The 72,089-nt window shown below is 39.5% G+C and overlaps 2 protein-coding genes and 7 non-coding genes across 10 annotated transcripts; all 9 read left to right on the top strand.

The window, feature by feature from the left end:
• Nucleotides 1–2,656: 2,656 nt before the first annotated feature.
• On the top strand, nucleotides 2,657–2,729 carry Trnav-cac (transfer RNA valine (anticodon CAC)). Its single transcript has one exon. It is a non-coding gene; the product is annotated as a tRNA-Val (tRNA).
• A 403-nt stretch (nucleotides 2,730–3,132) lies between these two features.
• Trnav-cac (transfer RNA valine (anticodon CAC)) lies at nucleotides 3,133–3,205 on the top strand. Its single transcript has one exon. It is a non-coding gene; the product is annotated as a tRNA-Val (tRNA).
• A 120-nt stretch (nucleotides 3,206–3,325) lies between these two features.
• Trnav-cac (transfer RNA valine (anticodon CAC)) lies at nucleotides 3,326–3,397 on the top strand. Its single transcript has one exon. It is a non-coding gene; the product is annotated as a tRNA-Val (tRNA).
• Nucleotides 3,398–7,450: 4,053 nt separating this feature from the next.
• On the top strand, nucleotides 7,451–7,523 carry Trnav-cac (transfer RNA valine (anticodon CAC)). The gene has a single exon. It is a non-coding gene; the product is annotated as a tRNA-Val (tRNA).
• Nucleotides 7,524–13,779: 6,256 nt separating this feature from the next.
• On the top strand, nucleotides 13,780–13,852 carry Trnav-cac (transfer RNA valine (anticodon CAC)). Its single transcript has one exon. It is a non-coding gene; the product is annotated as a tRNA-Val (tRNA).
• A 3,174-nt stretch (nucleotides 13,853–17,026) lies between these two features.
• Nucleotides 17,027–25,529, top strand: LOC106080928 (saccharopine dehydrogenase-like oxidoreductase). Its single transcript, XM_013242548.2, has 8 exons — nucleotides 17,027–17,111; nucleotides 17,209–17,428; nucleotides 17,496–17,621; nucleotides 21,837–22,071; nucleotides 22,305–22,497; nucleotides 24,774–24,920; nucleotides 24,986–25,324; nucleotides 25,400–25,529. Exons 2-8 carry the CDS (start codon nucleotides 17,306–17,308, stop codon nucleotides 25,497–25,499), a joined length of 1,263 nt encoding a protein of 420 aa, XP_013098002.1. The 5' UTR covers nucleotides 17,027–17,111; nucleotides 17,209–17,305; the 3' UTR covers nucleotides 25,500–25,529.
• Nucleotides 25,530–30,101: 4,572 nt separating this feature from the next.
• Nucleotides 30,102–50,477, top strand: LOC106080942 (saccharopine dehydrogenase-like oxidoreductase). 2 transcript variants are annotated; one of them, XM_013242580.2, is made up of 7 exons: nucleotides 30,102–30,258; nucleotides 30,317–30,442; nucleotides 42,776–42,869; nucleotides 43,245–43,437; nucleotides 49,755–49,901; nucleotides 49,962–50,300; nucleotides 50,364–50,477. In XM_013242580.2, exons 1-7 carry the CDS (start codon nucleotides 30,136–30,138, stop codon nucleotides 50,464–50,466), a joined length of 1,125 nt encoding a protein of 374 aa, XP_013098034.2. In that variant the 5' UTR covers nucleotides 30,102–30,135; the 3' UTR covers nucleotides 50,467–50,477. The 2 variants fall into 2 exon arrangements, with proteins under 2 accessions (XP_013098034.2, XP_013098028.2); XM_013242574.2 differs by having other exon boundaries at nucleotides 42,776–43,010.
• Nucleotides 50,478–53,588: 3,111 nt separating this feature from the next.
• Nucleotides 53,589–53,661, top strand: Trnav-cac (transfer RNA valine (anticodon CAC)). The gene has a single exon. It is a non-coding gene; the product is annotated as a tRNA-Val (tRNA).
• Nucleotides 53,662–54,395: 734 nt separating this feature from the next.
• On the top strand, nucleotides 54,396–54,468 carry Trnaa-agc (transfer RNA alanine (anticodon AGC)). The gene has a single exon. It is a non-coding gene; the product is annotated as a tRNA-Ala (tRNA).
• The last annotated feature ends 17,621 nt before the right edge of the window (nucleotides 54,469–72,089 follow it).

Here is a 72,089-nt window from a genome sequence, read left to right as displayed (position 1 = left end):
GGCTCTAGAAATCAATACCCAGGAACGTTTTATATGACAGCTATATTAAAACATGGACCAATTTGGCCCATTTGCAATCCCAACCAACCTACATTAATAAAAAGTAGCTTAACTACTTCGAAAGTTAGCGTGCTTTCGATAGACAGACTGACGGACGGACATGGCTAGATCGACTTAAAACGACATGACGATCAAGAATATATATACTTTATGCATATTTCGAGGTGCAACAAACACAAAGACGAAATTAGTATACTCCAATCCAATGGCGGCGGGTATAAAAAAGGCTAAATCGACTCAGAAAGGCTAAATCGACTCAGAATATCATGCTGGGTCTCAGATTAATGTTTCGATGTGTTACAAAAGATTTGACGAAATTAAAGAGAGCGATAAAGGACAGAGATAGGGAGAGATCAATTTGTATTCATCGGAAGAGTACCCATCTACAGCTCGTATAGTGAAACGCTCAAGAAAGCTCGATAAAAACCTAGTGAGTTTATCACCGATGCCAATAGTGAGAAAGCTTTGATAGAAGTGCACAATACCAGACTCTATCAAATGCCTTGAATATATCTAGTGCCATGGCATTACTCTCACCAAACTGTTGGATACAGCGACCGCAACATTCAGTCAGAAATGCCATTAGGCCTCCCATGGAGTGATTTCTGCGGGAACCATACTGACGCGCAGTTTTTTATATCTGTCTAGAAATTTGTTAGGATTCGTGTGTGTCTAGTTGGATCTTTGGATTTTTCTAATCTTTCTTTTCGAATTTGAAAAACAATGAATTTAATGCATACGGCGGCTTTGGGCTACTTTCTATTCTTAAACAAGTAAAAGCGTGCTAAGTTCGGCCGGGCCGAATCTTATATACCCTCCACCATGGATCGCATTTGTCGAGTTCTTTTCCCGTCATCTCTTCTTAGGCAAAAAAGGATATAAGCAAAGAGTTGCTCTGCTATTAAAACGATATCAAGATATGGTCCGGTTCGGACCACAATTAAATTATATGTTGGAGACCTGTGTAAAATTTCAGCCAATTCGTATAAGAATTGCGCCCATTGGGGCTCACGAAGTAAAATAGAGAGAACGATTTATATGGGATCTATATCGGGCTATAGACCGATTCAGACCATAATAAACACGTTTGTTGATGGTCATGAGAGGATCCATCGCACAAAATTTCAGGCATATCGGATAATAATTGCAACCTCTAGGGGTCAAGAAGTCAAGATCCCAGATCGGTTTATATGGCAGCTATATCAGGTTATGAACCGATTTGAACCTTATTTGACACAGTTGTTGAAAGTAAAAATAAAATACGTCATGCAAAATTTCAGCCAAATCGGATAGGAATTGCGCCCTCCAGAAGCTCAAGAAATCAAATCCCCAGATCTGTTTATATGACAGCTATATCAGGTTATGAACCGATTTGAACCATACTTGGCACAGTTGTTGGATATCATAACGAAATACTTCGTGCAAAAATTCATTAAAATCGGATAAGAATTGTGCCCTCTAGAGGGTCAAGAAGTCAAGACCCAAGATCGGTTTATATGGTAGCTATATCAGGTTATAGACCAATTTGGACCATACTTGGCACAGTTGTTGGGTATCATAACAAAACACGTCGTGCGAAATTCCATTCCAATCGGATAAGAATTGCGCCCTCTAGAGGTTCAAGAAGTCAAGACCCAAGATCGGTTTATATGGTAGCTATATCAGGTTATGGACCGATTTGAACCATAATTGGCACTGTTGTTGGATATAATAACAAAACACGTCGTGCAAAATTTCATTCCAATCGGATCAGAATTGCGCACTCTAGAGGCTCAAGAAGTCAAGACCCAAGATCGGTTTATATGGTAGCTATATCAGGTTATGGACCGATTTGGACCATACTTGGCACAGTTGTTGGGTATCATAACAAAACACGTCGTGCGAAATTCCATTCCAATCGGATAAGAATTGCGCCCTCTAGAGGCTCAAGAAGTCAAGACCCAAGATCGGTTTATATGGTAGCTATATCAGGTTATGGACCGATTTGAACCATACTTGGCACTGTTGTTGGATATAATAACAAAACACGTCGTGCAAAATTTCATTTCAATCGGATAAGAATTGCGCACTCTAGAGGCTCAAGAAGTCAAGACCCAAGATCGGTTTATATGGCAGCTATATCAAAACATGGACCGATATGGCCCATTTACAATACCAACCGACCTACACTAATAAGAAGTATTTGTGCAAAATTTCAAGCGGCTAGCTTTACTCCTTCGAAAGTTAGCGTGCTTTCGACAGACAGACGGACGGACGGACGGACGGACGGACGGACGGACGGACGGACGGACGGACAGACGGACGGACATGGCTAGATCGACATAAAATGTCACGACGATCAAGAAAATATATACTTTATGGGGTCTCAGACGAATATTTCGAGTAGTTACAAACAGAATGACGAAATTAGTATACCCCCCATCTTATGGTGGAGGGTATAAAAAAAGCTCTACTTATATGTATAAAGATAAAAAAAACGTTTTATTATTCAAGCACCTTAGCATAATTTGCTATGTTGCAAACAAAAGTATTTATTTGGCCCACTGTATTTAGTATACTCATGTCAAGTTAAGCTACTGACAGCGACAATACAGACGTTTTCGTAGTGTAGTGGTTATCACGTGTGCTTCACACGCACAAGGTCCCCGGTTCGAACCCGGGCGGAAACAATCAACTTTTTATTTAATTGATTCATTTAAAATAAGGATTTAAAATTTATATTGTCGAAAGTTTGATTATATCGTTAATGAACTAACCAAAATACATAATAAAGGAGTGCGATACAAAAAAAGATAAGGTTAAGTTCTGTCAAAATTGTCCAAATCTGTAATGGTTTTAGCTATTAATTTCATTGCTTTCTTAAATATTTCCTGCAAAGTATTTCATATCAAGTGTATACAAATTAATTGAGAATTAGTACGGCCTTTACGTAGCCCCCTATATTTACTCTGTGTGTGTGTGTGTGTGTGTGGTTGCAGAGTTTCTTCAATCTATTACAAAACAAAAAGTAATTAATAAATCCTTTATGATTGCAGCAAGATTTCACTCATACAAATAATTTTGCCGCCAGGAGTTTTCGTAGTGTAGTGGTTATCACGTGTGCTTCACACGCACAATGTCCCCGGTTCGAACCCGGGCGGAAACAAATGATTATTTTGTTTCGAATTTCCGTAAGCAACAAGGTAAATTAAAAAATCTAAATTTTGTACTTTAGCTCAAGTACCTTTTTTCTCAAGGACGAAAGCAAATAATTTTGCCCCCAGGAGTTTTCGTAGTGTAGTGGTTATCACGTGTGCTTCACACGCACAAGGTCCCGGTTCGAACCCGGGCGAAAACAAATGATTATTTTGATCGAATTTCCGTAAGCTACAAAGTAAAGAACAAAATCTAAATTTTGTACTTTAGCTCAAGTACCTTTTTAAACAAGGACGAATATAATAATAATTTTAACTATAATAATTCTTATTGTTGGCAAACTGATTTTAAGTATCGACTTTTAAAAATTGATGAATTTTCCTTCCAGTATTTGACATATTTTAGTTTGCCTCGTGGATCTCTGGTGCTCTTATGAAAATGAAGTGCTTTAGTTATATATACATATTGATTACTTTCATTTAATCATTAATTTTGGTTTGAAAACCCACAACCTTATACAGTAGAATCCCGGTAATTGAAGTGACCAGCCAATTTTCTAAGCCGACTTAGACATGCCCGACCGTTCGCCCATTGAAAGCATGCTAAGGGTTAGTACTCTATTCTGCTTTTCACATGAGTAACTAAAAATGAAAAATGTGTGAAAAATTAAAATGAATTTTTTAAGCTAATAACTTAAAATTAGCAATTAAGATTGCGTGTCAATCGATAGTAAAGTTGTAGGTCTTAAAAAATATAACGTTTAATGTGGTGCATAATTTTTGAGTAGCCCAGGGGCTAGTAAGACTTTTGACAGAAGCAAAGCAAATTTTAACGTTTGTAGAGCAGACTTCCATGTTGCAATTTGTGAGCGGCTACTACTAGCCGCTTACACACACATATTTATTTCTTTATGATTAATTAGTCATACGCCTAAGCCAGTCGCCGGTTTGTTGTGCGCTCTTAATACTAAAAAAGTAACTAAGTAAAAATCTAAGTTAGGATTTGCTATTTACAAAATCCTTATTTGATTTGCCCCTAAGTTGGTTCATGTCTGGTATTGTGCCCCCACCTAAGTGATGGTATCTGTTATACGCAAAAGCCGGGCAATGACAAAGGATTTGCTCCAACGTATTATCATCTTCCCCGCATGCTCTACACATGCTTCACTTGCCGCACCGATTTTACATTACGTAGTCCTATGTGTCCCGTTATGATACCGAGAGCTATACTGACCTCCTACTTACTTCGTTTTAGGAACAGCCTCGTCTTCTCACGTTCTGGAACTCCCTATAAGATTTTCACCATGTTATCTACTGTTTCGATGTTCCACAGGGTCGCATGCGCATTCGTCACCCACGCCCTAAACTCGGATTGTGTCGGCTTCGCGTTAACCAAGTAACCAACCAAACGATGCGGATTGTTCCACCTTCAGTGAAGGCGTTAATCTCCTTCTTAGAATGCAAGACTGTTCGTGACTTTACCGTTCTGCTTGTTATTGCCCTTATGGCCATTTACTGTCCGTAAAGATGTTCATACTGGACGTCCTCGCGTTAGTAACACACCTCCTCACGCATTCAGGCAGTCTAAAACAGATCTCAGTCCCTGAGTTGTCAATATAGACCCCCTGGCCCACTCTGTCTCCTAGCTTTGATCCATACGTGTAACACGATCTTCCAGACCTTCCCTACCCTTTCTTCCAGGTTTCCTATCGTCGCCTCGATTATACCGCGATGGTATGAGCTGCTCCCAACTTCAATCCATTCTCCTATCGCTTTAAATTTCATAGCCGCAGTGGCTGTCTCCCACTTAATCTGTATGTCAATGGGTCGGATATCCAGAATAGGCTCCAGCGCCCCAGTGGGCGAGGTTCTCATCGCTCGGCCTATGCCAAGACAACATGTTCTCTGAACCTGTTGTGTGGTACTTATGTTACACCTTTTCTCCACCAAATGAGGCGTAAATAAGTATTGGTCTAATCACAGGGATTTTGTAAGTAGCACGTAATTCCTAACTTAGATTTTGTTTTTCGAGGTTACTTTTTTTGTATTAAGAGCGCACTGCAAGCCGATTTCTGGCCTAGGTGTATGTCCATAGTGGCATGGGGCGAATTAACATCCGCACCCTCTTGACCTAACCTTATTAATTTATCAAATATATTCTGTTGTTTTCAATTTTGTTGTTTTCATCCGATAATTTTTAACATGATTGATCGACGGATCGGTCTATATGACAGCTATATTCAAATCTAGACCGATCTGGGCCAAATTGCAGAAATATGTCGAGGGGCTGAACTTAACTCACTGTCCCAAATTTTTAGCAAAATCGTACAATAAATGCGCTTTTTATGGCGCAAGACCTTAAATCGAGAGATCGGTCTATATGGCAGCTCTATCCAAATCTGGACCGATCTGGGACAAATTAAAGAAGGATGTCGAGTGGCCCAATACAACTCACTGTTCCAAATTGTAGGAAAATCGGAAAATAAATGTGGCTTTTATGGATCGGTCTATATGGGGGCTATATGAAGATATAGTCGGATATAGCCCATCTTCGAACTTAACCTGCTTATGGACAAAAAAAAAAGATTTGTGCAAAATTTCAGCTCAATATCTCTATTTTTAAAGACTGTAGCGTGATTTCAACAGACAGACGGACGGACAAAGCTAGATGGTCTTAGATTTTTAAGCTGATCAAGAATATACATATATACTTTATAGGGCCGGTAATGGATATTTCGATTTGTTGAAAACGGAATGACAAAAGGAATATACCCTCATCCTTCGGTGGTGGGTATAAAAAGGCATTTATTTATTTCACATAACTTTTTAGTTTATACCTACGTTTTTATGGAGTTTGACAGTGGCTCACGTGAAAAGCCGAATAGAGTACCAACCCTAAAGCATCAACAATCAAAGTGATTCTTGGTTGCGTTGAAATAATTTACCGATACATTTTGGAATAGTATACAGGGTAAAAATTGAGTGCCGCGGCATTTTGAAACACAATACAATTTTCGAATACATAGCATCTAACATTTTGGAAGTCGGCCTACATTTCCAACTAATTGAAGCGAAATTTATACAGACGCGAAGGACATGTCGCTGCTATTTTGCTCAAGGAACTCAGTACTACACTCTTGCGGAAAGTGTTCACACTTTCTTTCTCACCATTGTGGATGCCACTGCGTCTATTTGTTTGTGCCCCTACATTCATTTAATGTGGTTGCCACACATAATTTATTTTCCTTTCACCTAAAAAGTTTACGCTTTTATTTAGTTGTTGTATGAAGCTGAAAAATATGGCATGTCAATCAGCTGGTCTACAAGGAAGAAAAAGAAAAGTGTACATGCAAAAAGAAGAAACTATAAGAACGAGAGAGATGGAGCTAGTTCCAGCTGTTCCTTACTTGGGTAAGTTCCAATCAACTAGTTCCATCTGGAACTGTGCAACGCTAGCATCGAATTTCTTGAAAGATTTAATTTTCTATGGATTTGAGGCACTGCATTTATACAAGGTCATTTATTTTGTTTATAGTTGTGAATAATGTCAACAAAATATTTTAATTTAACATAACATATTTACGGCAAATTTTTTTGCACCAACACAATCTTGCCATCATATTACAATAGAATTAATTGTGCCTAATTGCTACTTTTAAATCATTAGCCTTAAAAAAACATTTTAATTTTTCACACATTTTTCATTTACCAACGATAGGATCATTTTGCAATAAGCTGCATCGAACTTCTTGTAAGATCTTATTTTCTATGGAATTCATTTCACTGCATTTATACAACAAGTGTATCAATATATAAAAAAACGCACGTAATGCTCATCTCATTCGTCAACCAATGATGTTATTTGACACTACATAGTAGTTTGTTAAGAATATTCATTTTGTATACCAGAGTTTTCCAACTGCGAGTTTTCCAACTGCGAACTTGACGTTGGATTGTTTGAAAAGGTATATAGTAATTTAATTGATATCGCAATGGCAACTCTGTAGATTGGCTTACAAACCACAACATCCACTAACCATTTACAATACGTACCACACACAAGTCAGACGACTAACAAAAACGACAAGAAATGTAGCGTTCAATAAAAAATACCAGACATCTAAAAAAAGAATGGCACACTAAACGAAAGCCATTTACACACACACACACATACCGAAAACAACCACCAAAGTACATTATTCATCAAACGAAGGTGCTGTAGCTTATGTACACTGTTTGCCACTGGAATGGCATGAGTTTTCGTAGTGTAGTGGTTATCACGTGTGCTTCACACGCACAAGGTCCCCGGTTCGAACCCGGGCGGAAACAAATCTTTTATTTTAAATAATTATTTTTCTAATATATTTTTCTAAATAATTTTTCTTACAGAAATTAATTTTTTTAGATGTCACATAGATTATTTTCTACTCTAAACGTAGTCAATGACAAATATTAGGTTTTCTTTCCTTTATTCAAATAATATACCACAATGCTGGGGCTATTGTGGTGTTATTATTACAAATGTCTTATGGCTTGTCTACAGCTATAAATATGACGTTAATTGATCGTAAAATATAATTCAAGATCAAGTTCACAATGCTTTAAGAGATCAGAATACATGCCCTCATGTCTGCAGCGTCTAAAAGTCATTCAAAGGAGTGCCAGCCAGTCACTCCGTCCATTTATCCATAAACATTTATTAATTTTTATAGGATTTTAATGATGTGCATTTATACGTGATTTCATTTTTGGGGAAGGTTACTTATTCCTTTTTATTTTTTGGTGAGAATGTTTACAAATATTCCGTGCTATATTGATGCACCGGGGCGGTGCCGCGCACACTCACCTTAAACTCCTACTCATTTTATTCACTTGACATACATAAGCGCATACCTATACACATTCTTAGACGCTACAGCTTACATTTGACGTCAACCTCATGGGCGATGTAGGGATATTCATTCTCCATCCTCATAATTAAATATCCATAAAGAATGCCCGTTATTTTATGGCTGCTCATAAAAAATCAATGATCGTTCCTTTATTAATAAATCCCCAAAGTGCAGTGGGAATTGTTGCGGCAAGGAAGTGGTTTCGATCGTGTTGGGATTACATCACACACACCAATCGTAGAACAATCAAACAAAACGTTTGTGTTGTTTTTTGCTTTTGCAGCACAAATTTTGTTTTGTAATCGAATATATTGATAATGGTTTGCTATGAAGGTAACATCCTTTGTTTCAAACCGCAGACAAAGGCTCCGAAAGAGTCGCCAAACCAATGGTTATCGGTAACAGATTCTTTAATGAGTATTCGGCTATGTATGTATGTATAAAAAATGTTATGTCACTGTAAGTGTTTTATTGCCTTCTAAACGGGATGTAATCGATTTCGTATTAAATATTATATTGGGTTGCCCAAAAAGTAATTGCGGATTTTTTAAAAGAAAGTAAATGCATTTTTAATAGAACTTAGAATGAACTTTAATCAAATATACTTTTTTTCTAAAGCAAGCTAAAAGTAATAGCTGATAACTGACAGAAGAAAGAATGCAATTACAGAGTCACAAGCTGTGAAAAAATTTGTCAACGCCGACTATATGTATAAAAAATCCGCAATTACTTTTTGGGCAACCCAATAGATTTTTTGTTATTTAACTTTGAGTTCTATACACATCTACTTTGAAGTTGCATTAAGTTTGGTGAATCGATTAAACCGTTACTTATAATATGTTATACACTCGTAAAAAGAAATTTATTCGTGAAGGAGTTCAAGCTTAATGTTATTACCATGTATATGGTTCGAAAATAACAACCGGCTATTATCGGCGAACTCAAACACCACAAAGTAAACAAAATGATTTTCTATCGCACCATAAATCGTTCTTATGATACTGGCACCGGTGCCAAACGCCAAGGTGGTGATAAAAAAAACTGCAACATCTGAAATAATGTGCATATCTGCACCTGCAATGCAATTCTGTAACATATAACTAAACATCGTTTAGTTAAATTTGTCGACAAAAATTGGAGAAGTACAGGGCAGACATAACCGCCACACAGGAAGGGCTCCACAACAACACCGAAAGGTGACGCCCTATGTATATTATCGCTGCCATGAAACGAGGCATAAATTTGGCTGTGAATTTGTGGTAAGTTGGAAACTGAAACCCCTTGTCTCCAGCTTTACTCCGGTGGATGAGAGACTAGCCACAATCCACATAAAATCCAAATTCTGCAACATCTGCCCTATTAGTACCCATTTTGACATTTAAACGCTTCCCATGAATTGTACCATGAAACGACTGTATTACATTTAAACAATTGGCAGGTAAATCAAAACTTCTGTACAATACTTGCTTATCACCTTCGGTATGATTTGGATTTTCTAAAGTTTACAAAGAAAGGTTTACATTTTAAAATTGGTCTAGATTTCTATATAGCTCCCATATATATATTTTATTCAAAATAGCCTTTTAATGTTGTAGTAGCCACAATTACGTTCCGATGTTTAGATAATTGCATGAGTTGTTTTTTCAAAATCTATCTCGAATTAGATATAGCTCCCATGTATATAATTCATCCGATTTGGTTATTTAAAGCTGTAGTAGGCACAATTTTGGTTCGAACTTTACAAAATTTAGCATAAAGGTGCGTATTAACTTCGGTTTTCACAGTAAAACTCCATATAAAAAAAATTGTGATAAAAATCTATGAAAAATTTTTCACTTGCGGTACTTAGTTCTTTATTGACTGGAAATTTGCTCTGATGGAAGACAAGGACGAGCGGATCAAGGATATTTTCTATGATTTTAATGCAAACACGAAGAAACTTCCGCTAGCGGATTGAGGCTAATAGACTTCGCTACGGCAAAGAACATGGTAGTTAGTAGCACCATATTCCAACAACGAAGGATTCACACGGCCAGGGTAGAGGGTTGAACATCGATTCCGATCATTACCTTGTTGCAGCAAAGGTTCGCACCCGTCTTAGTGTGCCGAGAAACATGCGATCTGACACTGCACGAAGAGGAAGGAAATGGAAAGACGTGAGTGTGAGCAAATCGAAATGTTCAGGAACCAGAAAGAAGTCCAAAAATTCTACCAAAGAATTAATCATCAAACCTATGACGTTGGTACAGGCACATCCTCCTGCAGAGACAAAGAAGGAAATCTGACAACTGATACAGATAGTGTGCTGAGGATATGGAAGGTCACTTTTCCCAGCTACTGGTATCCGATGACGGTGGCTACGAGTATACCGCAGAATCAATCCCTTATGATGGTATAGATTTTGTACTACCTAGTCAGAACGAGGTCCATGTAGCAGTAATCCGGCTGAAAAACAATAATGCAGCAGAAGCCGTTGTCTGAACGAGGTCCATGTAGCAGTAACCCGGCTGAAAAACAATAAGGCAGCAGGAGCCGATGGTTTGCCGGCTGAACTATTTAAGACCGGAGGCGACACGCGGATAAGAAGTACACATCAGCTCGTTTGCGCGATATAGCTAGAAGAACGCATACTTGATGATCGGAAACTAAGCATACTATGTTCCGTACACAAGAAAAGGAATACGACCGTATGTGCCAACTACAGTGAAATAAGTCTCCTTCCCATCGCATTCAAGATAAAATTGATTGTTCTGTGTGAAAGATTAGAATCTAAAGTCAAGGAAATAATTGGGCCCTATCAGTGTGGCCTTAGACCTGGTAAAATCACCTTAGACCAAATATTTACACTGCGCCAAATCCTGGAAACGATCCGAGACCGAGAATGACAAATTAACATCGACCGTATATTCATTGACTACAAAGCCGCTTTCGACAGCCCTATACGTTCAGAGGCATTTCAAGCCATATTAGAGATTGCTGATTTGACCTTGCAGGATGACTCTTGCTGATATGCTGTCCTCAGTTAAAAAAGAAAAGAACCTCTGCGAACAATTCAATTTCAAATGAGGTTACACAAAGGGAGAAAAACTATCGTGCGATCTCTTTAATATCCTGCTGCATGTACAGGTGTGAATAAACATAACATCCTACTGACAAGAGATCATATACTACCCGCCCTCCTATGCCGACGACATATGTAGATATAATGTGTCGGGCACCGGAAGAAACAAAGAAGAAAAGTATCGAAAGTGAATCAATAAAAGTGGTTTTGGCAGTACATGGAAATAAGACAAAGTGGTATCAAAGCCCCGAACACCCGAACAGATAAAGAAAATGGAAAAAGTTAGGAACTTCAACTTTGAGATAGCATCTTTGTCTACCTCGGCACTGCCTTAATCGAAACAAATATCACCAGTTTTAAAATAAAACGAATGATAATATTGGCTAACAGATGTTATTTTTGATTGAGCCAGCAGTTGAGGAGCAAGCCACCTCTCGATAGACGAAAATTACACTATACAAGACGCTGATACTACCCGTGCTGTTGTATGACTCCGAAGCATGGGTACTTGCGAGAGCAGATGAGGCGATAGAAGATCGAGGCACTGGGAAATATATTCTACGTTCGGCTAGAGGAAGAAAATATCTGCAATGGAAACAAAAGTAAAAAAAAAAACAAGTAAAAGCGTGCTAAGTTCGGCCGGGCCGAATCTTATATTCCATCCACCATGGATCGCATTTGTCGAGAACTTTTACCGGCATGTCTTCTTAGACAAAAAAGGATAAAAGAAAAGATTTGCTCTGCTATTAGATCGATATCAAGATACGGTCCGGTTCGGACCACAATTAAATTTTATGTTGGAGACCTGTGTAAAATGTCCATATAAACCTATCTTGTCAGCCAATTCGAATATGTATTGCGCCCTTTGGGGGCTCAAGAAGTAAAATAGATAGATCGATTTATATGGGAGCTGTATCAGGCTATAGACCGATGCAGACCATAATAAACACGTATGTATGTTGATGGTCATGAGAGGATCCGTCGTACAAAATTTCCGGCAAATCGGATAATAATTGCGACCTCTAGAGGCTCAAGAAGTCAAGACCCAAGATCGGTTTATATGACAGCTATATCAGGTAAAGAACCGATTTGAACCATACTTGGCAAAGTTGTTGGATATCATAACAAAATACTTCGTGCAAAAATTCATTCAAATCGGATAAGAATTGCGCCCTTAAGGCTTAAGAAGTCAAGACCCAAGATCGGTTTATATGACAGCTATATCAGGTTATGGACCAATTTGAAGCATAATTGGCACAGTTGTTAGATATCATAACAAAACACGTCGTGCAAAATTTCATTCCAATCGGATAAGAATTGCGCACTCTAGAGGCTCGAGAAGTCAAGACCCAAGATCGGTTTATATGGCAGCTATATCAAAACATGGACCGATAAGGCCCATTTACAATACCAACCGACCTACACTAATAAGAAGTATTTGTGATTTCAAGCGGCTAGCTTTACTCCTTCGGAAGTTAGCGTGCTTTCGACAGACAGACGGACGGATATGGCTATATCGACATAAAATGTCGCGACGATCAAGAATATACATACTTTATGGGGTCTCAGACGAATATTTCGAGTAGTTACAAACAGAATGACGAAATTAGTATACCCCCCCATCCTATGGTGGAGGGTATAAAAAGTAAAGTAACAAACATTTGACATATAGAGTTATTGCAAAATCAAAACAAATATGAAAAAAGTTTACTCAGCTGTTCGCATGACCTGACCTTATAAGTGCATGCTGCAGTAGTTTAAACGATTTTAGTACTACATTCATCGCGATTATTCGTTTTATTCTCATCTGTTATCGCATGATATTGATGACTATTTAGTATAACAATGAATAGAAATTCTATCCACAACATCTGACTTGCACTGGATAAGACTGAAATAAAATACCCCAACGGTTCACAAGTAAAGGGAGATTTTTTTGAGGTTAGGATTTTCATGCATTAGTATTTGACAGATCACGTGGGATTTCAGACATGGTGTCAAAGAGAAAGATGCTCAGTATGCTTTGACATTTCATCATGAATAGACTTACTAACGAGCAACGCATTGCCGCATTTGGAGTGAAGAGCAACCAGAAGCCGTTCAAGAACTGCCCATGCCCATGCGAAAAATGCACTGTTTGGTGTGGTTTGTACGCTGGTGGAATCATTGGACCGTATTTTTTCAAAGATGCTGTTGGACGCAACGTTACGGTGAATGAACACATTTCGAACCGAACACTGATTTTGGTAATAAAATTCAATGATTTGCAAGCGTTGCTCGTTAGTAAGTCTATTCATGATGAAATGTCAAAGCATACTGAGCATCTTTCTCTTTGACACCATGTCTGAAATCCCACGTGATCTGTCAAATACTAATGCATGAAAATCCTAACCTCAAAAAAATCACCCTTTATCATGCATATGATGCAAGTAAACTCTTCAGAATACCTATTATCTATGCGTTGACTCTTAATTTACACACTGTACATACATAAATAGAAATACCCATACAAATTGGCTGTTTATTCTTGGCTGGCACATTTCTTTTTTGTTTTTTTTTTTCATAAAGCTTTTGAAAGCTTTACTTTCACCTCAACAAATGAAATGTAAATAAAATACAGCCACTTTTAATAGTTTTCGTAGTGTAGTGGTTATCACGTGTGCTTCACACGCACAAGGTCCCCGGTTCGAACCCGGGCGGAAACAAACTTTTTCTAATTACTAATATAAACTTAAAACAAAATTTTGAATTTTAAGAACTGGGATATAATAAATTTGTATACAATGAAATAACTAAAAAATTTTACCTTCGTATTGAAGTGTGTTTTGTTTGCCAGATACCTAGATTTTCTGGTTTAAGCCTAGTGCTGACTTCATGCGCTGCGAAAATGCCTATTAAATTATTGCGAAATCCGACGGACTCTGCTCTTTGCTAGTACGCAATCAAAATCAAACAACAACACACAACAAAGATAACATCATTAAAACAGAGTTGATTGGTGCCCATTTCGTGAGCATTTAATTGCATTGGCAATTAAGTGGAGCGAAATTTGTATTGGCGCAGCGACATGTCGCTACTATTTTACTTATAAAGCCTAGTACTTACCAGTGTTGCCGTTTTTGGCAGGTTCCTACCAAAATTGGTAGGTTTTTATTCTCTTGGTAGGTTGGTAGGATGACCTCAATTTTTGGTAGGTTTTCTCAACATAAATATCATACCACCAATACGTTAATACCAAGTTAATTAGAGAAAAAATCGTCGGGTATAACTCAAAACTTAATCACCTCATGCCGTTTCTGTGTATTTGTTAGGAGTGCAGAATAAAAAAACTGCTACAAGGGGTCTCACTGCTTCAAATTTCACAAAAGGGCGACGTTTTGATATTCACTATAATTGGTATGAGTGTTAAGGAATTTCGTCAAAATTTCGTATATCTGGGTAAGAAATGCGGGTTTTGTGCGTTTAATGCCTTCAGTCTGAAAACAGGCATATTTGGCAGTTGCATACAAATATGGCCAAATCTGCTCCATACTAATGGTCAATTCAATTCAGTGTAACGACGAAAGTATGTAGTAAAAGCGTCTTTCTGGGCTCAAACACTTACATTTTGGTATCGCTTTGTCCAAACTCGGCAACGGTGTTCATTGAAATTGGGTCAGAAATACGACTTTATAAACAGAAGATTTCTCATCGGGAGATCAGTATAAAGGTGTTTATATCAAGATATAGGTAATATTTATACCCACCACCATAGAATGGGCGTATGCAAATCTAGTCATCCCGTTTGTAACACCTCGAAATATTCGTCGAAGACCCATTAAGCGTATATATTTTTGATCGTCTCGAAGTTCTGGGACGATCTAGTTTTGTTATGATTTCAAATAACTGTGCCAAGTACTGTCCAATATAGCTTGGATATAAACCGATCTCCCGATTAGACTTCTTAAGCCCCCGGAAGCAGCAATTTTTGTCCGATTTGGCTGAAACTTTGCATGTGGTTTTCAATTATGATTTTCAACAACTGTTCCAAGTACGGCCCAAATCGGTTTTTAACTTGATATAACTCCCATATAAACCGATCTCCCGATTTGACTACTTGAGCTCTTAAAAGCCGCGATTTTTTTCCGATTTGGCTGGAGTTTTGCATATGGTGTTCTGTTATGACTCTCAACAACTGCGCCAGAACGGTTCATTTCGGTCTATAACTAGATATAGCTCCCATATTTTAGCAGAATCCATGGCAGTGGGTTCCCAAGATTCGGCCCCGCCGAACTTAGCACGCTTTACTTGTTATCAGGGGGTATACTAATTTCGTCATTCTGTTTGTAATTCTTCGAAATATTCCTCTCAGACCCCATGAAGTGTATATATTCTTGATCGTCATGGAATTTTATGTCGATCTAGCCATGTCCGTCCTTCAGTCGCTCTGTCCGTCCGACCATCTGTCCGTCCGTCCGTCTATCTGTTGAAAGCACGCTTAACTTTCAAAGCTAGCCTCTTGAAATTTTGCAAAAATAAAAATAGGTCGGTTGGGATTGTAAATGGGCCATATCGGTCCATGTTTTGATATAGCTGCCATATAAACCTATCTTGGGTCTTGACTTCTGGAGCCTCTAGAGGGCGCAATTCCTATCCGATTTGGCTGAAATTTTGAACAAGGTGTTTTGTTATGACTTTCAACAACTGTGAAATTGGTGGATAACCTGAGGTCTTGAACTCTTAAGCCTTTGGAGGGCGCAAATCCTATCCGATTTCCCTGAAATTTTGCATGACGTGTTTTGTTATGACTTTCAACAACTGTGCAAAGTATGGTTCAAATCGGTTCATAACCTGATATAGCTGCCATATAAACCGATCTGGGATCTTGACTTCTTGAGGGCGCAATTATTTTCTGATTTGGGTGAAATTTGTACAACATGACCTTGAGCATACGTGTCAAATATGGTCTGAATTGGTCTATAGAATAATACAGCTCTCCTATAAAACGATCTCCTTATTTTACTTTTTGAGGCCCTAAAGGGCGCAATTCTTATTCCATTTGGCTGAAATTTTACACAATGACTTCTACTATGGTATCCAACATTCATTCCATTATGGTCCGAATCTGACCATAACTTGTTATAGCTCCAATAGCATAGCAATTATTTTCTTTTATCCTTTCCTTTGCTTTGTTTGCCTAAAAAGGGACACAGGGAAAAGAACTCGATAAATGCGATCCATGGTGGAGGGTATATAAGATTCGGACCGGCCGAACTTAGAACGCTTTTACTTGTTGTATTTGTTGACATATGATTTTTTTGATTTTTGTGTTTTTCAAAATGTGATGCACCAAGATGTGATTGAATGACTAACGCAGCTTGCCAAATATACAAACTTACAGGGGTTTCCAATAATGGGTGTTATTTTGGCACTCAAAGAAAAATGGATTTTATTTAGAGAAATGATCGGATGTTTTCTTCATACTAAAGAGGAAGGTATGTAATACATAACGACGTTCATACTATGTATGTCGTTGATGAAAAATTATATCAGCCAAATCGTAACCACGACCATGCTTATAGAACTATATAGGATTCAAAATAACACCTCTTGTTCGAAACCCTATACAATGCTCAAGCTTGAATAACTGGTTTTGAAGCGCAAATACTTGTTTCTAAATTCCAAAGTTAAAGATGCACACAGCAGACAAATACAAATCTATTTTGAGAACACGGTACAATCTCGCCGCTTTTGAATATACCCTCCTCCATAGGATGGGGTTATACTAAATTCGTCATTCGGTTTGTAACACCTCGAATTTTGATCCAAGACCCCATAAAGTGTGTATACTAATAAAAGTTCAAGTTGATCTGCACAAATTAAATGCGATCTATTGTGGAGGGTATATAAGATTCGATCCTGCTGAACTTAGCGCTCTCTTTTTTGTTGTTCTTCGCATTCTCTGTAACTATTGCCGGATTATAGGTACGTACTGATTTTTAATTTTGACCATACAAGTGAGTAATAGCTACGTTAATCTTTCCCTCCACATTATGTTTTTAATAAACATATAAAATTGCAGGGGCTAAGAATTTGGAATTTAGTTTATCGCATAATTTTGCTTTGTCAACAACACGCGCATTAAACACCAAACAAGAAGACAGCGATAACAATTTGCTATGGCAGAGGGGAAATTAGACGCAATAATATTCGGGGCCACTGGTTACACGGGTCAAGTGGCTGTCGAACATGCCTTAGAGCTTCTCAAAGGCTTCAAGTGGGGCATTGCAGGTAGAAATCAGGTATTTATACAAATTATTAGCAACGATTTTTTTCTTTTACTTCAGAATTTCTTCCATTTCATTTCAGCCAAAACTTAAAGACGTCTTATTGAAAGTTGGCAGACAAACTGGAATGGATTTAAGTCATATACCCATCATATTAGCTGATGTCAATGATCAAAAGTCCATCGAATCTATGGCTAGAAAGGGCAAGGTAAGAATGGCAGCCGTAAATTTAATATGAAAATCCAATCTTATCAAAGCTAAATAACGGACTAAAATGCATAACGTTAACTCAGATGCAAGACAACGTAACCCGCTAAAGTAAAACTTTACAATAGAAGCAAGAATTTCGTTATCTTCAAAGTTGTTCGCAGTATTAAATTTAGTTTAACGGTGTTTGTTTATTATGAAATACCGCAGTGATTAACAAGTAAAAGCATGCTAATTTCGGCCGGGCCGAATCTTATATACCCTCCACCATGGATCGCATTTGTCGAGTTCTGTGCGCGGTATCTCTTTTTAGGCAAGCAAAGAATATTGAATAAGAACTGTTATTCTATTGGAGCTATATCAGGTTATAGTCCGATTCGGACCATAAATAAATGCTGAACATTGTAGAAGCCAATGTGTAATATTTCAGTTCATTCGGATAATAATTGCGCCTTGTAGGGGCTCAAGAAGCAAAATCGGGAGGTCGGTTTATATGGGAGCTGTATCAACCTATTAATCAATTCAGACCATATTAAACACGTATTTTGAAGGTCACGAGAGAAGCCGTTGTAGAAAATTTCTGCCAAATCGGATAAGAATTGCGCTCTCTAGAGGCTCAAGAAATCAAGATCCCAGATCGGTTTATATGGCAGCTATATCAGGTTATGTACCGATTCGCGCCATACTAAGTACAGTTATTGGAAGTCATAACAAAAGACCTTCTGCAAAATTTCAGCCAAATCGGATGAGAATTGCGCGCCTAATTGACTCAATAAGTCAAGATCCTAGATCAGTTTATATGACAGCTATACCAGATTATAAACCGATTTGAATCATACTTAACAAAGTTGTTGGAAATGATATCAAAACACCACGTGCAAAATTCGTCAAATCGGGCGAGAATTGCGCCCTCTAGAGGCTCAAGAAGTCAAGACCCAAGATCGGTTTATATGGCAGCTATATCAAAACATGGACCGATTTGGCCCATTTACAATCCCAACCGACCTACACTAATTAAAATATTTGTGCAAAATTTCAAGCGGCTAGCTTTACTCCCACGAAAGATAGCGTGCTTTCGACAGACAGACGGACGGATGCACAGACGGAGGGACATATCTAGATCGACTTAAAATGTCATGACGATCAAGAATATATATATTTTATGGGGTCTCAGACGCATATTTTGAGGTGTTACAAACAGAATAACGAAATTAGTATACCCCCGTCCTTTGATGGAGGGTATAAAAACGAAATAAGGCCGAACAAAAGTAGGTACCCATATATTTATTGTACCGCTATATATAAATATAAAAAAATGGCAGATATAATCGACTACCGGTTCTCATTAACCGGTTATAATTTATCGTATCGATGTTCTTCTTGTTAACGGAATTTGATTTTCGGAATAAATACTTATTGCTTATCTTATTGATTAAAATTAACCGGGGGATTGGTACCGGTTAGTGACTTATCGACTCAAAAATTCAAACATTCTTATATATAAAATAGAATTTGTGTTTGTTTGTTCCGTATAGACTCAAAAACGGCTGAACCGATTACCTTTTTCACAGATTGTGTAGGTTGTTCTGGAAGGAAACATAGGAAACATAATTTTTTGATACCGGAAGGGGAACGGACCCTCCCCCTTACCACAAAAGTACTACCCAAATATAAAAGTGGACCGATCGGGACAATATAGGACTCAAATGAAAGGTATTCAGGAGTAGAGCACGAATTTCATATTAAAAATTGGTTCCAAATAACTGGGGGACCGCCCTAACCTCAAAACCCCCTTAAATAGGGACTCAAATGAAAGGTGTTCGGGATTAGATGACGAATATGGACATGAAGTAGAAATAGCCCTTATAATTTGTTGATTTCGGAAGGGAGCGGACCCTCCCCTGTTACCCAAAAACACCAACCAAAATCAAAAGTTGCCGATCGGGACAATATGGGTATCAAATGAAAGGTATTGGAAGAGAGAATACGAATATGGTATTAAATTTGTGTTTAAGTGCCCATTGGGGCGCCCCAACCCCGAAATTCCCCCAAACAAACATATTGGACGTTCATTTCAATATGGGCCTCAAATGAAAGGTATTCGGGAGCAGATTACTAATCTTGCATACAAAACAGTTCGAGGTATAGGGGGTCACCCTACCTCCCAAAAGTGCCTTTAATGGGCATATGACCTATCATGACTATACGGGACTAGGTTTTTTTTTGTTCCGTAGAATCAAAAAACGGCTGAACCGCCCCGACCCCAAAACTCCTCTATACAGAACTCAACAGATACTTTGACAGCAACAGCTAGTGAAACATCTAAGAAGGAATCGTCCACAACCCAAGTGCCCATTGTCCTGAGTGGCTACACTGCTTTCTCAACTGCCCCCGGTTGCGTTAGGAGACTCATCATGACAAGATCGAACGAATCTTGTGAGAATAAACTCCTGGCGGACTAAGGGAACGAGGCTGACGCAATAGTGGTGAAAATTCTTAATCCTGACTAAGGTCTGGTTTCTGCCGCTTGGGCGGAATTAAAGGCCCTTACGATGGCAAGAGGATTTGACGTTGTTCATACCCGTGTGTGAAGGAATGGTTCGTGGACTAAGAATTTCTGGATATAAACTATTCAAGGGTACGAGGAATGGGAGACACAGAGCCATCGCACAGTGGCGTGGTTTGACTTTTTTCGTTGCAAAAATCATATCTTTTGAACCGAATAAGATAATTTAATGATTTAAACATATGACAGATAAGTGTTTTTTAAATTTTTGGCAAAATTTAGGTCATAATTTTAAATTTCCTTTTTTCGGAAATTTAAAGTTGTGAAGCGTATAAATTTTAATAGGAAATAACAACTTTTTTCACTTTTTTTATTATTTGGAGAATATTGAAACCTTTCCAATAGTATAATCAGATTTGCAACTGGTAAAGTAATAGTGTCACAATTCCAAAAATGTCGATGATACCTTGTGTGAAGTTTTACAAAAATATACATTTTTCAGATATCTACACATGTTTTTTTGCTCTATCTTCAGTAAAAAGAGTCATGACGATCGGCCTATATATGCCCATTTGGCAGCACTTAAAAATTTGAAATACGCGCACCCCATGTCCGCCCCTGGACTTACTAGGGTCTCCAAATTTTGCATAATTATTGGAGACCATGTCCCCATTCACTATGCCATGTTTCGTGTAGATATTCTTATTCGTTCAAGTTCCTTGGAAGAACTTGGATTGGTCATATCGAATAGGTTACCAGATCACTGCAGTGTGTATCAAACGGCGATACTTGCAATTAAAGAAGTGGTGGAATAGCGCAGATGTAATATTATAACGACGATTGACATAAATATCTTCCCAGACAGCCAGGCAGCAATTACATCCTGGGAGAATGTATTTCTGAATTCAAAAATCACCTCGACTGCTGCAGATCTCTCAACGATATGGCTGAATGGTTCAAAATTCACCTGCTCCAGAGATATCCCAGGGAATTGTAGAGCGGACGAGCTTCCGAGACTAGGTACTACCTTACACATTCCAGGGGGATGAGAATCTGTGGATATGCCTCTAGCGACATGTAAGCTACGTGGATGATACGTGGTCACAAAGAGGGGCTGTGGCATTCCAAAATTATGTGGCCTAATCTAGACTTGAAAATGTCCACCGCTTTGCTGACGGTGGTTAGAACAGAAGTCTCAGTCATTGTGTCCGTCATGACAGACCACTGTCTAATCGGAAAACATGGTGATATACTGAAGGTTGCAGTAACCGCTTTTGCCGAAACTGTGAGGCCGTCGAGGAGGAAGAGAATACAGAACATATGCTATGTGTGTCCCGCACTGGTAGTCAGAAGGAGTTCCACTTTAGGTTCTCATTTCTTTGAGAAATTGTTTTATTTAGCTGATGTGAACATTCGCAAGTTATTGGGCTTTTTAAAGCGATCTGGATAGTTCAACGGTAGGAACTAGAAGGCATATTACATCTCATGTTCCTGTGGTATCACAATAGACGAAAACGTCTAAACGAGTCTAATGGCAGACTGCCACTTTAACCTAACTTAGCCTGGATATAGGGTCTATATAGTTGTAATGCCCAATTTCACTTTATAGCGGAAAATGTAGGGCTTTATGTAGTCGGCACCGCCCGACTTTTACCTCTCCTTAATTGTTATTAGTTTTCTACAAATAAGATGCTTTTTAAACACTTGCAGGTTATTGTAAATTGCTGTGGTCCTTATCAAATCTATGGTGATGTTGTTGTCAAGGCATGCATTAACGCTGGAACGCATCATGTGGATATAAGTGGTGAACCCCAATTCTTCCTTGGAATGCAGCATAAATATGATGACTTGGCTAGAGAGAAAGGATCCTATGTGATATCGACATGTGCCTTTGAAAGCATTCCTTCTGAATTAGGAGTTTTATATGCCGAGAAGAATTTTCCAGGTAATTTAAAATATATTTGATTGCCATGTTTGTGTTATTAAATATCGACCTGGGTCTCAATTAAATATATGTTTACATATTTTCTCTGGATCGTAAAGTAAAGTTCACTTCAGAAAACTCAAATTCCTCAGAGAGGAGTCCTCACTGATTCCGGCTCAGTAGAAAAGTTCACCATAAAGAGATGCCTCATTTTGTCTTCAAATCTCACTTTTCAACTTTTGCTATCGTTTCAGGCACTGTTAATTCTGTGGAGCTTTATTGGGAAAGTAAATTTAAGTTGCCGGACAAATCTTCAAACGCTTTCTTAAACGTTGGTACTTGGAAAAGTGCTATCCATTGCATGCAGCATGCCCTAGAAATATTGAAACTGGAAAAGAAAGTCAATAAAGAAAAACTTCCGAAGTTAACTCCAAAGTTATGGATGAAGTGAGTGTTGAGTTGAATCTACACATTATGCGGCGAAGTGGGCGAGCATTATATTCGAAAGCGTTGATCGATAAATTGTTTTAGTTGAGATATATACATATAGGATGACCCACCTTACGATTGGACAAATTTTCTTGAGTCACCCCATAAAAGTCGTGACAAGTTTTCCATATTGTTAAGTGATGACTGTAACACATTGGGTGTTGCGGACTTTTTGCAAAATCTGCCAACGGCGTTAGGCCCAGTACACACCTGCAGCGAAGTTTTCGGTAGCAAACACATGGTGCAAAAAACTAAAGGCCAAAACAGAATGAACACGTTGAGATTTGTTTTTGAGCGATGCGTTGAAAAATGCAACTCCGCAAAAAAAAGCAACACCCAAAAGTTAAAGAATTTTTAAATAAATCCTAAATTCGGCCCAGATCGGTCCAGATTTGGATATAGCTGCCATATAGACCGATCTCTCTCAGATTTTGTCAAAATTTGGGACAGTGTGTAATGTTAGGCCTTTCGCCATTCCTCTTCAATTTGGCTCAGATCGGTCCAGATTTGGATATAGCTGCCATATAGAGAGAACACTCGATTTAAGGTTTTGGGACCATAAAAGGAGCATTTATTGTCCGATGTTGCCAAAATTTGGGACAGCGAGTTAAGTTAGGCCCCTTGACATCTTTCTGCAATATGGCACAGATCGGTCCACATTTGGATATAACTGCTATATAGACCGATTTCTCGTTTTAATGCCTTGGGCCCATAAACGGAGCATTTAATGTCCGATTTAGACGAAATTTGGGACATTGAGTTGCGTTAGTCTTCTCAACAACTTTCTGCAATTTGGCCCTGATCGGTCCAGATTTGGATATAGCTGCCATATAGACCGATCTTTCGATTTAAGGTTTTGGGACCATAAAAGGCGCATTTATTGTCCGTTGTCGCTAAAATTTGGGACAGTGTGTTGTGTTAGGCCTTTTTCCATTTCTCTTCAATGTGGCCTAGATTGGTTCAGATTTGGATATAGCTACAATATAGACAAATCTCTCGATTTAAAGTTTTGGGACCATAAAAGGCGCATTTATTGTCCGATGTCGCCAAAATTTGGGACAGTGAGTTAGGTTAGGCCCCTCCAGATTTGGATATAGCTACCATATAAACCGATCTCTCGATTTAAGGCCATGGACCCATAAAAGTCGCATTTATTGTCTGATTTCGCCGAAATTTGGAACATTGAGTTGCGTTAGGATTTTCAACAACTTTCTGCAATTTGGCCCAGATCGGTCCAGATTTGGATATTGCTGCCATATGGCCGATCACTCGATTTAAGGTTTTAGGACCATAAAAGGCATATTTATTGTCCGATGTCCCCAAAATTTGGGACAGTGGGTTAAGTTAGGCCTCCCGGCATCCTTTTGCAATTTTGCACAGATCGGTCCAGATTTGGGTATAGCTGCCATATAGACCGATCTCTCGATTTAAGGTTTGGGCCCATAAAAGGGGCATTTATTGTCCGATTTCTCTAAAGTTGCGTTAGGCTCTTCAACAACTTTCTGCAATTTGGCCCAGATCGGTCCAGATTTGGATATAGCTGTCAGATATACAAGAAAAAGCACATTCAAAATCCTATTTTGTTGAAATTTGACACAGTGACGTATGATAGGCTTTTTGACATCCGTGTTGCATATGGTTCAGATCGGTCTATATTTGGATATGGCTACCAAAAAAACCAATTTTATGTTCTACAAAATTGAACAATGACTTGTAATTATTAGACCTCTCAATATCCGTGTCGTGGTCCAAATCGGACCATATTTCGATAAAGTTGCTATGGGGGCATAAATTATATATTTTTCACCGGATTTTGACGAAAGGTGGTTTACATATATGCCCGAGGTGGTGGTTATCCAAAGTTCGGCCTGGCCGCTTTTTACTTATTGGTGATAAATTACGCATTTATCAAAATTAAGCGTTATTTTGTATAAATAAATGCATTACGTGGCGCAAAAAGTGATCAAAGCAATAGTTTCATGCAATGAAACTAATAAAATATACAATGCTTTCAAAATCACTCTGCAACACAAGGCAACACGCTTAGGATAATTCTTATGGCAACGGAAATTTCGTTTGAGGTGCACTTTAAGTAAAAGTTCTCCAACTTCGAATATCAAATCTCGTCCATATCTACAGTTTCTGACAAAAGCATACTATCACCGCACTCATTGCCCTATGGCATGGTGAATCTTTTACGAAGCCATTTTAAAATTTAATTCATTTTTTTGCAGACCATACTCTCACAAACCTGAGGGTTTGAATGGCTACTTTGCTCCTTTCCCAGTTGCTGATCGATTTGTCGTTCAGAGGTCGCAACGCTTGGCCTATGCGCATGAAAAGAAGAGGCCCATTCAATTTGAAATGTATATTGGCTTTGGGTGAGTATACTAAAAAATAGAATCATTTGGTTGACGAAAGCATTGCAAACTTTTACTATTTCCAGGTGGATGATATTGGCCCTTTTGTATCCATTAGTTTTAATAACCTTAACAATACTGGCTCAAATCGGATTTATACGCAAATTGATGATAAAATATCCCCACATCTTTACCGGAGGTATAGTCAGTAACCAAGGCCCACAGGAAGCAAATAGAAAGGCAGCTGAATTTAAACACACCCTAAAAGTTAAGGGCTGGTCCAAGGGCACCTCTGAAACGGAGGCTCCCAATAAGGAGGCATTATTTCGAGTGTCAGGAAAAGATCCTGCTTACAGTCTAACAGCCACCTGCGTATTGCTGTGTGCCAAGGTTATTCTAAAGGAAAGCCATGTTATGCCTGGAAGGTCTGTATAACAGAGTTTAGAAATCGTAGTTGCATTTATAAATTAAAAAAAAATACATTTCCTTTCTTATTACAGAGGCGGAGTTTTGCCCCCTGGTTTTGCTTTTGCTAAAACCCATTTAATCGATGAGATTAGCCGTGCCAAATGGGGTCTTAAATTTGAAGTATTAAAATAGAAAGTTTTTAATAACATAATATTTTATAATGTTTTGTAGGTATATTCATAAAATAAAGAATTCTTGCATATTGTTTAATTCATTTTGTTTTGACTCAGTAGGTATAGCTTTTAGCCAGTTTGTCGTTCCTTGTATTCTAATGTATGGAGTTCTAATCCTTGGAGTATATAGGCAATAGGTATATAGGCAACTTCACCGATAAATTGCTTTCTAAATTTGTTTTAAAAAAAAACTTACTGACACATTGATTAAAAATTAGTACCAAATGGGTTTGTGTCAATACCACACGGTATAAATATCAAAACAATACCTCCTGATATGGACCTTGACCAACCTTGATTAGTTTTAATCAATAATTGATTTCATATGCATACATTGAGACCCTGAAGTGGCATTTGTATGAACAGAGGGACTCCAGACATGAAATCGAGAGATCGCTATAAAAAGGGTGGTTTTTTAATAGCTATAGGAAACTTTTTCAAAAAAAAGCAAGTAAAAAGGCTGCAAGTTCAGCCTGCCCAAACTTTGGATATACACCACCTCGGGTATATATGTAAACCACCTTTCCTCAAAATCCGGTGAAAAATGCATACCTTATGCCCCACAGCAGCTATATCGAAATATGTTCCGACTTGGACCAAATACTCATAAGTACAAGTCATTCTTCTATTGTGTATAACAAAATATTTATCTTTTTAGTAGCTATATCTAAAAATAAACCGATCTGAACCATATACGACACGGATGTCGAAAAGCCTAACATAAGCCACGGTGGCAAATTTCAGCGAAATCGGATTATAAATGCGCCTTTTATGCGGCCTTTAAATCGAGATATCGGTCTATATGGCAGCCAAATCAAAACTGGACCGAATTAAGCCAAGTTGCAGAAAAATGTCGAAGAGCCTAATACAACTCACTGTCCTAAGTTTCGGCGACATCGGACAATAAATGCGCCTTTTATGGGTCAAAACCTTAAATCAAGAGATCGGTCTATATGGCAGCTATATTCAAATCTGGAAAGATCTGGGCCATATTGAAGGAGGATGTCAAAGGTCCTGACACAACTCACTGTAACAAATTACGACGACATCGGACAATAAATGCTCCTGTTATGGGCTGAAAACGTTAAATCGAGAGATCGGTCTATATGGCAGCTATATTCAAATCTGGACAGATCTGTGCCATATTGCAGAAGTATGTCAAGGGGTCTAACGCAACTCGCTGTCCCAAATATCAGCAAAATTGGTTAATAAATGTGGCTTTATGGGCCGAAGAAACTAAATCGGCGGATCGGTCTTTATGACAGCTATATCCAAATCTGGACCGATCTGGGCCTAATTGAAGAAATATGTCGAGTGGCCTAACACAATTCACTGTCCCAAATTTCAGCAAAATCAGATAGTAACTGCGGCTTTTATGGGCCTAAGACCCAAAATCGGCGGTTCAGTCTATATGGGGGCTATATCAAGATATGGTCCGATACAGCCCATCTTCGAACTTAACCTGCTTATGGACAAAAAAATGAATCTATGCAAAGATTCAACTCAATATCTCCATTTTTAGAGACTGTAGCGTGATTTCAATAGACCCACGGACGGACGTGGCTAGAACATCTTAGATTTTTACGCTGATCAAGAATATATATACTTTATAGGGTCGGAAATTAATATTTCGATGTGTTGCAAACGGAATGATAAAATGAATATACCCCCATCCTTCGGTGGTGGGTATAAAAAACACATAAAATTCTGAAAAATTCATGAAATCTTCATTGGAATCGATGGTACGGTCCATATAATTTAATGCAAATGGTCCATCCGCTTAGTACAATATTGGCATACTCTTTCCAACATTTCGGCCGGTATCTCACAAATGAATGCTTCAATGTTGTCATCCAATGTGTCAATAGAAGTGGGCTTGTCTGTATAGTCACAAAAAATAGTCTAAAGGCGTTAAAATGCACGATCTAGGTGGCCAAATGACCGGTCCCGAACGTGAAATAAAATGTTCACGGAACTCGCCTCTCAAGTCCATTGTTACTTGCGCCGTGTTGCATGTGGCACCGTCTTGTTGAAACCACATGGCATGCAACTCAAGCTCTTGCGTTTTGGGCAAAAAAAGTTGGATATTATCCCACGATAGCGCTCACCATTCACAGTAACGTTAGTATTCGCATCATCTTTGAAGAAGTACGGTCTAATGATGTCATCAGCCCACCAGCTCACAAGCCACACCAAACTGTGACTTTTTCTGGGTCCATTGGCAGCTCTTACAATGCTTCTGGTTGATCTTCAATCCAATATCGATAATTCTACTTATTTTGGTACCCATTGATCCAAAAATTAGATCGACACACTGATCCAATTCTTAGACAAGTACTTGGTGGACCGGGACCTTAGAGACTGGATAAGCCAAAGGCTAAGGAACAAGTGGTTAAATTGTAGGTCCCATGACGTAAATATAAGGGAGAAAGTGGCACAGGGCACGCCACAAGGGGCCATTTTACTGCCACTCTTATGGGTGACCACTATAAATAACCTATAACGGATGTTGATCAAAACTCAACATCCGTGATCAAAACTAGAGCACAGAATGGGCCTGGTGGTCTACATTAAGAACCCACGGTGTGAGATCTATTTCCGACTGCCGGGTGATATTACAGTCCTGCAGCCGCTAGGACGTTAAGTGTGAACATCTTTACAGACAGCAAACTGGCAATTCCAGCCGGGATGGTTGTTCACGAACAGTCTTGGAGTGTAAGAAGGAGATTAAAGGCTTCTCTGAGGATGACACAATCCGCATTGTTTGGGTCCCGGCCATAGAGGAGCAAGGAGGAATTTAAGAGCAGATGATGTGGCAGTGAATGCCAGGGGATTTGAAATTCAAATTTTGCCCATGAACATTCTATTAAGGAACAGTGGCAAACTTCTCACATATCAATGAGTGCAGTCCGATTCAAGTTTAAGCTCAATGATAAGGGTCTCCTTTTTATAGCTGAGTCAGAACGGACTGCCGCAGTGCGACATCTCTTTGGAGAGAAGTTTTATATGGCATAGTACCTCACAAATGTTGCCAGCATTAGGAGGGGAAAACCACCGATGAAAAATGTTTTTTCTGATGGTCCCGCCAGGATTCGAACCCAGGCGTTCAACGTCATAGGCGGACATGCTAACCTCTGCTCTACGGTGGCAATGCCAGAGGATTGCCAAGTCGACGCTGTTCGAGTTAAAAATATGAGCGACGAACGCTCTTGAAAGAGAATAGCTTTTGGTATTATAACGGGATACGGGGAAAGTTATGAGACGTTAAAGCATTTCCTATTTCATGGTCCCGCTTTCAAGGCTGACACCGCCATTTAGGTGGGGTCACAATACGAAACACAAACAGACTTAGGGGCGTGGTATTAAAAACGATTAGGTATATTTTCTAGTAGCACAGAATTCCTGACTTAGATTTTTCTTCTTAAGGTGGCTTTTTTGTATTCTTCTTCTGCTTCCGTGCTTCTTCTTCAATACCTGCTTTTCCATAACAATAACGTTCTATTTCTTTTGCGTTTAGCAGGTTCATATGAAATTACTTTCTAGTTGGAGTTTTCTCATACTGACAACATGACCTAGCCCACGTAATCGTTGTGTTTTTATACGCTTAACTATATCAGTGCCAGCATACAGGTTAATAGGAAGTCAGTAAACTTAATCGAAGTAGATTAATCTCGAAATCTAATGAATTGTCCTTCTTTCAAACACTACATGTACTCCCTCGTCTGATTTCGCAAGAACACATGCTTCAGAACCATGTAACAACCTATTTCATGGCCCGGCTTTCAAGGCTGACACCGGCATTTAGGCGGGGACACAATACGAAACATGAACAGACTTAGGGGCGTGGTATGAAAAATTAGGAGATTTTTAGTAGCATAGAATTCTTGACTTAGATTTTTCTTAAGGTAACTTTTTAGTATTCTTCCGCGCTCCTTCTTCAATATCTGTCAACTAGATATCGAGAAGTTTTTTTCCACTAGGTTTTTCCATAACAATTTCGGTCTCTTCCTTTTGCGTTTAGCAGGTTCATTTAAAATCACTTTCTAGTTGGAGTTTTCTCATACTGACAACATGACCCAGACCACATAATCGTTGTGATTTTATACGCCTTACAGCATCAGTGCTGGCATACAGGTAAATAGGAAGTCGGTAAACTTAATCGAAGTAGATTGATCTCGAAATCTTACGAATTATCCTTCTTTCAAACACTCCAAGTACTCCCTCGGCTGGTTTCGCAAGTACACATGCTTCAGAACCATGTAACAACACGAGAATTTGAGTGTCTTGTATTATCAGACCAGATTTGGATTTGCTCCTCAAGTGTCTACATATTCCAAAGTCCTAGCCAATGTTATTCTTCGTTTTATTCCTTAAGAACCAGTCATTTGTGACTTTCCACAATTTCCACAATCGATAATTACGATGTTTAATTGTTTACCCCTCCCACTGTAGCACTCACCAGTAGCAGCAAATTGCTCTTGTTTGAGGTCTCAATTTTCAAGAGTCGTTGTCGATAAGTTCCATTACAATTGCGTGTGGAATTTTAGTTGTTGCTGTTCTTTTGAAGTGTTAACGTCACGCTACCAGTTTTAGATATGGAAGGTGAGAAGTTAGATGCAATAATTTTCGGTGCTACCGGATTTACTGGTCAAATTGTGGTCGGTGATGCCATAGATATTCTGAAAGACTTCAAATGGGGCATTGCTGGAAGAAATGAAGTGAGTTTTTATGTTTTATTCGGAATTTTGGGAATTATTTGCAAAAATTCCATTTCAGTTAAAACTTAAAACTCTGTTAGAAGACATGGGCCAAAAAATGCAAATCGACTTAAGCTATATACCAGTTGTGGTGGCTAATGTCAATGATCAAATCTCCATAGAAACTATGGCCCAAAAGTGCAAGGTAAGATAAGATGAAATTATTTTTTATATATCTCTCCGAGCAATGTATTCAACAACTTGGTAATACAAAACAGGTTTGTTGAATTATTCAATACTGTTTCTTTCTTTCGTAAAAAATATAACAGCAATCGGTAATTTAAAGTAGGCACTAAACCAAATCAGTAACTGAAAAAGTAACAAATTTTTTAAACATCTAGACGTTGGACTCTTTTACACAGAACAGGAAAGCCAAAATTTCAGTCAAATCACTTAAAATGTGTCCTTCAGATGGTCGTAAGTGAAATTAGTAAATCGATTTCTATGGCAACTTAATCATTGCATATTTAAAATACCAGGACATCTAATCTGACAAAAAATTTTGGGGCAAATTTTCAAGCACCTAGCTATATCCCTTCAAAAGTTAACATTCTTGTCCAAATACAATCAGACGGACATGGCTAAATAAACCTCGACTAGAGCTGGACTAGAGCTGGAAAACTATCGATACTATCGGTTAAATTTTATTTATTGTTAAAATATACTTTTTTGATCAAAGTTGTTGGATTAACCAACAATTCCATATTCATAAGCCAAACTTAAGTTTTTTAATAGAAAATCTTCAAAACGAAGACAAAATGGTACGAGTTTGTCCTATACATATTTGTTCATATTGTGGCATTCGTCACTTTAGTAGAATGGAACAAAGAACACGATAGGCCGAGTACTGCAATAATAAGCAATTTTGTAATTCCAAAATTGTTGCCTGTTGAAATGCTTTTAATATAACCTTGATCGGAAACGGGCCCACCAATCTGTTGTATAGGTATGTGTGTGGTGGGTATTCAAAGCTAGGCCCGGTCGAATTTACGCATTTTTTTTGCATAGGTGTTTTTATACTCTCCACCATAGGATGGAGGTATACTAATTCTGTCATTCTGTTTGTAACACCTCGAAATATGCATCTGAGACCCCATAAAGTATATATATTCTTGATCGTCATGTCATTTTAAGTCGATCTAGACATGTCCGTCTGTCTGTCCGTCCTAACTTTCGAAGGAGTAAAGCTAGGCGCTTGAAATTTTGCACAAATACTTTTAATTAGTGTAGGTTGGTTGGGATTGTAAATGGGCCAAATCTGTCCATGTTTTGATATAGCTGTCATATAAGCCGATCTTGAGTCTTGACTTCTTGAGCCCCTAGAGGGCGCAATTCTCATCCGATTTGACTGAAATTTTGCATTTGGTGTTTTGCTATTACCTCCAGCAACTGCTCTAAGTATGGTTTAAATCGGTAAACCGGTAAACCGATCTTGGGTCTTGACTTCTTGAGCCTCTAGAGGGCGCAATTACCGTCCGATTTGACTGAAATTTTGCACGTGGTGTTTTGGTATTGCTTTCAACACTGTGCTAAGTATGATTCAAATCGGTTCATAAACTGGTATTGCTGTCATATAAACCGATCTTGGATCTAGCCTTCTTGAGCCAATAGAGCAAGCAATTCGCATCCGAATTGGCCGAAATTTTGCATGAGGTGTTTTTTATGACTTCCAACTACTGGGCTAGGTATGGCGCAAATCGGAACATATCCTGTTTTAGCTGCCATATAAACCGATCTGGAATCTTGACTTCTTGAGCCAATTGAGCACGCAATTCTTATCCGATTTGGCTGGAATTTTGCATGAGGTTTTTTTTATGACTTCCAGCAGCTGTGCTAGGTATGGCGCAAGTCGGTACATAACCTGATATAGCTGCTATATAAACCGATCTGGGATCTTGACTTCTTGAGCCTCTAGAGTGCGTAATTCTCATCCGATTTGGCAGAAATTTTGTACAACGTCTTTCCTCATGACCTTCAACATACGTTTTCGTTATGGTCTGAATCGATCAATAGCTTGATACAGCTCCCATATAAACCGATCTCCCGATTTTATTTCTTGAGCCCTACAAGGCGCAATTCTTATCCGAATGAACTGAAATATGACACAATGCCTTCTACAATGTTAAGCATTTATTTATGGTCCGAATCGGACTATAACTTGATATAGCTCTAATTGCATAACTGTTCTTATTCAATATTCCTTGTTTGCCTAAAAAGAGATACGGCACATAGAACTCGTCAAATTCGATCCATGGTATATAAGATTCGGCCCGGCCGAACTTAGCACGCTCTTACTTGTTTTATTTCATTTTACTACTATACAGTGCAAATCAAGATTAACTGCAATTCTATCTAGAACATCTGACTTGCATTGGATAGGACAAAAATAAAACACAGCGATATTTATTTGTAAGAGGAACTCCTTGCGGAATGAGAAGACGAGGTTAACACAACAGTGGAGGAAGTTCTGAATCCTGACTATGGTCTGGTTTCTACAGATAAATCTCCACCATTGTAAGGACGCTCCGGCGGCTCTAAAGGTCCTCCTGATGGCAAAGGGATTTGAGGTGGTTCTTATCCAGGAACCATGGGTGTGTGAAGGAATGGTTCGTGGACTATGAATTCCAGGATTTAAATTACTCATGGGTACGGGAATGGGAGACACAGAGCCTGAATTCTTGCAAAGATTAGTCTAAATGTTTTCTTCTTCCGTCGCTAAGCACTGAAGATTCAGTAGTAGCCAGTCTTGAAATAAATATGTCTCATTACTGGCTGGTCTCCTTAGATGCCACCTTCAAACCTTAAGTTGCTGTAAGAAGAGAAGAAGAGCCTCATTGTAGGAAGGGATGCTAATGCACATAACCAGATATGGAGAAATTCGGATGTCAACGAAAGGGATGAGCTGCTTATCGAATATATTATAAGTTGCAATCTGGTGATTTGTAATAAAGGAACTGACAGGAGATACTAGAAATTACCTTTGCATTGAAAGATGTAAGTGGAAGAATATGCGACTGGGACGTGTTGGCAGACCACAGCTTCTGGGATCATCGTTATATTAGTTACAACTTGGAGAAAATACTGCAGAAGTTGTCCCTCTGCTCAACAGAACAAAGGCGGATTGGGATACATTTCGGCACAAATTCCGCACGCCTATCCCTTCTAGACCAGAAAAGGAAGTGGAAACTTCTGAGTATATAAACATAGCGGTCAAACGGATCACGAAAGCCCTGAATGACTCGCTTGTGTCAGCATGTGCTAGTGCCAAGCCAGGGGGCAAACAGCGACCGCCATGATGGACCCCAGAGCTGCTTGGTCTAAGGAAGGACTGCAGAAAACTCTTTAACAGAGCAAAAGCCACACGAGCACCACGCGATTGGGAAATCTATAAAGCTGAGCTAAGAAAATATAAAGTCGAGCTTAGAAAGGCTCAGAACAAATCCTGGGTGAAATTCTGCAGCTCCGTTGAGGATACATCTGAGGCCTCTAGGCTAAGGAAGATTCTGTCTTCGAGACCTATTACGGTGGTATATTCAGAAGTCAGAAAATATATGGACAATGTTTAGTGAGGAAACACTAGAACTACTCGTTGATACACATTTGCCGGGAAATTCTCCAACGGCTAACATGGCGCCAGAAGAGTTTGCCACTGGTATGCATTTATCGAAGTTTATAAGGGAACTTGTGTCTGAGCCGATAATCCTTTGGGCGATAAGAAGTTTCGACTCCTTTAAGTCACCAGGCCCTGATGATATATCACTGGTTGAATCAAAAGCTGTATCTGATAGACTTGTTCCTTGACTTAGGGAGATATACTCTGCTAGTATCAGCATGTCATATCAACCTGTGGGATGGAGGGACACGAAGGTCATTTCCATTACGAAAGCAGAAAACCCTTACTACACGAAGGCGAAGGATTTTCGTTCTATTAGTCTGTCATCCTTTATGCTGACAACTCTTAAGAGGTTGATAGAAACATATCTTAGGGAAACGATCCCTGGAGATCGCCTGTTGCGGCAGCAGCATGCATATAGTAAAGGCAAATCCCCTGAAAAAGCCGTTCACGACCTAGTCGGCTACATAGAGGGTTCTCTCGCTGTCAAAGAATATAAACTTGGCAGTGAAGGTTGTTGTTGTTGTAGCCACATTTTCATATGGAGTTGGCGATCCTCTTCAAGTACCTATAAGTGAGCAAACTTGTTCCGGTCCAAAGGACCGATCCCCGAGGGAACAGGTTGGCCATTGATTATTTAAAGGCGCCAATAACTCGCCTTGTCGTATCGAGTATCATAGACACTCAGTATTTGTGCAAGAGCCGGTGCCACCCGACCTTTCACGATACCGCTGATTGCCCGCGACAGCAATTCCAGCTACTCCATATGTAGTATTCCAATATCCGCAACCAGTGGACGCGCCCGGGAGCTCGCAGCTATGCTAAGTGGGCTACCGAAAGTGGTCTAGGGACAAATCTGTGCTAGACAGAAGAAGTTATTTTCAGCAGAAGAAACAAGTTGCCTACAGTGGAACCTGCCTCCTCGGTTGGGAGAATGTTCCATTTACAGAAAGCGCAAAATACCTCGGTGTTTTGCTGGACAGGAAACTGAACCTCAAATCCAACATTTTGGAAAGGGCAAGAAAGACAACTCTTGCCCTATACACCTGAAAGAGAGCCATTGACAAATGTTGGGGGTTAAGACCGCGTGTCATGCATTGGGTATACACTGTAGTTTCAGACCTATAATGCTAATGGTGTTGTGGTCTACTGTTCAATATTCAACCGGATCCAAAGGATGGCTTGCTTGTGAATCATAGCCGCACTGAGAACGACACCATCTGATGCACTGAATTTAATGCTGAATCTAATGCCCCTGGACATTGTGGCTAAACCAATTGCAGGGACCTCTGCTATGAGACTAAGGGAGATGCATCTTTGGTCATGTGGCGGCTACGGACACTGCGTTATTCTTGATACAATATTCGATGTTCCAGGCAGTGTGCATTAAATATTACTGTACTATTATTTCTGATAGAACCGATTGGAACTACGATATCCCTGGTACTAGAAGTTACATAGACTTCTATACGGATGGTTCCAACTTAGAGGACCAGATGGGCTTTGAGGTGTATTCTAAAGATCTAGAACTGGTCATATCAAACATTTTACCCGACCTCTGCAGTGCCTATCAAGCGAAGATCCATGTAATTAAGGAAGTGGTGGAATTGCTATGATATAATGCCATAACGACAACTGCCATAAACATCTTCTCAAACAGCCAGGTAGGCATTAAATCCCTGGAGAACGTTTTTCTGAAAGCAAAAACCGCCCTCGACTGTCGCAGATCTCTCAACGAGATTGCTGAATAGTTGAAAATTCACCTTTTCTGGGTGCTAGGCCACAGAGATATCCCAGGGAATTGTAAAGCGGACGAGCTTGCGAGACTAGGAACTACCTAACAGATTCCAGGGGTGCTGGAATCTTTGGGTGTACCTCTAGCGACATGTATGCAAGTTTTGAGGACCATGCCCTATGGACAACGAGTGGGACAAAAAGGGGACTGTGAGCATTCCAAAACTATGTGGCCTAATCTAGACTTGAGGAGGTCTGCCGCTTTGCTGTCACTGGCTAGAACAGACAACACGTCTGTGTCCGTCATGACAGGTCACTATCTAAGAAAACATGCTGTAAGCATCGACATTTGCAGAAGCTGTGAGGACATCGACAAGAGACAATAGAACACATTCTATGTTTGTATCCCGCTCTAGCAGTCAGAAGGAGATCCACTATAGGTTCTCATTTCTTTGAGAACCTGTCTGATTTAGCAGATGCGAACAATCGCATGTTGTTGGGCTTTTTAAAGCAATCTGGATGATTCGACGGTAGGAACTAGAAGGCATCTTCCTTGTTCTGTTCCTGTGGTATCACAATGGACGAAAACATGTAAATGAGTCTGATGACAGATTGCCACTAAAACCTTACCTAACTTAATATTTGACAAATTTGTCAATACTATCGACAGTTATGAAGAAAAATATTAAAATTATCGAATGGAGTTTGCCAGCTCTGCCCCCGACCATTCTTTTAACATTATATGTATGTCCTATTAAGGACATAAGAAAACTTGAAAGACTTTGTATCCTTTGTTTAAATGGTAGATAAGAGTACATATTGATCTTTTCATGTACTTAATATAGCACATTCTTCCCCATATCAAAAAGTGTTGCTTTCTAAATTTTTGTACTTGTACAACCACAGTATTACTCACCAAATGCTTGGAACCAATACTACAATTTGTCTCTTAAATTGCTTTAAAACTTGTTTTTTTTAACATTGAATGCACATGAAGTGTAATTAAGCTGCTCTATGGATTTAATACAATAATTTTTTTTTGTAAAACGTTTAGACTGAAATGTGGACTCTCTGAACTCTTTTGTAATTCAAATCTCATGTGATACCTAAGCTCAGAAACTTTTACAAAATTCTAACATTTGTTAGTTAGCATGTCTCTTCAATAGTTGATTTATAGCTTAAATAATTGACACTGATTTAATAGCGGAATGTACAATAATAAAATAACTATAGCTCGTATTCAAGCACAGGCATTTTAATCAATTAGGGCATAACAGTAGTATGTATTTCAAGCCAACTTTAAATATTATATTGTAGTACTCGTAGTAAGCCCACCTTGAATTATGAAGAATTAACAAAACTTCAATATACGCACATTACAACAGTTTGTTGAAATATTATCTTCGACTTTATGCAGCATATACAGCTGCGGTCAAAAAATAGCAGCGTAGAATAGTAAAATCCTTTAACCGAAAAAATGTATATATTTCTTTGGCAGCATATACCCACCACCTCCGGTATATATGTAAACCAGCTTTCGTCAAAATCCGGTGAAATATGAATACCTTATTCCCCATAGTAGCTATATCGAAATATATTCCCAATTAGACCAAATACTAATAAGTACAAGTCATTGTTCATTTGTGTATAACAAAATATTGATTTTTTAGTAGCTATATCTAAAAATACCGATCTGAACCATATACGACACGGATATCCAAAAGCCTAACATAAGTCACTGTGTTAAATTTCAGTGAAATCCGATTATAAATGCGCCTTTTATGGGGCGCTATATGACAGCTATATTCAAATCTGAACCGATCTGGGCCAAACACAACTCATTGTCCTAAATTTCGGCGACATTGGACAATAAATATGTATTTTATGGGCTCAAAACCTTAAATCGAGAGATCGGTCTATATGGCAGCTATATCCAAATCTGGACCGATCTGTGCAATATCTCAGAAGTATGTCGAGGGGATTAACTTAACTCACTGTCTCAAATTTTGACGATATCGGACTATAAGTGCGCCTTTTATGGGCCCAACGCCTTAAATCGAGAGATCGGTCTATATGGCAGCTATATTTAAATCTGGGCCAAATTGAAAAAGGATGTCGAAGAGACTAACACAACTCAGTGTCCCAAATTTTGGCAAAATCGGAAAATAAATGCACCTTTTATGGGCCCAAAACCTTAAATCGAGTGATCGGTTTATATGGCCCAAATCTAAGATGGATATTGAAGGGCCTAACTCAGCTCACTGTCCGAAATTTCAGCAAACTCGGATAATAAATGTGGTATTTATGGGCCTGAGACCCTAAATCGGTCGATCGGTCTATATGAGGGCGATATGAAGATATAATCCGATATAGACCATCTTCGAACTTAACCTGCTTATGGACAAAAAAAAAGAATCTGTGAACAGTTTCAGCTCGATATCTCCATTTTTAAAGACTGTAGCGTGATTTCAACAGACAGACGGACAGACGGAACGACATTGCTAGATCGTCTTAGATTTTTACGCTGATCAGAATATATTGGTTGCCCAAAAAGTAATTGCGGATTTTTCATATAGTCGGCGTTGTGTTATTCTTGATACAATATCCGATGTTCCAGGCAGTGTGCATTAAATATTACTGTACTATTATTTCTGATAGAACCGATTGGAACTACGATATCCCTGGTACTAGAAGTTACATAGACTTCTATACGGATGGTTCCAACTTAGAGGACCAGATGGTCTTTGAGGTGTATTCTAAAGATCTAGAACTGGTCATATCAAAAATTTTACCCGACCTCTGCAGTGCGTATCAAGCGAAGATCCATGTAATTAAGGAAGTGGTGGAATTGCTATGATATAAACATGGCTAGATCGTCTTAGATTTTTACGCTGATCAGAATATATTGGTTGCCCAAAAAGTAATTGCGGATTTTTCATATAGTCGGCGTTGACAAATTTTTTCACAGCTTGTGACTCTGTAATTGCATTCTTTCTTCTGTCAGTTATCAGCTGTTACTTTTAGCTTTCTTTAGAAAAAAAGTGTAAAAAAAGTATATTTGATTAAAGTTCATTCTAAGTTTAATTAAAAACGCATTTACTTTATTTTAAAAAATCCGCAATTACTTTTTGGGCAACCCAATATATACTTTATAGGGTCTAAATGAATATACTCCCATACTTCGGTGGTGGGTATAAAAATGAGGCGATGAGACTTTCACTAGGTTAGATTAGGTTTAAGTGGCAGTTTTCCATCAGACTCACTTATACGTTTTCGTCCATTGTGAGAAGAAGGAAATTCCTACCGTTGAACCATCCAGAACGCTTTACAAAGCACATAAACTTGCGAATGTTCACATCCGCTAAATTAGGTAGGTTCTCAAAGAAATGAGAACCTAGAGTGGAACTCCTTCTGACTGCTAGTGTGGGACACACACAGAAGGTGTTTTTAGTCTCTTCTTCTTCGATGTCCTCACAGCTTCTGCCAAAGTCATTGCTGGCAACCTTCACAGGTTGCAGATAATAAAATGCAACATACGGAGTAGCTGCAACGGCAGTCGCGGACCATCAGCGGTATCGATCGGAGAGTCTCCCTGGGATATCTCTGTGGCCTGGCACCCAGAACAGGTGTAGTTTGAACTGTTCAGCCATCTCGTTGAGAGATCTGCGACAGTCGAGGGCGGTTTTTGTGTTCAGAAATACGTTCTCCAGGGATTTATGCCAATCGTCGTTATGACATTATATCTTAGCCATTCCACCACTTCCTTGATTGCAAGGATCTCCTCTTGATACTTAATGATCGGGTAACATTTTCGATATGACCAGTTCTAGATCTTTAGAGTACATCCCAAAGACCACTTGGTCGTCTAGTTTGGAACCATTCATATAGAAGTCTATGTAAATTCTGTTACCAGAGATTGGAATTATACAATCGGTTCTATCGAAAATAGTGGTACAGTACTTTTTAACAAAACGCCGCGCAGGTAGGGTGTAATCCACACTGCCTGGAACATCGAACATTATATCAATGATAACACAGTGTCCACAGACGTCACACGACCAAAGAGAAAACTCCTTTAGCCTCACGGCACTGGTCTCAGCAATTCGATTAGCCACAATGTCCAAGGGCATTAGATGTAGCATTAAATTCAGTGCATCAGAGGATGTCGTCCTCGGTTCGGCTGTGAAGCACAAACAAGTTATCATTTGGATCTAGTTGAGTTTTGAACAGCAGGCGGAGTTTTGAAACGCTGTCCACCAGACCACAACACCATATAGTATTATAGATTTGACAACTGCAGTATATACCCAATGCATGACGCGCGGACTAAACCTCCACCCTTTGCCAATCGCTCTCTTACAGCTGTATAGGTAGGATGTAATCCACACTGCCTGGAACATCGGATATTGTATCGAGAATAACATAGTGTCCATAGACGCCACATGACCAAAGAGAAAGCTCCCTTAGCGGGACGGCAGTGGTCGCAGCAATTTGTTTAGTCACAATGTCCAGGGGCATTAGATGTAGTATTAAAATCAGTGCATCAGTGGGTGTCGTCCTCAGTGCGGCTGTGAAGCACAAACAAACTCTCCCCACACTTTTTCTTTCAGATACAATAATATATTCTTAATAGCTATGTTCCAAAGTAGAGGAGACAGTACACTTCCCTGAGGTGTTCTTCTGCTGACCCATCTTTTTAAATCCACAGATCCCAAGCCTGCCGTAATGCATCTTTTTGTAAGTACGTTATTAATAAACTTTCTTACGGTAGAGTTGATGCCTACATTAATGTAAGCACCTTCTATGTCAAGAAATGCTACCATTGTATATTCCTTGACATCGAGAGAACCCTCTATGTAGCTGACTAAGTCATTATGTGCTGTTTCAGTGGATTTGCCTTTACTATATGCATTCTGCTGCCGTGACAGACGACCACCAGGGATCTTTGCCTTAAGATATGCTTCTATCAACCTCTCAAGAGTCCACAGCATAAAGGATGACAGACTAATAAGACTAAAATCTTACGACTTCGTGTGGTAAGGTTATTCTGCTATCGGTATGAATATGATCTTCGTGTCCTTACATCCCACAGGTATGTATAACATGCTGATACAAGCAGAGAATATTTCCGTAAGCCAAGGAACCAGTCTATCAAAGGACTTAAAGGAGTCGAAACTTTTTATCGCCCAAAGGATTTTCGGCTCAGACACAATTTCCCTAATAACCTCTTCCTTAGGCCTCAGATGTGTCCTCCAAGGAGCTGCAGAATTCTTCCCAGGATTAGTTCTGAGTCTTTCTCAGCTCGCCCTTTTAGTTTCTTAGCTCAGCCTTATAGATGTCCCAATCGTGTGGTGCTCTTGTGGCTTTCGCTATGTTGAAGGGTTTTCTGCAGTCCTTCCTTAGACCAACCAGCTCTGGGAACCACCATGGCGGTCGCTGTTTGCCCCTTGGCTTGGCACAAGGACATACTGACACAAGTGAGTCATTCAGGGCCTTCGTGATCCGCTTGACCATTAGGTCTATATTCTGCGCAGTTTCTACTTCCTTTTCTGTTCTAGAAGTAATAGACGTGCAGAATTTGTGACGAAATGTATCCCAATCCGCCTTATTTTCTATTAGCCGAGGGACCACTTCTGCAGTATTTTTTCCAAGGCTCTATCTAATATAACGATGATCAGAGAAGCTGTGGTCATCCAACACTTCCCAGTCACATATTCCTTCACTCATATCTTGCGATACAAAGGTAATGTCTAGTACCTCCTGCCTGTTTCTGGTAATGAAGGTCGGTTTCTCCCCTTTATTACAAATCGCCAGATTGCAACTTATAATTAGTCCATAAGCAGCTCACACCTTTCGTTGACATCCGAACTTGCCCATATCTGGTGATATGCCTTGGCATCACTTCCTACAATGAGGCTCTTCTTCTCAATAGAAGTGGATTCAAACAGCAACTTTAGGTTTGAAAGTGGCATCTAAGGAGACCAGCCTGTAAAGAGACTTATTTATTTCAAGACTGGCTACCACTGAATCTTCAGTGCTTAGCGACGAAAGAAGAAAAACATTTAGACTACTCTTGGCAAGAATTCAGAATCTTTGTCTCCCATTCCCGTAACCATGAATAGTTTAAATCCAGGAATTCTTAGTCCACGAACCGTTCCTCCACACACCTATGGTTCCTGGATAAGAACCACGTCAAATCCCCCTGCTATCAGTAGGACCTTTAGTGCCGTCGAAGCTACCTTACAATGGTGGAGAATTATCTGCAGAAACCAAACCATAGTCAGGATTCAAAAGTTCCACCATTGTTGCGTAAGCTTCGTCTTCTGATTCCGTCAGGAGTTCATCCTCACAATATTCGTTCGATCTTGTCATGATATGCTTCCGTACGCATCCAGGAGCATTTGAGAAAGAAGTGGAACCACTCTTCCTTAGGACACCGGACACTTGCGGTGTGGACGATGTCTTCTTAGATGCATCACTAGCTGCTGCTGTCGAAGTACTCCAGTCTCCAGTTACCATCAACCTCATCCAATCTTCCAGTCGGTTTGAGAGAAAGATTTTTCGTTTAATAAATAGACCAGTATGCGTTATTGGAGAATATAGGCGTCGTATGAACCACGAGCTGAATGCGTTGTATGACGATGATAGCATAGTTACACGATTCAAAACACAACGCCTGCTTTGGCTAGGTCATGTTGTCAGAATGGATGAAGAAGCTCTAGCAAAGAAGTCTTTTGAAGGCAAATAGGGTGGTATATGCACACCGGGACGACCCGATAGTAAAATCAAGTTGTGGGAGACACCTCGAAACTTGGTGTCAGAGATTAAAAAATGAGCGCAGAAGATCGAGGCGCTTGGAACTCTATTCTACGTTCGGTTAGTGGAACAAATGTTCTGTCATAACCAATTGAAGTAAGTATATAAAACCTTTATTTAAGTTTCTCCCTTTTGAGGGAAAACGTACTTGAACTTGCGAAGGGTATATAAATTCGGCCCAACCAAACTTACCACGATTTTACTTGTTTTAATTGTGTGTGAAATAACAGCATAAAACCGTATACTCAACTCTATTCTGCGCTAATTCCGCTTCCTACGAAGATTGTTTAAATAATTTCAGTTTCACTTTTTCAGATTGTCATTAATTGTTGTGGACCCTATCAAGTATTTGGCGAGGTGGTAGTCAAGGCATGTATCAATGCAGGCACTCACCATGTTGATCTAAGTGGTGAGCCACAATTTTTTAACGGAATGCAACTGAAATATGATGATCTCGCTCAAGAGAAAGGCTCATATGTCATATCGAATTGTGCCTTTGAAAGTATACCATGCGAGTTGGGGGTTTTATATGCAGAAAAGAATTTTCCTGGTATGTCCTGTACAATAGACTTCACCTAGATAGTAATCTAAGATTTTATTGTACTTAAACTTTAACACCAGTATTCACAAAACTTAATGAAACTTTAAAATAGGTTTTTTTGACAGTTATTTAAAGGAAATCTGTCCATTTCCAAATCTACATTAAGGTTTGTGAATACCGATGTAAGCATTTATTTGGTATTGTAAGGTGCTTACGTTTTTGTAATTTTTCCCCAATTTTCAGGTGTGATAAATTCTATCGAACTACACGCGGTAATTAAGCCTAACTACCAAGACACCTCATCTAAGGCCATTTTAAATTATGGAACCTGGGAGAGCTTAATATGTAGCATGCAATATGCCAGAGAACTTTTAACTTTGGAACGGAAATTGAATAAAGAAGAAATGCCAAAGTTAACACCAAAGTTGTGGATGAGGTAATACTAAAGTAACGTTGGACTTTGGCAAGTTAAAGAATGTATTAAGCTCGACCAATATAGCATATTTTCTAATGCAAATGCAGGTGGTAGGAAGTACAAGAATAAGGGTGCTAAGTTCGGCCGGGCTGAATCTTGGAAATCCACCTCCATGGATTCTGATAAAAATTTATACAAAATAAATTTAGTTGAAGGGCAAAATTTTATTCTACATACCAAACTTCAGTCAAACTAGCAAAGCTTTTAGGAACCGAACAAGGATGATTGAGACACCGATTTACATAAGAGCTATATCAGGTTATAGACTGATTTGGACCGTATCTGGCACAGTTGTTGGAAGTTGTAACAGAAAATCGCATGCAAAATTTCAGCCAAGTCGGAGAAAAATTGGGGCTTGTAAGGATCGTACTTTGTACAGTTATTGATAGTCATAACAGAACACTATGTGCAAAATTTCAGTCAAATCGGATAAAAATTGCGGCTCTCAGGGGAAAACCGGTTTAGATATATCTCCCATCGGCTTGTATTGGAGATATATCTAAACCGATACAGTCCATTTGCAATCCCCTACATCAATATAAGGTATCTGTGCAAAATTTCAAGCGGTTAGCTTTACGGGTTCGACCGCTATCGTGATTTCGACAGACGGACGGACATGGCTAGATCGACTCAGAACGTCGAGACGATCAAGAATGTACTTTATGGGGTCTTAGACGAATATTTCGAGGTGTTACAAACCGAGTGACTAGATTAGTATACCCCCATCCTATGGTGATGGATATGAAAATGTCTTCCACCATGTGTATAATCTCTTCATACGAACCTTTCTATTGCCTCAATTTCCTGGCGCAGGTAGCGGTACTCGCAGACGAGTGTGATGGGATCCGTTGCACGGACCCCACTAATGCCAGAATCAGCGTGTTGAATCTGGAAAAGTCAACCTGGAGTAGTCAACGAACATTAGCGGAATTTGTGACTGGATCACTTTAAGCAATGTACTGGTTTAGGCAAGCAGTGGTCTATTTTTTAGTAACTCTCGAACCCCGGTAGAAGGGATGAGAGAACCTTAATCACTTTTGGCAACGTGACTGACCCGAAAAGACGCGCCTAGTTATTTACCGTCAATTTATTGAGCATCCTGAGATTGATAAGGCTAAGAAGAGAGCCATTCAACGTATCCTTGGTCTCCAAGCTGATGGACAGCTATCTCAAGTCACGAATGTCATCCGTTGCCCCAAGTCATCCAAAGCGTTGGGTCCCAACGGAATCTCCACACTGTTGATGAAGAATCTGGATCTACCTGAAGTCGAGTACCTTACAATTGTACTTAACTTGTTTTTGAACACTCTTTTATTTGGTAGCAGATGTGCGCAAGATGAGCAGAGTGATCCCGCTACTGAAGCCTGGGAAGGACCCGATTAAGGAGAACTCATAGAGACCGATCTCCCCGATCAACAGTAGCCAAGACCCTTGACGGACTACCGCTCCCGAGCCTCGTTGCAGAATTTTTATTTCCCGAACTTCAGCAGGGATTTCGAAGACTGTATGCCTTGCAAGTCATCACCCCATGTATTTGCCGAGGCTTCAATCAGCCCCTTCCATGTTATAGGACTAAACCTATCGAAAACATTCGACATCTTATCTTTTTGAGGACATTGCCAATACGTCCCTTCAGCCTAGAGCTGGCAAACTATCGATAATCGCAACATTCGATATTTTCGAAAGTTTTAATAATAAATTTCAATACTATTGTTAATTTCCCATCACCTTTATTTCAAACGAAAATGAAAAGTAAAAATCGGGAGATCGATTTATATAGAAGCAATATCAATGCACAGACCAAATAAAACCAAGGTTAATAAAGTCAGTTGCAAGTCATGAGAGAAATCTTGTACAAAATGTTAGTCTAATCAGATGGAATTTGCGCCCTCTATAGGCGCAATGTATCTTAAAGGATACATTCAGTGTCATATTGCTTGTTTTTTACTTAGTTTAGCAAAAAATTTATCTTTTGCGATAATATCCATCGAAAAAATGCCAACCGATATTCAGTCAAAAAATTAAATATCGATAGTGCCATCGATATTTTGCTAGCTCTGCTCCAGCCAGGCCTGAAACTCTGGGTCGCAAATTATTTGAGTGGTCGTTAATACAATAATTTGTGGAATTTAGGGATAAAAATTTGAAAACCCGTATAGTGAAACGGGAAGTTCCCCTAGCCGGAGTGACATCTCTGACACTGTTTAACCCTTACTTATCCTCCAATTCAACCCCTCCAGATGGCATAAAGATCGTATCATATACGCGCAATCGTAAGATCATCGCTTCAGGTCCCTCACCCATTGCTGACATCTGCTATAGTTTAAACGTCTAACCAAATACCTGGTGTCACATTTGACAGCTCTTACACATGCTCCTCACATGCCACTGCATTTGCCGATAAGGTTAAAAATAGAAACAAGGTCCTTAAGTCATTTGCCGGCAGCACAAGGGTGCTTTAAAAGAAATCTGGTTGAGCATGTACAAAGCAATTGGCCGGTCTGTGGTAAGATATGCAGTGCCAATGTGGTCTCGTCAGCTATGTGACACGCAGAGGAATAATATTCAGATCTATCAGAAAGCCGCTCTTCGAACTGCGACGGGCTGTCTCCTCCGTTCTCACGTGGACCACTTTTATCGGGAGACAAAGATCCTGCCCGTGCGAAATCTTAACTTCACGCTGTATAAGCAATACCTTCTAGGCTGTTATCGCGGGGACCATCAAAATCATCATCTTGTGGATAGGTATCCATTGCGCAGATGCCTTAAGGTGGATCTTCATGATCTAGAGTGGGAGGTTCAGCGCTACAAGCGAGAACCTCTAGATCAAGCGTGTCTCGAAAACATTTATGTTGACACGGTATCAAATGCGGTGAATAGCTACCGGGTGAATTTTGTCCTTGGAGAACGTCCACCATCCATTGCACCTGCAGAAATTGAGCTCCTCGGCAAACCAGAGTAAATCTGGCTCAATAACAATCCGCCAGATGCAGCCGCCTCAGCTCCTACAGAGGAAATTTTAATGCCAACGTGCATGATGTGTGTCCCGATTGTGACCTGGCACCAGACGACACACGTCAGCGGTTAACTGCCCAGCCAGACCCACTCGACTCACACCCAGATCCCTCTTGACACACCCCACGATAGTCGGAGAGTTCCTGGATCTAAATATTCAACAGAACCAAGCATACGAAAGATAGAACACAACACACTGCTGCAACAAGGACCAAATACCACAGTAGTAGAATTGGCAAACTATTCGATATTTTATATATTTTTATACCCACCACCATAGGATGGGGGTATACTTATCTTATTATTCCGTTTGTAACACTTCGAAATATTGACTCAAGTTCCTATTTTTATTCTTGATCGGTTCGAAATTCTAACTCGATCTAGCCATGTCCTTCCGTCCGTCTGTCATAAACACGATAGCGGTCGAGCGCGTTCAGCTATATACTTTAAATTTTGCAGAGATACTCAATATTGATGTAGTTAATTGGGGATTGCAAATGGGCCACATCATTTCAGATTTGGATATAGCTCCCATACAAACCGATCTTCCGATTTTATTTCTTGAACCCAATGAAATCTCAATTTTTTGTCCGATTAAGCTAAAATGTTGCCCACAGTGTTCTATTATAACTTTCAACATCTGTACCAAGTTATGTTCAAATCGGTCTATAACCTGATATAGCTCTCCATATAAACCGATCTCTAGATTTGACTTCTTGGGTCCCTGGGATCTACAATTTTTGCCCGATTTGGCTGAAATTTTGCACATAGTGTTCTGTTATAACTTCCAACAATTGTGCCAAGTGCGGTTCAAATTGGTCTATAACCGGATATAGCTTCGATATAAACCGATTTCACGATTTGACTTCTGGAGCCCCTAGATGCCGCAAATTTTGTTCAATTTGTGTTAAATTTTGCACATAGTGTTCTGTTATGACTTCCAATAAATCGGTCAATTACCTGATATAGCTCCCATAAAAACCGATCTCCCGATTTAAATTCTTGAGCCCTTACAAGCCGAAAATTTTGTCCCATTTGGCTAAAATTTTGCACGTAGTGTTTTGTTAGGACTTGAAACAACTGCGCCAAGTACGGTCCAAATCGCATATAAACCGGTCCCTCGATTATCCTTGGTCGGTTCCTACAAGCTTTAATTTTTGCTGGTTTGACAGAAGATTGGTATATTGAATAAAATTATGCCCTTCAACTAAATTTATTTTGTATACATTTTTAGCATAATCCATGAGGTGGGTTCCCAAATTCGGCCCGCCTGAATATAGCACGCTTTTACTTGTTAAAATAAATCTCTATATTATCGATAGTATCGTGTACTTCCTATCACCTATAGTTTAAAAGAAAAAGCCATCCGTCCGTCCTGCAGTCGAAAGCACGCCCATTTTTGAAAGAGTACCGCTAGACGCTAGAAATTGTGCAAAAATACTCAGTTTGGATTGTAAATAGGTCAAATTGGTTGTTTGGATACAACTTCCATAAAAACTGATCTCAAGATTAGACTTCTTGAAGCTCTAGAGGGCAGGCAGAAATTTAGCATGATGACTTTTGGTATGACCTCCAACATCTTTTGCTTAGTATGATCCGCATCAGTCCATAAACATATAAACCGATCTCCCGACTTGATATCATGAGTAATTGTATTCCGAAGGTATAAGAATCCATAGGTATTTATACCCTCCACTATAGGGTATTATAACTTAGTGAATTAGTTTGTAACACCCGAAAATAAGAGAGATAGACCCATTGATAAGTATACCGATCGACTCAGAATCATTTTCTGATTCGAATTATCTATGTCCGTCTGTCTGTCTGTCTGTCCTTTTGTGCATGTTAAATTGTGTACAAAGTACAGGCCGCAGTTTTCAACCGATCGTCTTCAAATTTGGTACAGGCATGTTTTTCGGCCTAGAGACGAAGCCTATTGAAATTCGAAAAAATCGGTTCAGATATGGATATAGCTACCATATATATGTTCGTCCGATTTTCAATAATAATGCAATAAAATGGTCATTCGTTAACCGATTCTCACGAAATTTGGCAGGAAGGATTTTTTACGACTGTCGACATTACTGGTGAATTTCATGGAAATCGGTTCAGATTTAGATATAGCTCTCATATATATACCGCCCAAATTTTCATTTCTAGAGCCACTGCAAGCACATTTATTGACCAATCTTCCCAAAATATTGTACAACGCTTTCCTCGGTGACTACCACAATATACATAGAGTTTGGTCCAAATCGGTTCAGATTTAGATATATCTCCTATACATATGTTCGTCCGAATTCCAGTAAAATTGCAATAAAATCGTCTTTAGTTAACCGATTTTCCAGAAATTCGGCAGGAGGGATTTACTGGTATTTACTGGGGAATTTCATGTAAATCGGCCCAGATTTAGATATAGCTGTCATATATGTATATCGCCCGATTTTCACTTTAAGAGTCACTGCAAGCGCATTTATTGACCAATCTTGCCAACGCTTTCCTCGACGACTACCACATTATCTGAGAAGTTTTCTCAGAATCGCTTCAGAATTAGATATAGCTCCCATATATACGTTCGTCAGATGTTGTGTTATTTGCCATAATGTTGTCATTTGTCAACCGTAGTTTTAACAGTTTGAACATATTTACTCGCCGAGGTCCATCAAAATTGGTTCGGAATTGGATATAGGTCCCACATTGTACTTATAGGGTAGGTGTAGGCTATTATACAATCGGCAGCGCCCGACTTTTGCCCCTCCTTACTGATTTTTGTTAAGACCTACCATTATATTTCTATAGCTTCTATCTGAAGGGAGAAACACTGCGGAGTGTTTGACAAACGCGATCCCAGGAGAAGGGTATACATGATTCGGTCCACCCGAAGTTAGCAAGCGCTCAATTTTGCAAATAACAGAACTTTATTGAAAATATCGAAAAACGCAAACGATATTCATCCTTAAAATAAAATATCGATAGTACCATCGATATTTTGTCAGCTCTGCGCAGTAGGTGCAGGCCAAATTTCCAAATGATACCAATGACAATTGTACTTTGAATATAAAAATACATGAACGAACAGAATGACGGATAGGGCGAGATCGACTCAAAAAGCCATTCGGTTACTGGTTAATGGGGTGGGTGCTGTTGCAATTTTATGCCCTTTTGTTACTATGTTACCACAGTGTGGGTGTAGAATAAGCTCCTAAAAATTTAAAATTTCTTATAATTTTGTCAGACTTAAAATAATTCTTTTTATTGCACAGACCTTATCCTCATAGAACGGAAACGTTAAGCGAATACTTTGCTCCATTTCCAATTACCGATCGTACAGTGGTTCAACGGTCCCAACGTTTATTTTATATGCGCGAGCAAAAAAGGCCCATTCAATTTGAAATGTACATGGGATTTAGGCAAGTACATATTAAAGCTTTGTATTGGCAATATAAATATAACCTGTTCCCTATAAATAGATCATTTTTCCTTGCTTTGATATTTCCTCTGTTACTGATACTCGGTGTGATTATGGCTCAAATGTCATTCACTCGCAAATTATTGCTGAAATATCCTCATACTTTCTCCCGGGGTTTGATGACACACCAAGGACCCACCGAAACCAATAGGAAAGCCGCTGAATTCAGCTACGTCGTAAATGCCAAGGGTTGGTCTGAAGGCACTCCACAAACGGATGCTCCCAATAAGGTAGTCATGGTAAGAGTGTCTGGCAAAGATCCTTGTTATGGGGTAACCAGCAGCTGTTTGTTGACAAGTGCCAAGGTCATTCTGCAGGAGCATCAAATAATGCCCGGCAAGTAAGTGAAGTTTTACAATGAGATTTTGAACCTTTCCCCAATCGATCATTTGTTTATTTACAGAGGTGGCGTCTTACCGCCGGGTTTTGCTTTTGCCCCAACGCAACTTCTCAAGGAAATGGAAATGTGCAAATCTGGTTTGAAATTTGAAATATTAAAGCTATAAATTGCTCATTAAATAATAATACGCTATTCTGTACTTTTCATTTATTGTATATCGAATTTCATTTCCATAATCGTAATCCACTAATCGTGGCTTGTCTCACAAGGCGCCACAAAGTTTAGTCGGGTGTCAGCGGTGTGTGCACGCGTATCTATCACTTTAAGGCGGCAATTACTTAGGCCATATCAGCCAATGGCTATTTATGAGCTGGATGTTGAGTTGATGGCGTTGCTGCGCATTTGGCTTTGCTGACAGTAGCGGTGGCGGCGGCGGCAGTCGCTTAAACCACTTGATCGACAACAACAAGTTTTGTTTTGTGTTGCTTGTCAATTTAAGTTTTGAACAATTATAAATGATTTATTCCATTGGCTCTGAGATATTTTCCCATACCAAAGCGGTTGGATTTTGGCATAAAAGATTTTAAGCTACGCCCTCACTATCTAATGCGTAGTCAACAATAGTTGCCGGTGAAAATCAATGTCACCAATAGAGGCGTTTAGCTTCGATGTAGGTATTACCATAATTGCTGCAACATTATTTCTTACAAGTAATCACTTTAGTCTAGGAAATGATAGGAATGAGGAATGATGACATTAGTATACACTCCACCCCTAATCCTATGACGGTACATATAATAACATTTTGCCCAGAGTGCCGTATGGAAAGAGGGATACGAACGGTTCTAACCCTAAGCCGGTTAATGACTATCTAAGTGCCGGTGTCAGTTAGCCGCGAGAGCCGGGTAATGACATAGAAAATGCTCCAATGTCTCATCGCCTTTCCCACATGTCCTATACATGCTATTACTGGCCGCAACTATTTAGCATAAATTAACTCACAGTCCTATGTGTCCCGTTATGATACAGAAAGCTGTACCGATCTCTTTCTTACTTCCTTTCAGAAATAGCCTCGTTTTCTCAGGATCCGAATCTCCCCAAAGGATTGTCGTCTTATTACCCACCGTTTCCCTGCTCCACGTCGGACCCTTACTACGCTATGGCATGACAACCAAACAACGGGGATTGTGCCACCCTTAGAGAAGCCATTGATCTCCTTCTTATAGGCCAAGACTGTTCATGACCTTACGGTCCTTGTTGTGATTGCTCTTATGGTCATTTAACTGTTTGTAAAAATCCTCACACTCAAAGTCCTCGCGTTAACACCATTCCACCCCACGCATTGCGTGTTTCCCAGATCTCCGCTTGCAGGACCGTGTTATGGTCAGGCAGTGAAAACTGATCTCAGCCCCTGAGTTCTCAATATTGATCCCCAGGACAACTCTGTTCTCCATCCGTGTAGCATGAACTTTCGACGGCAACACCAGAGTTCCATCAATCAAGGTCCGTGCCGCTGGCAGCAATGCCTCGCACTCGTCTCAGGTATCCGATCGGTAATTTCTTCCAGTTCTGTGACCTGCTCCTATCCTTTCTCTCATCGCCTTAAGTGGCTATGTATGTCTTTGGGTGGGATATCTAGAATTGTGCCCAGTGACCTAGTGGAAGTGATCCTCATGTTCTCCGAACCTGTTGTAAAATCTTTACGTTACACCCTTTCCCCATCGCAGTCAACCAAACTTCTGTGGCGTAAGTAAGTATCGGTATATAGCTGTTTAAACAGCTCATCCACGTTTCGTGTTTTGTTTCATTGTCAAACAAATGTAAAATGCAAGAGTTTGACTTGCATATGACATGTGGTTTCAACAAGACGGTGCTACATGTCACACAGCACTCGTAACAATGGACTTATTGAGAGGCAAGTTCGGTGAATATTTCATTTTACGTTCGGGACCGGTCAGTTGCCACCTAGATCATCCGATTTAGTGCCCTTAGACTATTTTTGTGGAGCTATGTTAAAGCTCTTGTCTAAACAGAAAAGCCCGCTTCAATTGATTCGTGATTTATTCGTGAGATACCGGTCGAAATGTTGGAAAGGGTACGCCAAAACTGGACTAAGCGGATGGACCATTTGAGGCGTAGTCACGGTCAACATTTGCATGAAATAATCTTCAAACATTAAATTATATGGACCGTTCTATCGATACAAATAACGATTTCATGCAATTTTTTCAATTTTATGTGTTTTCTAAACTTTGCTATAGCTCTTAACGAAATCGTTTTGTTAAGGAAACGTGGTGCTTCCTATTGCCCTACCGTCTTCTTCCTCGTGAAGGGGCATATTTCCGTCTTCTTTGAGGGGCATATTTCCGAAAGTTGCAATTGTTATTCGATTTAGCTGAAATGTACGTAGTGTTGTGTTATGACTTCCAATAACCAAGTACGGTCCAAATCTGTCAATAACCTGATAAAGCTCCCATATAAACTGATCTCTCCATTCGATTTCTTGAGCCCCAAGAAGCCGCAATTGTAATGCGATTGAGCTGAAATTTTGCATGTAATGTTCTGTTACAACTTCCAACAATCGTGTGGTCGGAATCGGTTCACAACCTGATATAGCTCCCATACTAACCGATCTCCCGATTTTACTTCTTGATCCCCTAGAAGCCGCATATAATCAGATTTTGCACGTTGTGTTCTGCCACGACTTCCAACAATAGTGCCAAATATGGTGGGAATCGGTTCACAACCTTATATACCTCCCATATTACCCGATTTGACTTATTGAGCCCCTAGTAGCCTAAATTGTAATCCGATTTAGCTGAAATTTAGCACGTAGTGTTCTGCTACGACTTCAAAAAATAGCGTTAAGTATAGTCTAAACAGGTTTATAACTTAAATTTTTGCCTGGTTTGGTAGAAATTTGGTTTGTAAAATTTTTGAGCAGAATCCATGGTGGTGGGTTTCAAAGATTCGGCCTGGCCTAACATAGCACGTCTTTACTTGTTTACAGTTGGTTTTCACCTTACTTCGGAAGCTTATCGATTTTTGCACTGGCCGTCGTACCTTAAGTTGCGATCTAAAACCTCTTACTTAATCCTTTTAACAAAGGTAGCGGTGTTACCAATATAAATTGTTATTGGATCGTTAGTATTCAATAATTATGCCAGGGCTAGACTCCGTTTATTAATTATGGTACTACTCCACGAAGTTTTGTCTAATTACTTTCAAACTAATGCCTTTAGAGATGTAAAACAAACATGCCAATCCCTTTGCGCTTTCATTAATATAGTTTCCGTAGTGTAGTGGTTATCACGTGTGCTTCACACGCACAAGGTCCCCGGTTCGAACCCGGGCGGAAACAAAATACAAAGATTTTGATTAATTATAGTGCAGACATTTTGGTTTGGAGGCCAACCGGCATGATATTGAAGGAAAATTGTCGTTGCTCAAAAGAGCAACGATGAGAATATCTCCTAACCAAAAAAATATCCGACGGTGGATTTTGGGCAAAATTTCATATGTATGTAGTATGACGTTCAAAGGAAGTTTATTTTGTCCCCTACTATGGCAAGGGTGAGGAATTTTTCATTGCAGCTGGTACAACATAAAAGAATTTATGACGATAATAAAAAAAAAATTTTAACTAGGTAGCTTTTTCTTGAAACAGACGAAAAATGAACTTATTCAAATGAGCGGAAGTGTATATCTTGTATCATTCATGATTTGATACAAGATGCAGTTAGGTATTAATAAAACTTTAAATCAATTCAATTGGAAGTGTTTCTAAGCATTTTCCCAACCGACAAGTTATCTGAAATGCCAGCAAATATTTGGTAGAAATTGACAAGCTGAGATCTATCTGTAGTAGACGAAGAATATGGACGATAGTTGTGTTCGTATACGCTGTCGTTGTTTATTAGCATTGAGCTTTTATTTCTGTGCTTTAATATTCAAAGTGACATAAAGCTTTGTGAAAAGCTTTCACATTGCATGGTTATTTACTAAGAGGCGTCTTTTAGTGATAATAAAAGTGTATGTTATATTGCGATACCATTGTGGAGTCTAACTAGAACTACTGTCTACACACTGTCATGTGGGGATGTAGCTCAGATGGTAGAGCGCTCGCTTAGCATGTGAGAGGTACGGGGATCGATGCCCCGCATCTCCAAGTTGACTTTTTTAAAAAGTTTGTTTTGTATTTTTTTTTTTGTTTATTTATTATGTCTATAGATTACATAATCCTTACAAAGTAAATTATATACAAAATATATATAAATATATAATAAAATTTTAGATTCAATAGAAAAACAAACTATGTATTTAAGTGAAGTATAAACTTTCTTTTAACAGAATATGTTTTTCAGAAAGATCGATGAGGCTATAGATAGAATTTACTAATTATTATATACATTTATTTATTAAATATATCAAATTTTACCAAAATCGGATGAAAAATTCTCGTTTCGGGAGATCGGTCTATATGGCAGTTATACATATAATATGGTCCGATCTGGACAATATTAAAAAAAAAGTTTAGAGGGGTACCGGAACTCTCTGTGCCAAATTTTATCGAAATAGGGTGAAAAATGCTCCTTTTATAGGCTCATTAGATAAGATCGGGAAATAGGTATATATGGCAGCTATATCCAAATATGATCCAATCTTTACCACATTTGACAGGAATGGGTAGGGGTCTACCAAAACACACTGTGCCAAATTTCATCGAATTCGGGTAATAAATGTATCTTTTATGGCCTTAACACCTTATATCGGGAGGTCGGCCTTAGGGTAGCTATATCCAAATATAGTCCGAACAGAACCGCATTTCACAGAAATGAATAGGGTTTCTACCGGAATTCACTGTGCCAAGTTTCATCCAAATCGGAGGAAAAATTACCATCCAAATCGGAGGAAAAATTACTATATATAACTAAAATCCGATTTTGTGAGATCAGAAGATCAGGCTTATATAATAAGAAATCGTCAAAAATTTGTTGAAAAATGTCGGTTCAGAATTAGATATAGCTCCCATATATATGTATCGCCCGATTTGCACTTAAATAGCCGTAGTAAGGACAATTTTCAACCGATCTGTACAAAATTTAGCATGGGTTGTTTTATTATCGATCCTAACATGTCTGCTAGATTTCATCAAAATCGGTTCAGATTTAGATATAGCTCCCATATATATGTATCGCCCGATTTGCACTTAAATAGTCGTAGTAGCTAAAATTTTAAACCGATCTGCACAAAACTTGGCACGGACTGTTATGTTACTGATTTTAACATATCTGCTAGATTTCATCTTAATCGGTTCAGATTTAGATATGGCTCCCAAATATATGTATCTCCTGATTTGCACTTAAATGGCCGCATTAGCTACAATTTTCAACCGATCTGCACAAAACTTGGCACGGACTGTTTTGTTACTGATCTTAACATATCTGCTAGATTTCGTCAAAATCGGTTCAGATTTATATATTGCTCCCATATATATGTATCGCCCGATATGCACTTTAATGGCTCTAGTAGCTACAATTTTCATCCGATCTGCACAAAATTGGGCACGGATTGTTTTGTTACTAATTTTAATATATCTGCAAATTTTCATCCAAATATCATATATTTATATATTGCCCGAATTTAGAATTTTATGGTGGGTGTAGGGTATTATATAGTCGTCTCCACCCGACTTTTGCCTTTCATTACTGGTTTTATACTCAAGATATCTGCAAAATTATAAATACGCAGATTTATATATTGCTCCCATATATATGTATCGCCCGATATGCACTTTAATGGCTCTAGTAGCTACAATTTTCATCCGATCTGCACAAAATTGGGCACGGATTGTTTTGTTACTAATTTTAATATATCTGCAAATTTTCATCCAAATATCATATATTTATATATTGCCCGAATTTAGAATTTTATGGTGGGTGTAGGGTATTATATAGTCGTCTCCACCCGACTTTTGCCATTCATTACTGGTTTTATACTCAAGATATCTGCAAAATTATAAATACCCAGCTTTTGGGTATAAATGGGTAAATATCCGGGTATTTACCCAATTTACCGGGTAAACACCTTTTGGGTATTTACCCATCGCCCATCTCTATGGATCCCATACAATGGACCCATATTCTAAAGTAAAACGTACAAATGAAATATATAATTCTTTCGTTACTAAGGGGTCTGAAAATTCCTTAGTCCAGCAATGGAATTCTATAAAAGGTTTTAACGAATATCATTTAGTTAAAAATCAAAATCAGAAAAGTTAACGAATTTGGTATTCAGTAGCCACTTTCTCGTTTACGACGAGAAATAAAACAAGTAAAAGCGTGCTAAGTTCGGCCGGGGAAAATCTTTTATACCCTCCACCATAGATTGCATTTGTCGAGTTCTTCTCCCGATATCTCTTTTTGGGCAAACAAAAGACATAAGAAAAGAATTGCTATAATATTCGAGCTATTGGGTTGCCCAAAAAGTAATTGCGGATTTTTTAAAAGAAAGTAAATGCATTTTTAATAAAACTTAGAATGAACTTTAATCAAATATATAATTGCCATTTTGTTCGATAACATTTTGCCATCTTCCTGGCAAATTTAGTATTCCACGCTTATAGAACTTCTGGCCTTTATCTGCAAAAAACTGAACCAAGTGCGATTTTATAGCATCATCATTGCCGAAAGTTTTACCATTTAAGGAGTTCTGCAAAGATCGAAATAAATGGTAGTCTGATGGTGCAAGGTCAGGGCTATATGGTGGATGCATCAAAAGTTCCCAGCAAAGCTCACTCAGTTTTTGGCGAGTGACCGAAGATGTGTGCGGTCTAGCGTTGTCCTGGTGGAATATGACACCTTTACGATTGACCAATTCTGGTCGCTTTCCTTGATTACTGTTTTCAATTTGTCCAATTGTTGACAGTAAACATCCGAATTAATCGTTTGGTTCCTTGGAAGCAGCTCAAAATATACCACACCCTTCCAATCCCACCAAACAGACAGCATGACCTTCTATTGGTGGATATCAGCCTTTGAAGTGGTTTGAGCTGGTTCACCATGCTTGGACCATGATCGTTTTCGACTAACGTTGTTGTAAACAATCCATTTTTCATCTCCAGTTATGATTCGTTTTAAAAACGGATCGAATTCATTGCGTTTAAGGTGCATATCACAAGCGTTGATTCGGTTTGTTAAATGAATTTCTTTCAATACATGTGGTACCCATATTAAAATTGACGCCAAACAAACAAATGTAAACAAAATTTCGCGCACTTTTTTTCTAAAGCAAGCTAAAAGTAACAGCTGACTGACAGAAGAAAGAATGCAATTACAGAGTCACAAGCCGTTGAAAAAATTTGTCAACGCCGACTATATTACTACTATATTACCAACAATTACTTTTTGGGCAACCCAATATATCAAGCTATGGTCCGAATCGGACCATAATTAAATTGAATATTAAAGACCATAGTAGAAGTCATTGTGAAAATTTTCAGCCAATTCGAGTAACCATTGCGCCCTTTAGGGGCTCAAGAAGTAAAATAGAGAGATCGGTTTATATGGGAGCTGTATCAGGCTATAGACCGATTCGGACCATATTTGACATGTGAAAAGCCGTTGTACAAAATTTCAGCCAAATCGGATAATAATAACGACCTCTGGAGCCTCAAGAATTCAAGATCCCAGATTAGTTTATGTGGCAGCTATATCAAATTATCTATTAATTTGAACCACTTTTGGCACAGTTATTTTAAATCATAACAAAACTCGAAGTCAGGACCCCATTCATATGACAGCTATATCAGGTTATGGACCGATTTAAACCATACTCAGCCCATTTGTTGAAAGTCATATTAAAACACCACATGAAAAATTTCAACCAAATCGGATCAGAATTGTGCCCTCTAGTGGCTCAAAAGTCAAGATATAAGATCGGTCTATATGGCAGCTATACCAAAACATGGACCGATATAGCCCATTTACAATCTCAACCGACCTACACTAATAAGAAGTTTTTTTTCCAAATTTCAAGCGGCTAGCTTCACTCCTTCGAAAGTTAGCGAGCTTTCGACAGACAGACGGACATGGCTAGATGGACTTAAAAAGACATGCCGATCTGGAATATATGTACTTTATGGGGTCTTAAAAAAATATTTCGAGGAGTTACAAACAGAATGACGAAATTAGTATACCCCCATCCTATGTCGGAGGGTATAAAAACATTAATTCCCGTGACTTTGGTTTTCTTGGAAGACAACTGGCAAGCAAATGGTTGTGTACCACTCAGAATTGACTGTTCTGCTTTCGGGCTCATACGAGTAAATCTGTCATGATGTCATAGACGTGTTTCGAAGCACCGCGATCGCATTTTTGGAGCAGTTTTTGCGACCAATTGACATGAGCTTTTTTTTGAGCGATTGACAAATTGTGTGGGATCCAACGCCAACAAATGTTTATGCAATATTGAATGTATGCTGGTCCACTAATGCCTAAGGTTGTCTCAATCTCACGATAGGTCACATGACGATCTTGCAACATCAGTTGGCGCACAGCATCAATGGTTTTTGGAAGAAAAACTGGTTTTGGACGACCTTCACGAAATTCGTCTCGGAGTGAACTACGACTTCGGTTGAACTCACCATACCAACGACAAACACTTGTCCTTGGTGGAGTTTCATCGACAAAAATTGAATTAAGTTCATTGAAGCACTCGTGTTGAGTTAATCCACGTCGAAATTTGTAAAAACATAATAGCACGACAATATTACTTCCATTTATTGGGTGAGATGTATCTTTAAAGTTACTGTAAACAACACAAATAGCGCTCGTATGTCAAAACGTTCTGAGTACGTATAACCTCAAAAAATGACAAGCTTAACGATAGAGCTATCAGTTGGCAGATTGCAACACAAGGGTTGTCCAATCCCGATATATAAAAGGCAACCGTATAATGTCATAACGATAACTGGCATAAATACCTTCTCAGGCAGCCAGGTAGCCATTAAATCACTGGAGAATGTATTGCTGAATTCAAAAACAGCCCCCGACTGTCGCAGATCTCTCAACGAGGTGGCTGAACAAATCAAAATTCACCTGTTTTGGGTGCCGGGCCACTGAGATATCCCAGGGAATTGTAAAGCGGACGAGCTTGCGAGACTAGGAACCACCTTACACAATCTAGGGGAACTGGAATCAGTGGGTATGTTTCTAAGGACATGTAAACTTAGCCTTCAGGATCAGGCCTGATGGGTAACGAATGATAGATGGTCACAAAGAGGGAGATGGGGCCTAATCTAGACTTGAAGAGGTCTATCGCTTTGCTGTCGACTGTCGTCTCAGACATTGTGGGCGTCATGACAGTTCACTGTCTGATAGAAAAACATGCTGACAGACGGAAGGTTGCCAGTCACCACTTTTGCCGAAGCTGTAAGGATGTCGAGGAAGAAGAGACTATAGCTGTGTATGTGTCCCGCACTGGCGGTCAAAAGGAGTTTCACTTGAGGTTCTCATTTCTTTGAGAACCTGTCTGATTTAGCGATATGGATGGTTCAGCGGTAGGAACTAGAAGCTATTTCTTCTTCTTGGGTTGCCCAAAAAGTAATTGCGGATTTTTTAAAAGAAAGTAAATGCATTTTTAATAAAACTTAGAATGAACTTTAATCAAATATACTTTTTTACACTTTTTTTCTAAAGCAAGCTAAAAGTAACAGCTGATAACTGACAGAAGAAAGAATGCAATTACAGAGTCACAAGCTGTGAAAAAATTTGTCAACGCCGACTATATGAAAAATCCGCAATTACTTTTTGGGCAACCCAATATCTTTCTTCTCTTGCTCCTGTGGTATCATAATGGACGAAAACGTCTTAGTGAGTCTAAGGACGGACTAAAAACCTAATCTAACCTAACCCTTTCAATACTCAGAAGCATCGAAATACTATGCTAAAATCCCCTGCATTACCCCCCTGGAAATTTGATGGATGAAACCCTTACGCAGTGATTGTACATCGACCTTTAGCACTCGACATTCTTTTTCTCGGCAGCCCATTAATATTTCATTTCAATTCAAATTTCAACTCCATTCAAATTGATGTTCCTTTAAATACGAAAATTTATTATTATTTGTGTTGCTAGTTTCCATTTCTTCATTCCTTTATTGTGATAATTTAGAAAAAAAATCGCCCAAGATGCTCAGCCGTACTCGAGCGTAATGCTTCCACAGTATGAATGCTACTCCAAATAAGCATTTCTTTTCCTAGCAAGCCAAAAATGTGAGTGCATATTTTCGTATCTACACTTCTTTATTTTCTTTGCCAAAATGAAAAATTTGCAAAAATAACAGAGCCACTGAAACATTTATTGGATTCGGCCCATGAGGCCCGGCATTCATATTTTTATGATCGGCCAATACAAATATGACTGAATTAAGAACCTATACATTCTCCGAAAATTTGCAGTAGCACCAATGGATTCAGTTACTTCTTCATTTGGACCTAGTGTTTTTTTTACCTGTTATGTTGTTCTCTGTGCCTTGGCTATAGCTAAATTCCATGATATGGCTATGTTGAATTATGGACACTGTATTTATTTGTCTTTCCATTCATTCATAACACAGCTAAAAGTGAAAACGTACGGAAATCAGTAAGAAAATTTCCCCATATTTGCCCGTTAAGTGGTTGTATATTCCTTGTAAAATATGGAATGGAATTATAAGGTGAAATGGATATATCAAAAGGCCAGATTAGCTGTACAAAATATTAATTTTCCAGTCTACAAACATTTTAGAATATACATATGTATGAATGTATCAAGGCCGGGTTGAATTTTATATACCCTCCACCATGGTCGCATCTGTCGAGTTATTTGCGCAGTATCTCTTTTTAGGTAAACAAAGAATAATGAATAAGGATGGAGAAGGAGCCATATCAAAATATAGTCCGATACGGCACTCAAGAAGCAAAATCGGGAGATCGGTTAATATGGGAGCTGTATCAAGCTATAGATCGATTCTAATCATATTGCACACGTATGTTGAAGACCATGGGAGAGAAGCAAAATCGGGAGATCGGTTTATTTGGGAGCTGTATCAAGCTATAGATCGATTCTGATCATATTGCACACATATGTTGAAGAACATGGGAGGAGCCGTTGTACAAAATTTGTGCCAAATCGGGTGAGAATTGCGCTCTCTAGAGGCTCAAGAAGTCAAGATCACAAAATGGTTAAATGGCAGCTATATCAGGTTATGGACCGATTTGGCACATTTACAATCCCAACCGACCTACTCTAATAAAAAGTATTTGTGCAAAATTTCAAGCGGCTAGCTTTACAGCTTCAAAGATAGCGTGCTTTCGACAGACAGACAGACGGACATGATTAGTTTGACTTAAAATGTCACGACGATCAACAATATATATATTTTATGGGGTCTTAGACGCATATTTCGAGGTATTACAAACAGAATGACGAAATTAGTATACCCCCATCCTATGGTGGAGGGTATAAAAATCAAAAGCCAACTGAAAGTTTCATTAATCAAAAGAGAACATAACTCTAAGTTTAATCGGGTCTTTAAGATACTAAATCTTTAAGTAAGAACAAGCAGAAATGGGATAAGTTCGCCGGGTCAAATTTGGGTGGAAAATTTTATGAATTCCGATTTAAACCGGGTAATGATTGGGCTTTCTAGATGCACAAAATTCATGTGGGGGACTAGGTTTGGTGTGGTTGTTGGGTTAGGCATAAGTGTAATGCATGCGCTAATTACAGCCAATTCGAGCAAATAAATCGGGTGATCTGTTTGAGTGGGGGATAATAATACCAATCGACATAATCTTTCACTTTAAGTTTCGATTGCTACATGAATCCGATTTTACTTCAAAAATACCTCTCAATTTATTTGTCATCAATTTGTAAGGTTTTCTGTTTCTTTAACAAAGGTAAATTGCCAAAGTCAATGTCCTTAACTTCGCAAGACGTATAAAATCTTCTCCATATATGTAACAAGTAAGAGTGTGCTAAGTTCGGCCGGGCCGAATCTTATATACCCTCCACCATGGATCGCGTTTGTCAAGTTCTATGCGCGGTATCACTTTTTAGGCAAACAAAGTATATTGAATAAGAACTGTTATGCTATTGGAGCTATATCAGGTTATAGTCCGATAAATGAATGCCGAACATTGTAGAAGTCATTGTGTAATATTTCAGTTCATTCGCATAAGAATTGCGCCTTGTAGGGACTCAAGAAACAAAATCGGGAGATTGGTTTATATGGGAGCTGTATCAAGCTATTGATCGATTCAGACCATATTAGACACGTATGTTGAAAGTCATTAGATAAACCGTTGTACAAAATTTCTGCCAAATCGGATGAGAATTGCGCCCTCCACAGACTCAAGAAGTCAAGATCCCAGATCGGTTTATATGGCAGCTATATCCGGTTATGTACCGATTTGCGCCATACTTAGCACAGTTATTGGAAGTCATAACAAAACGCCTCATGCAAAATTGCCAAATCGGATGAGAATTGCGCGCTCTATTAGCTCAAGAAGTCAAGATTCAAGATCGGTTTTTATGAGAGCTATAGCAGATTATTATCATAATGAAAAAAGTTGTTGGAAGTGGTACCGAAACACTACGTGCAAAATTTCAGTCAAAGCGGACGAGAATTGCGCCCTCTAGAGGCTCAAGAAGTCAAGACCCAAGATCGGTTTATATGGCAGATATACCAAAACATGGACCGATTTGAACTATACGTAGCGCAGTTATTGGAAGTAATATCAAAACAACACGTGCAAAATTTCAGTCAAATCGGACCAGAATTGCGCCATCTAGAGTCTCAAGGCCCAAGTCAAGGCCCAAGATCAGTTTTATGTCAGCTATATCAAAACATGAACCAATGTGGCCCATTTACAATCCCAACCGACTACACTAATAGAAAGTATTTGTGAATAATTTTAAGCATCAAGCTTTACTCCTTCTAGAGTTAGCGTGCTTCGACAGTCAGACGGACTGACGGACATAAAATGGCGATCAAGAATATATATACTTTATGGGGACTCAGACGCATATATCGGGGTGTTACAAACAGAATGAAGAAATTAGTATACCCCCATCCTATGGTAGAGGGTAGAAAAATGAATTTGTGGTTGTTTGTGGGTTTGTAAATTTGTTTGTTCCGTATAGATACGATAATGACATTATGGGACTCGAATGAAAGGGAGTATATTAGGAATATGGTCAGGAAGGAGGAATAGGCTATATAATTTGTTGATATTGGAAGGGGGTTGACCGGTCAGGGTAGCAAATGAAAGGTATTGAAGAGTAGAATACGAATATGGTATTAAAAGTTTGGGTCCAAGGAACCCAGGGGCCACTCCAACCCCAAAAGTTCCCCAAACAAACATATTGAACGTACATATCAATATGGGACACAAATTAAAGGTATTCGGGAGAAGATTACGAATATGACATAAAAAATGATGTCGCCCCACCCCCAAAAGGCACCCCAAATGGGAGTTTTACTCGATCATAGCTATATTAGAATTAAATGAAAGGTATTTGAGAGTTGATTACGAATATGACATTAAACTTTGTGTCCAAGAATCTAGGCGGCGCTTTACCTCCAAAAATTGATTATACAACGGTTGCGTTTATTTTAATACATTTAACTATGCTAACGTCGCCAAACAGCGTATACAGTTCGCGGTTTATACGATGCCGATACTCTCCATCAATGCAAGCTGGTCCATAAATTTTACGAAGAATCTTTCTTTCAAACACTTCAAGCACTATACACATGCATCGGAACCATATAACAAGACGGGTAGTATCAGTGCGAATATCTGGTATACCGTGGATTAACCAGGTCTAAATCCGCATTGATAGGGCCCAAATATCTCATTGACTTTAGGTTTTAATCTTTCACACAGTACGCCCTAGAGTATCTTGTATGCGATGTTGAGAAGACTTATTCCTCTCTAGTTGGCATATTCCGTCTTGTCTCCTTTCATGTGTACGGGACATAGTATGCCGAGGTTCAAATCATCAAATCACCCAAATCGCGCAGAGTATCGCCTCCGGTTTTAAATAGTGCAGTGGGCAACCCGTCGGCCTCTGCCTGCTGCCTTATTGTTTTTCAGCCGTGTTACTGCACCTGGGACCTCATTCTGATTAGGAGGTGAACATTCTACACCATCATTAGGGTAAGGGCTACCGCCTCAGTGTACGTGTTTATCTTTTTTCGTCATGGGAGATGCACCGGAGTGCCTTCTCCGCACGCTTCTGGTCCGTGTCGGGAATGAAAAGAACCCCGGACCCTGGTTCGGTTCGGTTTGCCAGTACCGCCTCCATCATCGGTCAGTGTCGGTGAGGTGTAACCGGTGCATGGAGTGCGTACATTACCGATCTTGCTCTGGCCTCACTTAACTACGGAATAATAGTCATACTGGATATGTCGCAATGTGCTGTGTGAACATAGCCAGCAGTGGGTCACAAACGTCGTCGTCATCGCATTCTGCGTCCTCATCGTCGAACTATGTGACCCCCCCGACCTCTCCCGTACGGCAATATACACAACGGCAGCATTCCCGCCCAAATATTTCGAGGCCAGTGCCGGGAAATGTATAAGTTTTGCAACTAAACTGAAACGGTCTCCGTGGCAAAATCGATGAGATTGTGGATTTCATAATTCAGAAAGAAGGAACCAGGAGACAAAGCTAACCAACACCTGCAGCTTGCTCAGTTGTCACGGATACAATGTGATACGTAAGGATCGTTCAAGGAATGGAGGTGGGGATTGGTCTTCGTGATACATTCCGTGCAATATAGACCCATCCCGCCAGCGCCTGGCGTTAGTGACACCTACACGGAATGCATGGGGATAGCAGTCAGGTCCGGTACTGCTGAAATAGAACTATACAACGTGTACACACCGCCGGTTGGTAGCTGTGTCCCGATTAATGGCCAAGCTTACAACCCCGACATAAGTGGGTTACTATCTGACCATAATCGTCTGGATCTAGAGGACTTTAATGCGCATCACACTTCATGGCATTCTTCCCTAGGTAACGACCAGCGTGGCATAGCTTTGGTAGAGCAGATTGAAGGCTCCACGTTTTGCACGGTGTAAGAGGATGCCCCCGCTTGGATTACGAGGAGGTGTAGCAGCTCGACAAACATATCCATTGCATCTCCTGATGTCCTGAGTGACGTATCCTGGCAAGCCGACAACTCTTTGGGGTCAGACCACCTCCCCATAATTCTCACCATCGACCGACCACCCGCCTGGATAACCTCTGAGCGCCGGACGTTTATCAATTAGAAGAAGGCCGATTGGGCTAGCTTCAGAGAGAATACCAATCGCCGCTTCAGTGAACTGCCACCCCCCTCGGATGTGCTAGTGGTCGAGAGAAAATTCCGAGACATCATTAACGCAGCAGCCATACGCTTTATATCAGCCGGCCGATTACCCCAAGCGCGGCCCGATTTTCCGGCGCAGGCTGTGGTACTCGCAGACGAGCGTGATGGGATTCGTTGTATGGAACCAACTATCCCCAGAATCAGCGAGCTGAGTCTGGAATTAAACAGGGCAGTCAACGAACATAAGTGATATGTGGCTGGAACACTTGGAGCAATGTAACTTAGGCACCGGTTTAGGCAAGCTGTGGCCTACTGTTAAGTCACTCTCGATCCCCGGTAAGCGGGATGACAGGATCTCAGTAATTTTTGGCGAAGTAACCGTGACTGATCCGAAGAGATGCGCCAGGTTGTTCAACTGTCAAGTTGTTGTGCATCCTGAGAGTGACAGGGCAAGGAGGAGACCCATTCGCCGTAGTCGTGGTCTCCGAGTTGATAAACAGCCAACATAATTTACCATGGACAAAGTTACGAATGTCATCCGTGGCGCCAAATCATCCAAGGCGTTGTTTCTTCGAAGTTGAAACAAGGTCCTCAAGTCACTTGCTGGCAGCACTTGGGGTGCAGACAAAGAAACCTTGTTGACCACGTACAAAGCATTTGGCCGGTCTGTGGTAAGTAATGCAGCGCCAGTGTGGTCTCGTCAACGTTGTGACACGCAGTGGAATAATATTCAGATTTGTCAAAATGCCGCCATCCGAACTGCGACGGGCTGTCCCCTCAGTTCTCATTTGGACCACCTCCATCAGGAGACAAAGATCCTACCAGTGCGAAGACATAACCACATGCTGTCTAAGCAATATCTTTTGGGCTGTTATCGCAGAGACCATCCAAATCATCATCTTGTGGATAAATATCTACCGCCCAGAAGCCTTAAGGTAGATCTACATGATCTAGGGAGTGAGGATCAGCGCTACAAGAGAGAACTTCTAGATCAAGCGGCATATTAAGCAGGTCTAGACAACATGCATGCAGACATGACAGCAGATGTGGTAAATGGCTACCGGGTGAATGTAGTCCTTGGAGAACGACCGCCTCCCATTGCACCTGAAGAAATTGGCCTCTCCGGAAAACCAGAGTGGTTCTGGTCCACTTACGTTCCAGCAGATGCTCCTATAGAGCAAGGATTGATGTCGACGTGCAAGATGTGTGTCTCGTTTGTAACCAGGGATCGCACGATACATGTCACCAATTTAACTGCCTAGCCAGACCCACTCGACTCAGACCCAGATCCCTGTGGGTGCACCCCATCGTAATCGCAGAGTTCCTAGGTCTTGAAACTCAACGAAACAAGCAGACGAAAGATAGAAGACAACAAACTGCTACACCAACAACTAGCAGCTGGGTAAATTATTATTTCCATATCCTCAGCATAATATATGTATCAGTTACCAGACTTCCAGATTTCGGCAACTAGCATAGATATCGTCTGTCGAAGATCTTCCAATGAGATATCTGAACAGTTCAATATTCACCTGTTCTGGGTGCCGGGCCATAGAGATATCGCAGGAAAAGCGGACGAGCTTGTGAGACTAGGAACTTACTAACACATTCCAGGGGTACTGGAATCTGTGGGTATGCCTGTAGCGACAAATAAGCTAAGTTTTCAGGAACAGGTTCGAAGAACAGGTCACTGTCTGATCGGAATACATGCTGACAGACTGAAGGATGCCAGTAACGACTTTTGCAGATGCTGTGAGGACATCGAAGAAGAAGAGACTATAAAACATCTTCTATGTGTGTGTGTCCTGCTCTTGCTGTCTAAAGGAGTTCTACTTTAGGTTCTCATTTCTTTGGGAACCTGTCTGATTTCACGGAAGAGAACTTCCGCAAGTTATTGGGCTTTTTGAAGCGATCTGGATGGTTCAAGGGTAGGAACTAGAGGCCATCTTCCTTTTTCTGTTCCTGTAGACAATGTATCATAATGGAGTGAGTCTGATGTCAGACTGCCACTTAAACCTAACCTAACTGTTTTGCAACAACGTCATTCATTAGTTGTTTTATTGAAAATGATGGAGATTATCCTAGCGAAAAGTGCAGCAGACCTAAACCGAAAGAACGTATATCAGGACGAAGTACATCGAGTTATTTATGTGGATGGTGTAGTTCAGGATTTTGATTGATTTTGCTATTCAATTTTGAACATCTATGTTGTCATAATGAAATCTCCACTTATCTTACTATCAAAGAGCAAATCTTTTTTACAAAACGAGTCTGAAGCAATTGGACAAGAAAGTCATTTTCATTTTACAGAATGTGGTTGAAGTGGGAAGTCTTATATGAAATGTATGAATTTGATTATATATGTCACAACGGCGCCAAACAATATTCCCAATAATGTTGGAGGCATTGTCACTGTCACTGTCACTCCCATTGTCAATGTCATTGTCATGTCGTTCGGTACCTTTGTGCAAAAACTAAGTACGATATGTAATTACCCGCTGATATTCTTTTGACTGGCGCCGCTCGATTGCAACGCATTCGTTTCCTCAACTTGACGTAGTGTAACCCACATTTGGCCAGGAAACAAGAATATATCGAATTCGCCGCGCATGACTCTTACATGCAAATTTTTGTGGGCATGGATGTGAGGCTATAATGCGTTAAGTAATAACGGTTCCTACACCCAACAATCAGGTCATCCTGCATCAAATGTCCAGGCTTACGTGCCATTCCAGACCCCGCCACCTATTCTGTTACACAATGTGCCACAGCGTAGAACGAAGAAAAAGGCAGAAAATATGATTAATTAGATCACAATAAAGGCGAATAACCAGGGAATTAGTTGATTACAGCATCATTATATGGTCACATTAATGGGATGAGATGGCCGGCCACCAGTGGCTCACCCGTAGTTTATACTGGAAATGGAATGGAAACTCAAATGTTGATGTTTGGTTGGAGGATTGGTCTTCGCTGGGCTGGTGAATTCAATTAACCACATTTCAATCAAGTGTAAATGTCGGAAATGTCAACCATTCGTTGCGCTTTTTACTTGTGTGCTCTGCTCGTCCACCATGGAATGACCAAATGCCACAGATAGCCGATATGCACATTTGTATCCATGGATACGGGTGTTTCTCAGCTGTGACGGTGTGATTATTATTCTTGATGTTCTTGATCTTCGACGGTTCTGAAAGGCTTTGCTTTCGAGTGCTTTAAATATTACGCGCGCGACAGAGAAAATCTGGCATTGAACGCTTATGCGTTGCCCATAAAAATAGCGGCAAATTTGATGCCATTACATGACGCAGCAAGACGAGTGTTTTGATTTGACGCTTTTTTCTTCACTGCGCATGCGTTCCTATGTATTAACATCAAGATATATCCATTCAGTCAATCTGTTGTGCAAAAGGGTGTATGGAAAAGCTTGAGAGAGACAATCTTGGCGGTCATTGAATGAGTGCGGATGCTGGTTATTTAATTAGCAGTGGGTAGTACTTATGCTAATTCATAGCAATGAAAATATTTAATAACTCGCTGGGTTTAAATTGTTGTACTTATCAGGTGGTAGGTATAGTTCTCCATCTTCCAGGCGTTTTGCTTTCGAAATCATCTTAATATGTATAAAAATGAATTTGTGTGGAAAATAAATGTGTGTTGAATACGAATGTGATATTAACTAGCAAGGAAAAAATCGGGCGAAGCCGACTTTATAATACCCTACACCATCGAGTCTACTTGCTGCTTTTAATACATAGAACCTGCGTCGAAATCTAGTCAGACTTTTTTTCTTACGATAGGATCTAAATTGCGACTACTATTGCCTCAAATGCCATATCGTATGAAAGATATATGTGGGAGCTATATCGAAATCATGAACAATTTTGATGAAATTTTGCACAATTATGTACTTGGAAGTAAAGCAAAAAATGCCTCAAGAATTTTGTAAAGATCGGAACAAAATTGTAGCTACTACATCCTTAAAAAGCTACATCGGATGAAAGATATATATGGTAGCTTTATCTAAATCTGGGCAAAATCAATGCAAAATTTTGTGACAATCGGACAACAAATGCAACCTGATTACAAAACGGAGTGATTCTAAGCCGATCGGTTTACTTATCAATGGGTCTAGCTTTATTTTTTCTTAGCGTTGCAAACAAATGCACAGAGTTTTAATACCATGTACTACAGTAATGGTGTAGGGTATAAAAATTGGGTCCAGGTACCCAGTGGGCCGAGTGAACCCCAAAACAACCACAACCAAACTTATTGGACGTTCATGTCATTATTAGATTAAACGTAAGAGCGTGGTAAGTTCGGCCGGGTCGAATCTTATATACCCTCCACCATGGATCGCATTTGTTGAGTTCTATCCGCGGTATCTCTTTTTAGGCAAACAAAGAATATTGAATAACAACTGTTATGCTATTGGAGCTCTATAAAGTTATAGTCCGATTCGGACCATAAATGAATGCTGAACATTGTAGAAGTCATTGTGTAATATTTCAGTTCTTTCGGATAAGAATTTCGCCTTGTAGGGGCTCAAGAAGCAAAATCGGAAGATAGGTTTATATAGGAGCTGCATCAAGCTATTGACCGATTCAGATCATATTAGACACGTATGTCGAAGGTCATAGGAGACGCCGTTGTACAACATTTGGGCCAAATCGGCTGAGAATTGCGCCCTCTAGAGGCTCAAGAATCCAATATCCCAGATCGGTTTATATGGCTGCTATATCAGGTTATGGCCCGATTTGCGCCATACTTAGCACAGTTATTGGAAGTCATAACAAATCTCCTTTTGCCTCTTCGGCCAAATTTGATAAGAATTGCGCGCTCTATTGGCTCAAGAAGTCAAGATCCAAGGTCGGTTTATATGGCAGCTATATCAGGTTATGTACCGATTTGCGCCATATAAGCACAGTTGTTGGAAATGATACCAAAACACCACGTGCAAAATTTCAGTCAAATCGGATGAGAATTGCGAGAGAATTCTAGAGTCTCAAGATCCAAGACCGGTTTGGATGGCAGCTATATCATTTACAATCCCAACTGACCCACACTAATAAGAAGTATTTGTGCAAAATTTCAAGCGACTATCTTTACTACTTCGAAAGTTAGCGTGCTTTCGACAGACAGATGGACGGACGGACAGACGGACGGACGGATGGGCGGACATGGCTAGCTCGACTTCAAATGACATGACGATCAAGAATATATATACTTTATGGGGTCTCAGACGCACATTTCGAGGTGTTACAAACAGAATGACGAAATTAGTATACCCCCATGTTATGGTGGAGGGTATAACAAGAAAAAAGTGTGCTAATTTCGGCCGGGCCGAATCTTGTTAACCCATCACCAACGATTCTGTTAAAAATGTATGCAAAATAAATTTGGTTGAAGACCATAATTTTACTCCACATTCCAAACATCTGTCAAACCAGAAAAAAATAAAAGCTTTTGGGAACCGAAGGAGGATGTTCGAAAGACCGCTTTATATGGGAGCTATATCGTGTTATAGACTGACTTCAACCGTGATTGGAAGTCGCAGAACACCGCATGCAAAATTTCAGCCAAATCGGTCAAAATTTGCGGATTTTAAGGACTCAAGAAGTCAGATCAGTTTGTATGGGAGCTATATTAGGTTATAGACCGACTTGGACCGCACTTATCACAGTTATTGGAAGTCATAACGAAACACTATATGAAAAATTTCAGCCAAATCGGACAAAAATTGAGAATTGTAAGGGTTCAGGAATTCAAACCGGGAGATCGGTTTATATAGGAGCTATATCTAAATCTGAACCGATATGGCCCATATGCAATCCCCAACGACCTACATCAATAGCAAGTGATTTCGACAGACGGACGGACGTCCAGAACGTCCAGACGAATATTTCGAGGTGTTACAAACGGAATGACTAAATTAGTATACCCCATCCTATGGTGGTGTGTAAAAAAGGGTAAAATAAATAAACTATTGTGTATATAAACGTAATTAAGCAATAACCTCGATTTCCGGAAAATTTTCCGAATATAAAATATTCTTTTATATAATTTTAACAAAAAATTTTTAAGATTGTGGTTTAGAATTTGAATACCTTTTGCAGTAGGCAGAAAAGTCCAATAAAGTACAACCAAGGGTACGAATAGATTCTCAATTGAGGGGCATCGCCATCGAATGTTTTCGCTTTCACCTCCCTGCTATCTTTTTTGTTGACACATCAGCTAGCCTGGGTTCAAATTCTCACTCGAATATAAAACAAGAAAAAAGGCGCTATCCACCACCTCTGGTGGTGGTATTCACCGTCAAAATCCGGTGAAAAATGGCATACCTTATGCCCCATAGCAGCTATATCGAAACATGTTCTGATTTGGACCAAATTCTAAAAAATACAAGCCAAAACAGCTATATAGTAG

The sequence above is a fragment of the Stomoxys calcitrans genome, chromosome 2, assembly GCF_963082655.1.
Source record: "Stomoxys calcitrans chromosome 2, idStoCalc2.1, whole genome shotgun sequence".
Lineage (NCBI taxonomy): Eukaryota > Metazoa > Arthropoda > Insecta > Diptera > Muscidae > Stomoxys > Stomoxys calcitrans.
This window is presented reverse-complemented; position numbering and strand designations above follow the sequence as displayed.

Coding starts and splice junctions, on each gene's coding strand:
- LOC106080928 (XM_013242548.2), top strand. CDS start 17,306: ATGGCAGAGGGGAAATTAGACGCAATAATATTCGGGGCCACTGGTTAC. Junction 17,429..17,495: donor GCATTGCAGGTAGAAATCAG/GTATTTATACAA, acceptor ATTTCATTTCAG/CCAAAACTTAAAGACGTCTT. Junction 17,622..21,836: donor CTATGGCTAGAAAGGGCAAG/GTAAGAATGGCA, acceptor AAACACTTGCAG/GTTATTGTAAATTGCTGTGG.
- LOC106080942 (XM_013242574.2), top strand. CDS start 30,136: ATGGAAGGTGAGAAGTTAGATGCAATAATTTTCGGTGCTACCGGATTT. Junction 49,902..49,961: donor GAAATGTACATGGGATTTAG/GCAAGTACATAT, acceptor CCCTATAAATAG/ATCATTTTTCCTTGCTTTGA. Junction 50,301..50,363: donor CATCAAATAATGCCCGGCAA/GTAAGTGAAGTT, acceptor GTTTATTTACAG/AGGTGGCGTCTTACCGCCGG.